At 38.8% G+C, this 72,089-nt stretch overlaps 2 long non-coding RNA genes across 2 annotated transcripts in view; both read left to right on the top strand.

Moving 5' to 3' along the window:
- LOC119877903 overlaps positions 1-1,060 on the top strand; it is an 8,234-nt gene extending 7,174 nt beyond the window's left edge. Inside the window, exon 3 of the long non-coding RNA XR_005384893.1 lies at positions 907-1,060. This is a non-coding gene — a long non-coding RNA (uncharacterized LOC119877903). The remainder of the gene's footprint in view (positions 1-906) is intronic.
- A 19,536-nt stretch (positions 1,061-20,596) lies between these two features.
- On the top strand, positions 20,597-26,879 carry LOC119867802. The gene is made up of 3 exons (XR_005384522.1): positions 20,597-20,637; positions 26,356-26,430; positions 26,788-26,879. It is a non-coding gene; the product is annotated as an uncharacterized LOC119867802 (long non-coding RNA).
- Positions 26,880-72,089: the final 45,210 nt, after the last annotated feature.

The following is a 72,089-nucleotide window of genomic DNA, read 5'->3' on the forward strand; positions in this document are numbered from 1 at the left end:
CTACGAGGTACGTCCCCCCCGGCTCCTCTAGTATAGTTCTCTGCAAATAGTGCAAATTTTGCATTTACTTAATCTTTATGCTGTAAGGGGGTCAAAAGCGCTAGCTGCTTTAGTTTCAGTTACTAGCTGCATCTGGAAGCCTGCAGGCACCACATCTTAGGAGAGGGTCTTGGAACACTAAGAAGGAATACTTCTAAAAGGCACGCGTGTGAAAAGGTATCACTTTGATCTCCACCATCCAAGGGGGCTTGATGCATTAGGCGCACTGGCTCAATTAAGAAGGAACATTTGGGCGAGTTCCGCTGTCCAAGAATGAAAGCCTCTTTGGTGATGTTGGAAGATTCTCATCACAGAAGACGCTTGAAGGCATGCTGAATTGGCATATTCGACGAGCGCTGCAGGTTGGCTTGCAGAAATGAAAGATTATCCTAAATATCCTCTGAGGGACATTTTGCCTTTCTTAGAGTCCATAATTACGCAGACTAATGTTGTTTTAAAGCTTATTTGAACTAGTTGCCTCTCACTATTCACTTGCTGATGGAACCTATGTCTAATATGAGATCTTTTATACAATTTTCAGTAGCGCTCACGAATCTTTCCTATAAATAGGAGAATGGGAATACTACCTTAGTTGTCGTACTAAAAGAAAATCAACATGAAAGTATTTTGAGAGTTCTGTAAACATACACAAAACTTTTGAATATTTGATGTGTAAATATAAATATCTTACTCATTGGAAAATATTTCTTGTGGACCTCGTGGGCTGTAATATCACCAGGCTAAATATTTCACAGGGTCCATGTAAATGAAAAAAATTAATATTTTAAAAGTATGTTGTTTTGTCTTAATTGTTTCATTATTGACTTGGAAAATACATTCAGCCTGTTTCTTCTCTTTACCCTCCAGATGGTAATTTTTCTGATGTCATTTTGGCACCATTCTTTACTGCATAGTAGGAACTGAATTCATCTCATCTATAATATGAATATATTATTGGAAATTACCTTTGTAACAAATGACAACACCTGACATTCTCAGAGTAAAGCCATAAGAATATTAAAAGATAGAAAAATATTACATTTCTAAACAAAATGAATGAAAATGTTGTGTGTGTGCATGTGTTCATAGTCAGCAAAAAAAAAAAACCCCATGGTGCTTCGACCTAAGCCATGTGGAAAATCCCAATGTGGGATGATGCCCTGGAGCGAATAGTCCCGTGGATACTATCCCATCTTTTGGTCTCCAAAGTTGTTTCCTCCACTAGGTCTAGAACTCCACCGTGCAGTTCTGGGTATCTCTAGGCAGTATTAGCAGAAGTAAGGCAAAAAGAAGAAGCGAGGGCTTTACTGCACATCCGTGTCTACCCCGCAGTGACTCTCCTGCCGGCGTGTCCAGTGAATGGAGGGAGCGTAGGTCACCGCACCCTTATTTACAGCTGTTGGGCAGAGCGGACACTGGCCTGGCTCATGAAGGTGGTCCAGGCTTCTTCCCCTTTTTAGAAACTGAGCTTATACTCAGAGGGAAGTTTCTGGAGAGGATAGTAATAAGCAGATCTGCAGGGTGCTGCACGGTCACACCGACGGCAGGGAACGAGGGGAGGGCCCGGGGCAATCCTGCTGCCAAGTCTTCAGAGCTACGGCGAGTCTCCTACTCTCCAGCCCCAGCATCGCAGAGGGCCACCCCCATTAGGGGCCCTTCTTCCAGGTTCTTGTCACTCCCCGCCCACTCAGGTCACAGTAGTTGGACAACAAGGCCAGACACCAACCAGAACCTCAGGCGGAGGCCGTGCCCTCAGCTCGGAGAAAAGGAGGCCTCCGAGGAGCCCATCGGAGCCAACAAGGCTTTGCCCAATAGGGTTGGCCCAGCTATAGCCACTCACAGTCCTTGCTTCTGTGCCCTCGGAGCGCCTGTCCTCCTGGCCCCCGGAGTAAAGGCCCCCAGCTCCCCGGCTTGGTGCTGCCGGGTTCAGGTCACCTGCCTCAGTTTCTCTTTTAAGAGTCACTACACTAAATCTTCTTGCTTGAATTGGCTTCAGTGAGTCTCTTTTGGTGGCCGTTGGGCATTTGTCTCTCTCTCTCTCTCTTTTTTTTTTTTAAGATTTACTTATTTATTCATGAGACACAGAGAAAGAGAGACAGGGAGAGAGAGAGACACAGAGAGAGGTAGAGACCCAGGCAGAGGGAGAAGCAGGCTCCATGCAGGGACCTCGACGTGGGACTCGGTCCTGGAACCCCGGGGTCACGCCCTGGGCCAAAGGCGGAGGCTCCCCCACCAGGCCCCCCCCCCCCCCGCCCCAGGCACCTGTTTCCTAAGACAGGTGCAGGCTGCCAGCAGCTGAGCCGCCCACCCCTCGGGCCCTCTGCTGCCTCTGCTGCGGGCGCTCCTGGTGACCACGACTGGGCAGGTGTCTGCAAGCCGGACGGTCACTAAACCCGGGAAGCGCACCGGCAAACCCTTCCAGCCAGGCCTTAGAGACCCCGGGGGGCCACGACTGCGTGGGGGGGGAGCTGGGGCACCTGCGGCCAAGTGGGACCCGTCCAGGTACTGACGCCCTCGGACCTGCCCCTGGGGTTTCCCACCCTCTGGCCTTTCCCTTACTCCAGCGGCCCCAAGGACCCCATCGCCCTCCACCCCCCCCCCCGGGCCTGGGCGGGATGACCACACCCAGCTGCCCCCCCCTCCCGGGTCCTAGGAGGGATGACCACACCCAGCTGCCCCCCCCCCCCGGGTCCTAGGAGGGATGACGACACCCAGCTGCCCCCCCTCCCGGGTCCTAGGAGGGATGACGACACCCAGCTGCCCCCCCGCCCCGGGGCTGGGAGGGATGACGACACCCAGCTGCCCCCCCCCCACCCGGGGCTGGGAGGGATGACGACACCAAGCTGCCTCCCCCTCCCCCCCCGGGGCCTGGGGGTGATGACCGACACCCAGCTGCCCCCCCCCGGGCCTGGGAGGGATGACGACACCCAGCTTCCCCCCCCCCCAGGTCCTAGGAGGGATGACGACATCCAGCTGTCCCCCCCCCCAGGTCCTAGGAGGGATGACGACATCCAGCTGCCCCCCCCGCCCCCGGGTCCTAGGAGGGATGACGGACGGACACCCAGCTTCCCCCCCCCCCGGGTCCTAGGAGGGATGACGACACCCAGCTGCCCCCCCCCCCCCCCAGGTCCTAGGAGGGATGACGACACCCAGCTGCCCCCCCCCCCGGGTCCTAGGAGGGATGACGACATCCAGCTGCCCCCCCCCCCCGGGTCCTAGGAGGGATGACGACACCCAGCTGCCCCCCCGCACCCCTCCCGGGGCGGCTGCACCAGGCAGGCAGTCGGGGCCGTGGTTTCCTTCGTATGATTTCTATTACAGGAACACACAGTCTCGAGATACGCAAATAAAAGTCTAAAACGTGTTTGGTACGTAAAACAAAAAAAACGAACCAAAAACCTTGGAGCCAAATCAAAACAAACTCCGGGGCTTAGGTCTAAGCAATTTCACTTTCACAGTTCGCGCAAGTGTCCCTAAGGGCCTCGGAGGCTCTCGGGAGACCCCCCTGCTCGGGGCCCCCACCCCGGGCTGCGGCTTCTCGGGGCCTCGGAGCCTGCAGGGTCGCGGAGCCTCCGGGGAGCCCGGCAGCCCGGGTCGCAGGTCCCTCCACTAGGTGTCAGGCCGGCCCCGTGGACTGGGTGGTGTTGGCAGGTTGGGTCCCGCTGGCCCTGCGCCCTCTGACCTCCCCCAGGAGGAGGCCGGGCCCCCCAGGTTCCATCCTGGGAGCTCCGGGGCCTTACGCAGCCGCTGTCCCCCCAAAGGCTCCCTGTAGGACCTGCTCACGGTCAGCAGCTGCCGGAGTCCCCGAGCTCTGGAGGGGACAGAAGGAGAAAACCATCAGGGGGAGCCTCAGCAGTGGGGCTGTTTCCTCCCTGATCTGGGGTCTCGGTCTCTGGCCTTCCTCTCCACCGAGTCATGAGGATGCTGGGCCCACAGGAAGACCCAGAGTATAGGGCCTCCCCCTCCAGGTATCTGGGTCATGAACTGGCCTTGGAGGAAAATAGGAGCAATGACGGCCCAGCTCAGGCCGTGTGGACGGCTCAGCTTTCTTGTTAAGACAACGCGTTGGGTAATTCATAAATTAGATTCTTTTAACTTATTTCTCCCTCTCTGACGGCCCAGCGCAGCATCAGAGGCTTTGGCCTTGTGTGGGCGCGACCTTGGCTCATGAGGACATCAGCTTCACCTTCTACTAAACAGTGAAAACGTGCGGCGGGTGAGGGCTTCACAGGCCAGAAAGGTGAACATTCGTGAATATGACTCCTGTTTTCCTTAGGATGCCCAAATTTTATCTTTTTGCTTAATAAAGTTGTTAACGTTTTTTGGCAAAAATAGTTTTTTTTTTTTTTCCCCCTAGTGTTTACCTAAATTCCAGTTGGTTACCACATAGCGATATGGTGGCTTTAGGGGTAGATTTAGGGACTCCTCACTTACCTACAGCACCCGGTGCTCCCACAGTGCCCGCCTCGGTCCCCGTCACCCATCTAGCCCCCCCCCACCTCCCCTCCAGTAACCATCACTTTGTTCTTCCTCCGTAAGAGTCTGTTCCTCAGTTCGCCTCTCTTTTGTTCCCTCCATATTCATCTGTTTTGTTTCTTAAATTCCACATGTGAGTGAAATCATGTGGTATTTGTCTTTCTCTGACTGACTTATTTCACTTGCATAATACACCCTGGCTCCATCCGCATGGTGGCAAATGGCAAGATTTCATTTTCTTTTTATGGCTGAGAAAAAAAAAAAATATATATATAATTATATTTTATAAAAATAAATTATTTTTTATAAAAATAAAATATATATTTTATTATATATATAATAAAATATAAATATATATATATTTACTATATATATAAAGCATATATATATGTGTGTGTGTATATATTTATGCATCTATATCACGTCTCCTTTATCCATTCGTCTGTTGATGGACATTTGGGCTCTTTCTATAATTTTTTTTTTTTTTTCTTTCTATAATTTGACTATTGCTGATAATGCTGCTACAAACATCGCGGCGACTGAATCCCTTCAAATCAGTAAACACTCAGTAAGGCAATTGCTGGATTGGAGGGTGGCTCTATTTTTAACTTTTTGAGGAAACTCCATACTATTTTCTGGAATGGCTGCGTCAGTTTGCCTTCCCCAACCAGTGTAGGACAGTTCTCTTTTCTCCACATCCTCCACACCATCTGCTATTTCCGGTGTTGGTAATTATAGCCATTCCGACAGGTGCGAGGGGATATCTCACTGTGGTTCTGATTTGCATTTCCCTGGTGATGAGTGACATTGACCATTTTTTCATGTGTCTGTTCACCATCCGGATTCTTCTTTGGAAAAATGTCTATTCACATCTTTGGCCCATTTTTTTTTTAACTGGGTTATGTGTTTTATGGTTATGGAGTTTTATAAGTTCTTTTTATATTTTGGATACTATTCCTTTATCAGATATTTCATTTGCAAATATCTTCCCTCATTCCATAGGTTGCCTTTTAGTTCTGTTGACTGTTTCTTTCCCCCTGCAGAAGTGTTTATCTTGATGAAGTCCCAGTAGTTTATTGTTGCTCTTGCTCCCCTTGCCTCAGGAGACATGTCTAGTGAGAAGTTGCTACACTGACGTTAAAGAGGTTACTGCCTGGGTTGTCCTCTAGGATTTGGATGGTTTCCTGTCTCACACTTAGGTCTTTCATCCATTTTGAATTTATTTTGTGTGTGGTGTAAGAAGGCGGGCTGGTTTCACTCTTTGGCATGTTGCTCTCCAGTTTTCCCAGTATTATTTGTTGAAAACACTCTTTTTCCATCGGATATTCTTTCCTGCTTTGTTGACAATTAATTGCCCATATAATTGCGGGTCCGTTTCTGGGTTCTCTATTCTGTTCCATTGATCTATGTGTCTGTTTTTGGGTCAGTACCACACTGTCTTGATCCTTTTGTAATACAGCTTGAAGTCTGGAATTGCAATGTGTCTAGCTTTGCTTTTTTCTTCCAAGGTTGTTTTGGGTATTCAAGGTCTTTTGTGGTTCTATACAAATTTTAGGATTGTTTGTTCTAGCTCTGCGAAAAATGCTGATGGTATTTTGATAGGGATTGCCCTAAATGTGTAGATTGTTTTGGATGATATAGAGATTTTAACAATATTTGTTCTTCTAATTAATGGGCACGGAATATCTTTCCATTTCCTAGTGTCGTCCTCAATTTCTTTCATGTTTTATAGCTTTCAGAGTACAGAACTTTTACCTCTTTGGTTAGGTTTATTCCTAGGTATTTTATGGTTTTAGTGCAGTCGTAAATGGGATTGATTCCTTGATTTTTCGCCTGCTTCATTTTTGGTGTACAGAAATGCAACAGGTTTCTGTATATCGATTTTGTATCTTGTGACTTTACTGAATTCCTGTATCAGTTCTAGCAACTTTTTAGTGGAGTCTCTAGGGTTTTCCCGGAGTTAGGAGACTCTCATGGTCTGTCTCCCTCTCTCATTTTCCCCACTCAGTTCCCCTCCTTCCCCTTATAATCCCTTTCACTATTTCTTATATTCCATAAGTGAAACCATATGATGATTGACTTTCTCTGATTCTTTCGGATTTTCTTTTTTTTTTTAAAGATTTTATTTATTTTTTATTTATTTATGATAGTAACACACAGAGAGAGAGAGGCAGAGACATAGGCAGAGGGAGAAGCAGGCTCCATGCACCGGGAGCCCGACGTGGGACTTGATCCCGGGTCTCCAGGATCGCGTCCTGGGCCAAAGGCAGGCGCTAAACCGCTGCGCCACCCAGGGATCCCTCGAATTTTCTTTATAGAGAATCACGTCACCTGCAAATAGTGAAAGTTTGACTTCTTCCTCACCAGTTTGGATGCCTTTTATTTCTTTTTTGTTGTCTGATTGCTGAGGCTAAGGACTTCCAGTTCCATGTTAAGTAACAGTGGTGAGAGTGAACATTCCTATCTTATTCCTGACCATAGAAGAAAAGTTCTGTTTTTCCCCATTGAGGATGATATTAACTGTGGGTATTTTTTAATGTATGGTGGTTATTATGTTGAGGTATGTTCCCTCCAACCCTTCTTTGTTGAGGGCTTTTATCCTGAATGGATGTTGTACTTCATCAAATGCTTTTTATGCATCTATTAAAAGGATCATATGGTTCTTGTCCAGTCTTTTATTAGTGTGGTGTATCACTTTGATTGATTGGCAAATATTTAACCACCCTTGCAGCCTAGAAATAAATCTCACTTGATCATGTTGAATGATTCTTTTAATGTACTATTGGGTTTGATTTGCTGGTATTTGAAAATTTTTGTATCCATGTTCATCACGGATATTGGCCTGTGATTCTCTTTTTTAGTGGAATCTTTGGCTTTGGTGTTAGTTACAGTGATGTTGGCCTCACAGAATGAATTTGGAAGTTTCTCCTCCATTTCTATTTTTTGGAATAGTTTGAGAAGAATAGGTATTTACTCTTTAAATGTTTGGTAGAATTCTTCTATGAAATTATGTGGTCCTGGACTTTTGTTTGTTGGGAGACTTATGATAACTGATTCAATTTCTTTGCTGGTTATCAATCTACTTAAATTTTCTATTTCTTCCTATTTTGGTTTGATGGTTTTTACATTTCTAGGAATTTGTCCATTTCTTCTAGATTGTATAATTTGTTGATATATGATTTTTCATAATATTCTCTTATAATTTTTTTATATCTCTGGTGTTGGTTGTGATTTCTCCCCTCTCATTTGTGATTTTATTTATTTGGGTCCTTTCTCTTTTGATAAGTCTGGCTAGGGGTTTATCAATTTCATTAATTTTTTCAAAGAATCAGCTCCTGATTTCATTGATCTGTTTTATGATTTGTTTTTTGGCAAATAATCTTTTAGAAATTTAGTATGAAGAAATTTTATGTTACAAATCTAAAGTGGAGGATATATACACATATATACATATGTATGTGTATATGCACACACACATATCTAAAAATACAAGGAATAGGTCTGGCTCTACATTCTGCTCATTATGATTAGAATAGTACCTGGAACATAATACGTGTATAGTAAATATTTGTTAAAAGGATCAATGAACAGATGTGAATTGAGAAGATATGTGTGTAAGAGATTTGGTCAATAAGACTCGTTCACTCATGGAAGTGAAGTGTGAAGAACCGAGAAGGACTCTGGGTTTCCTATACCCGTAGAAGGCTTAGTGGTGACGTTCATTAAAATTTGAGACTCCAGGAAGAAGTACAAGTTTGGCTGGAAAGACAATGAGTTCAGGTTTTACCATTTCGAGACAGTGTAGCAGATAGCAAAGCGAAGCTGTCTGACAAGCACTGGCTGTAAAACGCATGCATGTGGTGGAAAACATTGAGCTGGGGATACAGAAGTTATGATGTAGGAGGGGTCAGAGGGGTGGCCTAGACCATCCAGGTGGAGTTGTTCAACGAGGAGAGAAAGAACAGAAGCATTGCTGAATAATATTTTAGGACCAACAATATAACAGGGTCTTGGAAAGCAGACTGGAAAAGCAGGAATAAAGCAGCAGGCTCAGAGAGTAGTGAATTTCAAGAAAATGGAGTGGTCACCAAGGTCAAATATTTCAAATAAATCCCGCCATTTGAGCAGTAAAAGAAGCAGATGGATTTATAAATTAGGAAATTGTCTGACTCTTACATGGGCTACTTCAGTGGAGTTATGTGGATGAATTACTATTTATACTTATTGTATGATTGAGAAATAAATAGGAGGTAAGAAAGTAAAGTTAATGGATATAGACTGTGGACTATATTTTGATGCACTATTGATATTAAAAAATAAAGAAGAGAATATGTCACTCAGTATTTGCTAAAGTCATCCGACTTAAGGGTGGGACTTTATGGGGCAGTGGATCAACAATCTTCAAACTAATATATACACTCTTGAAGTCCACAAAGACTTTGCAAAGTTCACAGGCTTAGAATTTTAAGAGATTCAATGTCCACCTACTCAACTCCCATACTTACTGTTTCCTAATATTAACTGGCCTGAGACCTTCAGTTAAAACTCCATGCTTGTTTTTCCTCCCCCACTTTCCTTTTGTAACCATACCTCTCTCATTTTAGAAAACAAAATCATATCTCACATCCAATCTGGTGTTCCTCCCCTCATGGTGTGAAAGTCCCTGGGACACCAAACTAAAGGAAAAGTTGTATCGATGATAAGAAAGTGAACGTCTTTAATGGCTCAAAAACAAATTCATTTGAAAGATAAGGCATTTCTAATTCTTTGCTTTCAAAACAATTGAAGCAGCTAACAGATCATTGAAATATACTTTTTGATAATAGATCCCCATGTAATTTTTGGGCACGAACTTGAAAAGAGGACAAATAGTCGATTTATATTGCTAATACCGAAACTTCCCATTCCCTTCTGTCCCATTTTACAGTTGTGCAACAATTTTGCTCGGTGAAACAACAACAAAGAATTAGATCCATGCTCATTAATGCCTTCTACCACAAATAATATTTGTTGTTACGTAAACTGATTAAAAACAAAACAAAACAAAACAAAACAAAACAAAACAAGAAAGGCGAATTCCGGAGTGCATAAAGGAAAGCATTCAGAAAGACAAGAGCATTGGAGCATTGGGTAGTATCAGAGGAAAGAAGAGGTCAGCAAAGGGTGTGAATGTTATGCTGGACTGGATAAATAGTGACATAATGGGGTTAACGTCCCTACGCTTGAAGGTTTTAAGTGGACCCTAGCAGAGACCTCAGGTGATCCGAGTAGTCCAATGAGGCCAACTGTCTGTAACTCTGGTTCTTCCTCAGCGTTGTTCCCATTATTTTGATATATGTGCTGCCCGCTTGAGCGCTAGTTCTTCCTCAGGATTCATGATTTAGAAAGACATTCCAACCCACGTTGACTGTGACTGGATGAATCCTGGAGAGAACCCTCCCGTCAGGAGGGCTAAGGAGATTCACTCAGGTAGGAGAACTCAGTTCACCACTTCAGAGATAAGAACTTGACTTTTCTTCCACGCAGTGTTCTGAGGCCTGGAGAACTGCCTGGCATAGGGAGCTCACATACTTTCTGTTGAATGAGCTGTCAGTGATTGGAGGAAACCAAGACCTGAGCCTCGACTTAGTGGAGCTAATTGGTGCTGCCAGTTTGCAGTAAAGCCGATTTGAACTTATATATTATTTGTTCACTCCATATAGATGAGAGCAAAAATAGGTTCCGGTTACATATTTATGTTTTATATAATTCCGTTTGAAAATTCTCTTCCAAATAAATCTCCTATCTCTTTCATTACCTAAAATGAGGGATAGAGGGGCTGCACGTTACCAAAAAAAATATGATTCAAATGATAGCATTATTAAGTTATATTTTATATATATCATCGTTATTGGTTTATGGCAATATGTGTTAAAGAGTATTTATATGTCTGGATGACAGCACAGAGAACAGGCTAGAACCGCAAATTAGACCTGGTGTCACCGGTTTGAAAATGTCAGAGATTTAGCTTTTAATAAGCCAGAATGATCATGTAAAATAAGAAGACTAGCAACAACCTCCAACTGATGTTCTTGGGAACGTGGGGATGAGTTTGAAGTTAAGAACTACTTTTAGATTAAAAGTCTTGATATTTTCTGTCAATTAAAATGACTACAATTAACAGCTATGACTAGAGTTATTTAACTGCAAATTATAAAAATCCAACTTTAATTAGTTTTAATGATCAGTGGGAATTTATTGGCCCAGAAAAGTGGGAGGCCCAGAAGGCATGTGGCTTTAGCACAGCCGGATGCAGGAACTTAAATAATATCATCAAGATTCCCCCTCTTTCTTCTGCTCTTGGCTTTGTTTTCTTACTGTTGCATTTATTTCTAAGCAGATTTTCCCACTTGGGTGGCCAAGAGCACATCAATAATCCAAACTTGCTTAGTACTTAGTGGTTTTAAACTCTGAAGGAGAAGATGGATCTTTCTGCTGATAGTTTTAACAAAAAAAGCTGGGGAGGATTTTATGGGCCTGACACAGGCCACGTATCCAGTCATGAAGCCTTCTCGATGGTTAGCACAGTGCCGTACTCTGCGTGATCAGATCTTGAGTTTTTGTGTCTCTGTAGAAAAGATCGGTGAAGAGGTGTTCCTTTCCTGAACCATGCGGATGGAAAATCCCCCCCAGAATGTCACCAGACACGATGATGTGACATCTGAAATCTTTTTGCATTTTATATTGTGCTGATTAACCAACCACACCATAAAAACTGATGCACCAAATAGGCTAAACAGCTATAATAAATAATTAAATATATGGTGGCTTTTAAGGTCAGTCAGAATTTGAGGTTCCTTCTATTTTGTTGATTCTTATTCCCAACTGCCAATGCTAGCTCATTGGTAGCAGTCCCCAGGAAGGGGGCAAGGGGATATTGAAGAAGAAAAGAAAAGAGAGAGCAACTTCTATTTATTTATTTATTTATTTATTTATTTATTTGCAACTTCTATTTAAAGAAATGATCCAGAAGCACCACTCATCACTTCTGATCATGTCCCCTTGGCCAGAACACAGGCATAGGACCATTTGTGGTGTTAGGGGAAGCTGGTAATTATGGGATCTACCTGGGTAACAAGGTGTTCCGGGCACTCTATTACCATAAGGAAGAAGGTGAAAATGTATAATGGGAAAAGTACTTGTCTCTGCAATGGTTCTTAAATTTTTAAATTACTTTTACTATGCAAACATTGCTAAAACATGTACTTAAATGGGAAAAGAAAAAAGGGAATTTTCATTTTTTATAGTAAAAGAAAGAATTCTGGTATAAGTGTTTAGTACATTTTAAAGTCCCTTTCAGATGGTGGTGCTATTGAAGGATGCTTTGATATTTAACATTACTATGGATATTTCCTTTTTTTTTATTTTTTATTTTTATTTATTTTTTTTACTATGGATATTTCAGTAATAATATTAACACATATTTTTCTTTTGTAAAAGAATGGATATTGTTGATACTCTTAACATTACAAGTATTTTGGTCTTGGATGTTTTTATGTCATTGACCAGTATATCTACATTTTTAGAAAACATGGAATTGACTATCTTGCTTTTGTAAGGAATCAAATTGCTATAATATGTACTATAAAATAGATTAAAAATTCAAGTCAAATGGAATTGCAAGATTGTAGCTCTTCCTAATGCTAAAAGCTTATTGAGCTAGAAAAAGTATAATTTAGCATATCACCAACTTGCCAAAAAAAAAAAAAAAAAGAAAGAAAGAAAGAAGGAAAAGATGCCTGGCTTGGATTTCATCCAGGAAGACATCTGTTTGCCTGGAACTAATAATAGTACAACCCTAATGATGTGCCAAACAAGTTATTTTAATAGAAATGCTTTGTTTTGAGAGGTTAAGTTTGGTTACTCAGCAGAACTGCTGTGTTTATAAGGGTATTATGTTCGATTCTGCAACTAGGAAACATGCATCCCACCGAAGCAAGCTTGGGAAATTTGGTGGGAGTTGCTGTACATTTTACAGCTACACAAACAGAGGACTCTTGATCTCCGAATGACCTCTCAAGATTAACCACATTGGAAGATTGGAGGCAAGGTAGTAGGAAATCACTATTCAAATTTTAGAATGGATATTGGAGATTGTCCACTGTTTTGAAAAGTACAAATATTCATTCAAATGCCTATCAGCTGTTTCTCAAAATCTACCCAAAGGAAAAATTTCTGCTTGGTTCATTTTAGTCCCATTATTTCTTCCTCCTAATTTTCCTGCTCTAAAAAGTCAAAACATTTAGGTAACGTGAAGAAGGGATATTCAAATGTTTGAATGCTTAGTCTATGTGGTTTTAAATATCTGGATTTTTTAAATCATAGAAAAAGATCAAATTTCTCAGATTTTATTCATATTTGTTATGTATGTTTATTTAGTATATTTAGTTAGTGACTGTAAAGAACCATGTGAACAAGGCCAAAGGGGATAATGATGTAGGAAAGTCATTTATAAGCTTTTTAGTCCCTGTTACCTAGTTTTAGTGACTGTTCTGTTCAATTCTCATTGTGCCAACACCGTTTCATTTAAGCATTAGACTAATGGCTAATATGCATTTAGAAATATGTTTAGAAAAAAAAATAGAAATATGTTTAGAATTTTATCCAATATAATTTCTTTTTTTTTTAATCCAATATAATTTCAGTTGTTAATTCAGAAGTATCATCTAAGCCAAAAATGGGAAGCTAAAGTGTCTCTTTTAACAGCATTAGGGAACAGGCTTAACCACTGTGAGAAAACATTAGGGGGGCACCGGGGTGCTGCAGTCAGTGAAGCAGCCAACTCTTGGTTTCCGCACAGATCATGATCTCAGGGTGGTGAGATGGAGCCCTGCATCGGGCTCTGCGGCCAGCATGGAGTCTGCTTCAGACTCTCTCTTCCTCTCTCCCTCTCTCTCTGCCCCTCTCCCCAAATAAATAAATAAATCTTAAAAAAAGAAAATATTTAATGTTTTATATTTTACTTTCTTAAGTAAATTATTGATATCATTGAAGAGGTATAAAGAGGATAAAATAATGTTTTTCTTTTTAAGATTTTATTTCTTTATTCATGAGAGACACAGGCAGAGGGAGAAGCAGGCTCCCCGCAGGGAGCCCGATGGGGGACTCGATCCCAGGACCCTGGGATCATGACCTGAGCCAGAGGCAGGCACCCAAGCCCTGAGCCACCCAGACGTCCCAATTTTTTCTATGTAAGATATTCCCATGTAAAAAAATTGGGGGGGGGACACCTGGGTGGCTCAGTGGGTTAAGCATCTACCGTCTGCTCAGGTCTCGATCCCGGGTCCTGGGAGGGAGCCCAACATTGGGCTTCCTGCTCAGCAGGGAGGCTGCTTCTCCTCTGCCTCTGCCCCTCTCTTGCTCATTCTCTCTCTCTCTCTCTCAAATAAAATCTTTAAAAAATAAAGGGATTTTGTAAGATGAACATTTTCTAAAAGTTTTTATGCTGAAATATAACTGCTGTTATGTGTAATTGATCGCATTTTTATGTTAACTAGCCCTTCTCTAAAGGCACACAACGTTCTGAATGCTGTGCAAAGAGAAAGCAGCCAGAGGAATATTTTCTGGCAAAGTCCAGCTCCACATGTTGTTGCTGACCATGGGAAACAGATTTTGGCCAAAACAAATGCTAAGATTATTCCAGGAACTTTCTGGCACACCTGGAGTTTTTTTTTTTTTTTTTTTTTTTTTTTTTTTTTTTTTTAATTAACTAGTCTCTACTGAAATGGCTTTCCAGGTCTAGGCTACTTTGGGGTACAATTTTAAAGTGAATTGATGTAATTCTAGACCTTTATAAGGAGTTTCAGAATATGCTCAAGGTCTCAGGGAGAAATAGTGGTGGAGTTGTCATATATACTGGCTTTGGCCTTTGTAAGCAAAATCTTTTTTTTTTTTTTTTGCTTATTCAAATATGATTTATACTTAATAAAAAGTGACTTTTTTATGTGTACAGTTCAATAAATTTTGACAAATTTATATAGTAGTTTAACACCACAATCAAGATAGAAAAGATTTCCATTATCTGAAAAATCTCTTTCATGTTTCTTTGTGGGCAATCCCTTTTCCCACTTTTGGAGACCACTGATCTGATTTCTGTCCCTATAGTTTTGTCTTTTTTGGGATGTCATAAAATCAAGCCTATAGTATGTGGTCTTTTGAATCTGGCATAATGCTTTCACTTAGCATAAGGCTTTTAAGATCTATCCATGTCATTGCATGTATCAGTTTATTCCTTTTTTTATTTTTTCCCTCTGAGATTAGCCTCCTTTTAATGCTAATGGGATCACTAATTTGTGCAGACTCAAAGTGCTCTGGACCAACCATTTGTGGTCTGGCATTCACATTTTCCTTAGCCAAGTGGTACCTTTCCCGTAACCCTGCACGCCCAGTGATGGTCAGATGACACTCTGTAAAAAAAAAAAAAAAAAAAAAGATGACACTCTGTAGACAATTGAGAAGAAAGGGGAAATCTGTTGGAGAACGTTTAGGAAAGATTTAATCCACACTGTGATAACAAAAAAGAGGGAGGATCACAAATTCATTATATTCTAGGTTCCACTGTGTGCTTCCTACCCCTTCCAGATTCCATGATATCTGGAACTACAGAACCCATATTGCAAGCCTGAAGGAAAGGCCGAAAGGCCTGTAGAGACAGGATTCCAGGACCCTGTCATTTTTAGCTTGTCAACAAACCTTTAAACTGCCCATCTTCAGATTTCTTAGTCGGCATGACGGCTGAATGTGCTTGTTATTTATACCATTTTATCATGTCATTTGTAGTCAATGACATTCCCTGTTAAGAAAGTGTCATCCAGTCTAGAAACCAGTTTGGGTTGGAATTGGAACTCAGTTTTAGAATTCTGTGATTCTGATTATTATGGTCAGAAAAATTTCCACTACTCCTTTCTATAGTAATTCCCTGTTGTACATCAAATGGGTTGGCACCTAAACATTTTCCTGGAAAACCCCAACCCATCAGTTCACTTAAACAATGATGATGCTACACCATTATGATTTGCCTTGGAATCCACTTAGTAGGCTTGCTCCAGTATTTTCTGGACTGGTTGCAAAACTGGGAAAACTATATTGTTCACTGATTATGATACTGCAATTTTTTTCTGGAGTAAATTTTTTTTTCATGAGAGACACAGAGAGGCAGAGACACAAGCAGAGGGAGAAGCAGGCTCCCTGTGAAGGAGCTCGATGTGGGACTCGATCCTAGGACCCCGGGGTCACGACCTGGGCTGAAGGCAGATGCTCAACCACTGAGCCACCCAGGCATCCCTAGAGTAAAATTTAAGCATGATTTGTTCAGATCAATCTCTAGAAAAGAAGAGAGAATTAACCAGAAAATCTAATGATCCTTGATAGGAATGTATTGGCCATGCTATCCATTACTGTAGACTCATAATGGTTGCTCAACTGGTCCACTTTATTATATTACATTAATCTTAAAAAATAGAACATATTTATTTTGAAGAACTAAAGGAACACAAATTAATGTCTTTAAAACAAAATAGAAAACAAATGAAAATTATTTCTGTAGGTAGGCCCCACATTTTAATCTGGGGTCTGTCAAATACATGCTATTATTACTTACTATTAAGTATTTAGATCAAAGTTATTCCAAACTAACATCTTTATAATTTTACAGTCACTTACCAGGAAATCCTGTCCTGAAAGAATTGTTCTCTCTGCCATTAATGAAGGGATGTGCCCGCTGGGAATAGCCCCAGAGGGCAATCAGCCCTGCGAAATATTGGAATAAGATAATATAAAACTCATAAATATTTTTGTTAATAAACTATTTTTGTCCCAATAAGGTTAGAAGATAATGTTAGATTTAAGACTATTTTATGTCAAACACTTTAGCAAAGATGGCCAAAGTTTCTGACTGATAGAAGTACTATATTTAACTATGCCCCCCCAATACACTCGAAAGATGTTAAAATGAATTATTCTTTTTATATAAGATATTTCATTGAATTATTTATTGAATTAGTGCTAAGAATAAGAAAGTAGGCTATGTTTGGAACTGAATAATAAACTCCATATGCCTTCATCAATATTTCATAAAATAATTCTGCAAAGTTAGTAGATAAGAAATGATTTTGTGGCTTTATTAGCTCTTCAACCAGTCTCAGGTATAAACATTTTCCTTTTTTTCCCAACGCATATGGAATACTCTTTCTTGAGAATACTTACCCAAATCTTTGTCTACAGAATTCTGGAGAAATATAGCAAATTTACATTACTTTATATTATCTAAAGGATCTACTTTGAATTGTCTCGAGATTTCTTAGAGTTGTAAATTTTGGAACTGAAGAGGTTTTAGAGATCATCTGTTTATGCTGTTCCAAGTGTCCTGATTTACTCACTGATATATATGTTTTTTGAGTTGGAGCAAAAAGGGTAAACTAACAGAAGGAGTTCTAGGATTTCCTCATTCTCTATTGTCCATCCAATTTATGGCACAGTCCCTAGAAGGGTGAGCGGCTGTCTGCCACAGATGCATGGGGATAGAGTCTGAGAAACGTTGTTCTATGTAGATGATATCCTACAGTTGAGAAAACCAGTGATCAGAGAGGTACAATAAACTACTTAGCACAAAACAGCTATTTTGACACATAAGATACAAGAAAAAGTCCTCAAGTAGAAGTCAGTCCCCTTTGGTCTAGGCCTGTATGTGCCACCACTGTGTTGGGAACAGCAGCAGACAAATGACTGTACCTGTGAACAGTAACTTACCGAGAGTATGTAATTTATAGGTTGGGGCCACGGGGTCCAGGACAGGTCCTCTGTGTGAAGCTGGCGTGTTCACAACTTCTGGACGGTGCTACCCTCCGAGTCGCAAAATCCTGGCTACGGGCAACAGTTCTTTAAACCACGGAGGGCAGTCGACCCAGTATCAGCTATATTGTTGTTTGTGTTGCGTTCTCAAATAAGATGAGGAACCACCTGGGGAGAAGGACCAGGGGGTGGTGCTTATAGAGGCTGGGCTGCAGCCACGATGAGCCTGAGTGACTTGGCGGAGACAAAGAAGCAAAGATAATAATTTGACAGCTTACACGGATGCAGTACTTACTACATACTACAAATATTAGCCTAAGAATTTTATATCTCTAATGTCATCATATCCTTATCAGAAAGGTATTTTTTTTAAAAAAATATTTATTTATTTGACAGAGAGAGAGAGCATGAGCACAAGCAGGGGGAGTGACAGAGGGAGCAGGGAGCCCAGCACCCTGGGACTGTGACCTGGGCAGAAGGCAGACGCTTAACCTGCTGAGCCACCTGGGTGCCCCAGAGAGGCATTTTTTTGTCTCCCCTACTTTTTTTTTGATGGGGAAGATAAGGCTTAAATATAGGAAGTGGTTTATTCGGAGTAATACAGCTAGCAAATGGCAGAACAAGATTCTAGGCTTAGGTAGTCTGACTCAGGGCCTACACTCCTAAGCAGTGACAGAAGCAGAAATATGGAGAGCAGCCTGGTATTAATAATTTTCTGGTTTCTGAATCTGGTTTTCTTCATGCTTTGTGATTCTGTGAGATTCTTTGTATACCTCCTTCTCCACCTTTTTACGTGAGCTATTTGCTCCTTAACAACAAAGAAGCTTTTCCTAGTTGTTGGGAAATTGGGAATTGAGGGTAGGGACTGTACAGAGGTTTACCAACAGGCTCCCGGAGCTATTGACGACATAGCATGCACAACAGCAGACGAGGTAGTAACACGGCCACCTCTACCGGACGTCAGAAATACAGATTTCAGAAACAAGGCGGAGATGGATAGAATGACCCAAAGAGAAATCACCTGATGTTGAAAACCTAGAAATTCTGAGAATGGATGTGTGCTGGAGTCAGGCTCAGGATTTTAAACTGTTCTGGAATCAAAGAGCTGGGGAGTGGAGTGCTGTGTCAGCTGTATGGGGTTTTTAATTGAAAAAAAAAAAAAAAAAAAGAGGGCCGTGCTATTATCTGACATTTGTTAAGATGATCAAAATTTGTTGTAGATATTACATGACACAGAGAGAATCACAACTTACCCGAGTAACTCTTAAGAAAAAATGGACATGTTGACACAAATAGTCCTTGAATTACATCCTTAGATTACAACCCTATCAAGTAGAGTGACTTTGCGTGCTATGCAAGTAGAATACTTTTTTTTTTTTTTTTTACTCCTTAAAAATTTTAAGTGTTCAGGACAGTATTACTAACTATAAGCACAAAGACCTTGTGCAGAAGATCTCTAGAATCCTTTTATCTTGTGTAATGGTGACTTCGGGTGCACCGAATGTCAACTCCACATTTCTCCTTTCCCTCAGCTCCTGACAACCATCATTCTACTTTCTGCTCTGATGAGTTTGACTGCTTTAGATACGTCATATAGGTGAACTGATGTAGTGTTTGTTCTACTATGACTGATTTATTTTACTGGGCATAATGTCCTTAAGGTTAATCCATTTTGTAGCATGTGACATAATTTTTTATGGGTGCATAATACTCCATATCATGTATAAACCACATTTTATTTACCTATTCATCTGTTGATGAGCATTTAGGTTGCTTCTACCTCTTAGCTTTTGTGAGCAAAGGTGTAATGAACATGAAAGTACAGATGCTTCCTTCTGATCATGATTTCGATTCTTTTGGGTAAATACTGAGAAGTAGGATTTCTGGATCATACGGTAATTCCATTTTTAACTTTTTGAGGAACTTCCATATTGTCTGAGTAGTGGCTGCACCATTTTTCATTCCCACCAAGGTTGCACAAGTGTTTCAGTCTCTCTACATCTTTATCAACAAGTGTTTTTTCTATTTTCTGGGTTTTATAGTTTCATGTCTCATGTTTAAGGCTTTAAACCATTTGGAGTTGATTTCTGTGTAGTAAGATAAGAATCTAATTTCATTCTTTTGCCTGTGGATATCCAGTTTTCCCAACACCATTTGTTGAAGACTCTATCTTTTCCCCATTGTGTATTCTAGGTACTTATGCAGAAGATCAGTTGAGGTATGGATTTATTTCTAGGCTCTTTTTTATGTTTTGTTTCATTGGTCATATATTTGCCTCCATGAGCCAGGTTGTCTCTGTTGGAATGTCTCAACTCTGTTGCGGGAGGGCAAAAACCACCATAGGTATCTAGAAACAAATGATTATGGCTCTTTTTCAATAAAACGCTGTTATGGACACTGAAATTCAAATTCATACAATTTTCATGTGTCACCAATCATTATTCTTTTGATTTATTGTCAGCCACTCAAACATGTAAAAACTCTGCTTAGTCCACAGGCCATACAAAAGGATGCAGTAGGCAGGATTTGGCCTGCGAAGCATGATTTGCTAGCTTTTACTTTAGAGCAGTACCATCCAATAGAAATATAACATAAGCCATGGATGTGATTTTAATTTTCTAAAAGAATGTTTTAAAAAATGAAGAAGGATGAAATGAGTCTACGGCCATACCACCCTGAATGCACCCGATCTCGTCTGAAGAAGGATGAAATGAGTAAAAATTTTCCTTAACTCAGTATCTTAGAATATTCAGTTCAACATATAATCACTATTAAAAACTTACTATGATACTTTCTTATTTATTTTATTTTATTTATTTATTTATTTTACTTTCTTTAAAAAAATACCGGACTAGGCTGTTTGATCACTGTAGCTCCATAGTAGGTTTTGAAATAATGAAGTATGAGGCATCCAGTTTTATTCTTTCTCAAGATTATGTTTTTTTAGAGTCTTTTGTGGTTCCATATGATTTTAGGATTACTTTTTCTATTTCTGGAAAAATGCCATTGATGTTTTGAAAGGGATTGCACTGCTTCTATAGATTGCCTTGGGTAATATAGTCATTTTAACATCGTTATGTCGTCTAATCCATGAACATGGGATCTCTATTTACTTATGTCTCCTTTGACTTCTTTCAGCAATGCTTTGTAGTTTTCAGGATACAAGTCTTTCACTTCCTTGGTAAGTTTATTCCTAAATATTTTATTTTTTTTCATACTGTTGTGAACAGTATTGTTTTCTTAATTTTCTTTCAGACGGCTTATTGTCAGGGTGCAGAAACACAACTAATTTTGGTATGTTGATTTTGTACCTTGCAGCTTTATTGCATTTGCTTATTGGGTCTAACAGTTTTCTTGTGTATGTGAAAGTGGAGGTGGGGAGGGGGCCAGAAGATGTGAATGTGTGACCGTCAGTATGCCACCTGGTTGAACCTCCTGAGAGCCTGAAGAAACTTAGTTGGGAATAAACCTGTTGCAATTTAAATGTAAGTAATATTATATATTTGTATTTTGTGAACAAGTCTAATACCATCTTGCATTAGTTCTTACCTTTTAAGCACTTAATGGATTTCAGGCTCCATTTCCAATGATAGTGAGTTAATTCTTTTGGTGAAGAGCATTTGCCATAGGGGTTGCAAGAAGATAATTTATTGCCTGTTATGCTTTTCTTGGTACTTTCTTCAGTTTATCTGGGTAGGGTTTCATTGTCTAGAAGGACTGAAATTCATAGAAGTGATTTTCTGGTGCCATAACAAAAAAGATTAGCAGTGACAGTTTTCTAAAATATATGTTTCCTACCAGAGGCAGCCTTCTCAGCCCATTTCCTTTAATGATATCTGGGGAGGATCTGATAAGCTTTATTCTACTTCACAGGTTAAAGGGCATTGTCTTCCCTTTCACTCCAGCAGCCAACAACAAAGTCAGGCATATGTTATCACCATCACACAGGAAGCTGCGGGCTAGCTTGTGTTAAACAGAGCACAAATACAGGAAAAGTGTCAAGCAGGTTAAAAGCTGGTAGGGCCCTGGTAAGAGAATATTATGCTAATAATATTTCTGACAGAACTGGAGATGTGTTATTAGATTTCAGCCTTATAAAGTACTTAGAAATCCTTAAACCTCTAAAACTAGAGAGTAGCCATTTTACTTTCCTCACTCTGGAATTATGACCCATTTTTTTATTGATAGGAAAATGACAGTTAAATTAAAAATAGTTAAGTCAGGAAATGACACAATTTCTCAAAACATACAATTAGACAATTTCTTAATAACTTAAAAATTGTTTCCCTCTGCTTTGTATGATAAAAATTCTAATTCTCGTACATCAAAAGAAAGGGGATTTCCATTTTGTGGCTAAAGTTTTGTCATAAATAAAGAATGCATGCCTTTTGGAAACTAAAGAACTCATTTCATTCATGGATTTTATGTTGTAAGTTTTAATTGGGGGATGAATCTGGCTTTAAAGAGTCGTCGTGGACATATTCTAGTCATATCTACCAATGTAGTTTTGTGTATCACATTGGATTTGTTAATGGTGGATGTATTTGAGTGATACCTACCAATACCATATTAACTTCATTAAGAAAATGACCTGAAGAGTTTTGCAAAATGATTTCCAAATCCCTTCTTTTAAAAAAGATCACAAAGTGAATTATAAAAACTTTTGAAGATGAAACAATAATAATAATCTATAGTATTAAACTTTGACATAGCCTCTATCAGCGTTTTGATTCATTTTCTCTCCATGTATATTTTTCAGTACATTTTTAAGATTGCAGTCAAATGTGTATACACACATACATACATACAAATGCATTTACATATTTGTAATTCTGTTTGACTTTTTCTTATAAATCAATATTACATCATACATTTTCACATTTTTTTGTATTCTTTATAATCTTCCGTTTAAATGGCTGCATAAGGTTTCATGATTAAACAAGCCATAATTTATTTATTCAGTGAACATTTGCATGGGATACACAAATATCTTAGTTGGACTCTTTCAAATCTCTGGTTGCTCTAGGGACAGTGTCTCCCTATATCTTATATCTTCTTATCTACATGACCAGGAAGACCCATATCATGTGGATCAACTGTTGGGTTTAATGGACCAGTTATAATGCACATGTCCTTAGAATAAAGTGTTAAATATTAAAACATTAAGTTAATTGTCTCCAGGGGTGTTGCATAGGAAGGGTCATGGTTCCGTACAAATGTAGGAGCCATTTCTACTTTGGATTCAAGCAGAAAAAGGTTGTAGACTGCTAAAGAGGCTTAAAATATCTATCATCCTTTAAGCTGGTCCCCTGCCAAAGTACAGACAGAGAAAACTCATGTTTGAGACAAAATTGGGGTTAATAAGTAAAAATAATCCCCCCCAAGTGTCTTAAAGTATGTTTTTTGTTTGGATGTCTTACAAGCCACACTAAGGCATATGTGATCTCTATATACCTATTTGTGTTGGAAAACTATGCTGGTTGTGCACTTTGCTTTTCAGACCCCAGGAAAATACCAATAGTCATACATTGATTGTCTTCTCTGGCTATTGCTTGTGAAGAACCAAGTACCAAAGTCCTAAAGCACATTGCACTTTAGGTACTTGCCATCATGCCCTGAAACATTACTATAGGGCCTCTGATACTAAAGGAAATTTTATTATTGCTTCATACTTTATTTTTCCCTAAATTTTGCTTCTTTTTGTTCTCCCCTCGCCATTCTTTTTATTTAAGGGGATGGACTTGACGACCAGATTTTTAAGAAATCAAATATACTGAAGCAGTTGACTATTTTTTGCCTTAGAGGATATATCATGGAATACAGGGTTATTTTTACCTTCATGGAATAACGAAGGTAATAATGCTTTTTTAATAATTATATTTATCTTTAATGTTGTGTTGACTTTGTCAGGTTTTTACCATTGGAAAATTCCATTTTTCTTATTTATGGCCATGATTCCACATAGTTTACCATTGGATGAGTATCTTTCATTTTTTTCACAAGGTATTGTTTTTGATAAACTGCCATATATATATATATATATATATAATATATAAAATATATAAAAATATCTAATTATATATAAATATAAAGAAGCCTACTAACACAGCTTGATCAAAAACCAAACTCTGAATTATTTTTATTTGGGAAAATTACACATGGAAATATCAAAAGATAGACAGCATTATTTAGCTAGTTTAATTTTGTGCTGGGCTGATGCTGGACACAGCAACAAAGAGAAGAAGAGTCTTTCTCTGCTGCAGCCCAGATGTTACGAGGCTGTTCAACTTGGGTTTAACTGACCCAGGAGAATCAATTGGCTGCTAGAGAGGCCCTGCTTCTGGCTTGGTGGAGATCAAGGAAAGCCCTTTCAGCATGTCTAAGAGCCAGGTCCAGGGTGTCTCAGGGAAACTAGGGAGCACTTTGGCAAAAATCTCCTGACTTGTGCAATCTCTGACTCTGTTTTTTTCCAACTTTTCCCTGTGAAGATCACATGCTTAAATTGGGCCATGCAGCTGTGTGTGGGTGGAGTGCTTATACTCAGAGCTCTAGGTCTGATGGTGACAGTCAATAGTATACTATTTCTTCCCCTGCCCCCGTCCTGAGAAACTTCAAAAATAATTCCTTGAGGTTAGTAGTTGGTAACTTGATCTGTTCACCCTAAATGTTAAAGCCTTTTCTTGGTCTTACACACGTGTAGTTTGTGGCTATCAGGCAGTTTGCCAAGGTTTCATTTGTTTTTAGAAATCTAATGACAAAAAAAAAAAAATCTAATGACAAATGTTGTATCAATAGTTTTCTTTCAAGCCTCCAACTTAGTTGTCAGTTCAAAAAAAGTCTCCATTTCTGCAATATTAATTTTTAAATTTAGTTTTACAGATAACCTATTAGACTGCTGATTATTGTACTTGTAAAAAAAAAAACCCTCACTTATTCCTTGTTTAAAAAATATACTTTGAAGCCCTCCTAATAATCCTTGCCACTAACTTTCTTTGAGTCATGGAGTAGTTGTTTCAGTACTTAAGGGACCTGGTTCTGAGGACAAGGTTAATCTTGCAAGTTCAAAGAACAATTTGTAAGAGAGTAGCTATCATTGTCCCCAGGAACATTATTCTGTGCCCTCTTGGATCTAAAGACATTATGTTTTATTATCACTGTCTACTAGCTGCCTTCTTCTCCTCCCCTTCCTCCTCTTCCTCCCCCTCCCAGTAAAGGAAGACACTTGACAATCAGATTAAAATTTTCACATGCAATGATGTTATTGGGTTTCTAAGGTTTTTTTTTTTTTTTTTTTTTTGCCAGGAAGAGTAGAATATAGCAATTCTTATTGCTATAAGTATTCTTTTGAGTATTCTTATACTCAAAAACGTAACAGGAACATCGATGACATTTATGAAGCTATTGTGGTAGATATGATTTAATCTAATAGAATTCTGATTTTATAACTATGAGTCAAGCATTGGGAGAGTGACATCACCAAGATGGTGCTATAGGTCATTCCTGACTTTGCTGCCCACCCCCGACACGAAAAGAACAATTAATAAGTATTCATGCACAGGACACCATTGGAGGATCTCAGGACATGGGGGAGAGGCAGAAGCGTCCCCTGCACCACAGACACCAAGACAGATTGCATTAAGAGGGTGAGAGAAGTGCGCATGGACCACATTGCCCTCTCCAGACAGCAGAGCACCACTCAGAGTTCTCCCCTTGCTCCCCATCCCTCCAGTGGAAAAGAAAACCCAGTGGGGACAACCAGCATCCCTTAGTCATTTTATGGGAGTCCCTACTCGGATACACCAGAGGGATTGCAGGGAAATCTATGGGTCTCAACCAGTGAGAACCTGACTATGATGGAGAAGAGGGAGGGACCAGTACACGCGTACTTGTGACCAGTACATGGATCTTGGCAGGACCAAGCCCAGGCAGGGCCCAAGTACTGATCCCAACCTGTGGTTTTGCTCATCTGCAGAACCAAGCTGGGGGTGCTGATCAGGAAGTTTAGATCGACCTCATTGGATTCTTAAATGAGCATTTTTTCTGGCTCTACAGCTTGATTTGCCGATACCTAGGCAAGCAGCTGAGACACAGCCCTGCCCACCGTGGCTCCTGGGGCCCCATCTGACCAGAAGGGCTTGTGAAAACATCTGGAAGCTGTGGCCAAGCAGTGCTCACCTAGAGGGAGAGGCAGGAGGGCTGAGATGATCAGCCCCAGAGTAAAGCCAGCCCTGTGTTGAGAGTCCCGGTGCTTTGTACTCACAGCCAAGCATTAGGTAGTCTTCTAGCAATTCATATTCTGTTTAAATATTCTTGTACTGATAAATGGAAAAACACAATTATGTTCTCAGAATGGGGCTTAAAGATTTATTTTATTAGTGATAGGTCTTCTCCTTTGAAACTGTGTGTGTAATTTAAGATAACGTTTCATTTTCCATAAACTTATTCAAGTCAAACCAAAAGGGAACAGATAGGAAGACTCATCCAAATTGATTTACTTTTTGACTTTTAGAGAATTGATGAACATTTGTGTGCATTTGGGAAATAAAATTTACCAAACACATTTATTTTCATTTGTTCATTAAGCCTTTAATAGCATTTTTAAACAAATATTTATTGATTACTAATTAATGCCAGACACCAGGATGCTTCAAAGAGCTAATAGTATTTTGAAGGTGCTCACCTTATTCTCACAACCATTTGAGATATATAAATATTCTCTGTAGCAAGACTGATATTAGAGTTATAAGTGAATGAAAATTGTTGGATATTAGCAAAAATGCTTTTAATTTAGGTTTTCTGTCAATTAACCATGTTGTTCATATTCTAAAAGTAGCTATAAAGTAGGTGAGAAGTTATTATATTTACTGAAAGGAGAGAAAAGACAGTAGGAAAGAAAGAAGGAAAAATACATGCGAGCATTTGTTGGGTATCTATTATAGACAAGGTGCTTTACAGATGTTTTATTCAATTCTCCCCACAGCTCTTAAAAGTATACATTATTTACATTTACAGATGAGAAACCGAAGCTGAGTATTATTTAAGGAACTTGCCTAAAGTCACAAAATTGGAATTTGTTGGAATCAGAGAGTGAGTCTCACATATTCTTATTATAAATCTTGTGACCCTCCCCCCCCATAGACTTTTCTTTTAGGATCTCTCTGTATTAAATGCAAATGCAACAGAAAATGATAAAGGATAGAAGGGGAGTAATATTAGCATCATAGTGGCAAGATGTTCCTCCTTTTTGTCTTCCCCTTTTAACAACAAACAAAAGATCTGTCCACATACAGAGGTATCTTGGGAGTTGTGGGATCCAGTATCATATGCCAGGGGATTTGGATTAAGTGTTGCCCACATGTGCATCTGGTAATAGGCAGACAGACCTCAGTGTTGGCTATGGAACCAGCAGTGCCTGAGAAGTTGCCTCAACTTTTCTCATTCCAGGGAACAAACCTGGAGATTCTGACCTGGGGCAGATATCCACAGGCCAGATAGCATTTGCAAGAGTCTCCCCAAGGGAAGATGGTAAGGAGAATTTTTCCTGCACTGTCCCTCCCTACCCCCAAGCCAACTCTGCCTTGGGCTGAGGTGTCCAGCCAATGGTGACCTTTCCCTTGGGGAGAAAGGATAGTGGTAAGTGAGGGGCTGGTTACCCTCATTAAGTGGGATATGGCTGAAAAAGATCCTGAAAAAGATCCTTCCAGAATCACTCAGTACTAGGTGGGACCTCCATGACTGGGGCAAGGGAGGAGATCAGGAAAGAGGCAAATAGGAATAACAAAAAGAAGGGGTCATGGTTCCTGTTGACTGCATCAAGTTTCCACATGAGTCTTTGAGAGTTCCTCACCTGAGGATCTCTCCACCAGGTCCAAAGCACCTCCAACTCCCTGGTGCTAAATTCACACCTTCCTCCGCTCTATGGCTGGCTTCCTGTGTGTGCTCCTGAGTGTAATGGCAAAACCAAGTCCAGTAAATGGAGTGCAATTAGAAAAAAAAAAAAAAAAGAACAACATCTGTGGGTAATGGAGAAACCACAAACATAAGCTATAGCACAACCTTTTGGAAAAACCAAAATGCAGAGAAACACCCAAATATTACAGCACCAATTGATAGTGTATCTAATCTGAAGGCAATTAGTAAAGATATGAGGAAGTGTCTGATGTTTGTCAATGCAAAAGCAATAACACAAAACTACAGGAAACACACAAAAAATCAAAGAAACATTATTCTTTGTTATTCTTTTGTTATTACAAAAAGATAACACTAATTCTCCTATAACTGAACCCAAAGGCACAGAAGTTTGAGAACTCACTGATAAAGAAATCAAAATAGCTGTTTTAAAGAAATTCAGTGAGCTATAAAAAAACTCAGAAGATCAATTCAATGAAATCAGAAAAAAATATGAATGAAATTAGATGTTTACCAAAGAGATAGAAATCATAAAGAAAAAATATTTGGAGCTGAAGAATTCAATGGATGAAAAATAATTCAGAATAGAACAAAAGGAAGACAGAATAAGTAAGCTAGAGGATAGGAAATTTGAAAAAAGTTGGGCAGAACAAAGAAAAATAAATAATGAAAAAGACCAAGGAAAGTGTATGGGTTGTATAGGACTCTATTAAAAAATTAGAATATTAGGGTTCCAGAAGTGGAAGTGAGGAAGTAAGGGTCAGAAAGTTTATTTAAGGAAATAATAGTTGAGAATGTCCCAAACCTGAAAAAGAGACTTGGACATCCAAGTTCACAAAGTTAACAGATCATCCTATTAACCTCAATTCAAAAAACCTCCAGGACACAAAAAAATGAAACTGTCAAAAATCAGAGTTAAGGAGAATATCTTAATAGCAGCTGGAGGAAAGAAATATTGAAACTTAGAATCCCCCATTAGGCTCCCTGCAGATTACACAGTAGAAATCCTGCACGCTGGAGGAGAGTGGAATGACCTGTTCAGCACATTGAAAGAAAACAAAAATGCTAGGTAAGAACATTCTATCCAACAAAGTTATCCCTCGAATACAAATAGGAAAATAAATACTTTCCCAGACAAACGAAAGCTGAGAGAGTTTGTCGTCACTAGGGGAAGAGTATTAAAAATAATTAGAGCTACTATAATTTGTTAAATGCATAATATAAAAAGAGGTAAATAATACATCAAAAATATATAATGGGGGAGTAAAAGTATGACGCTTTTGTAGGAAATTAAAGTTTAAGCTCTCTGTTTAAAATGGACTGTTTTATCTATGAAATATTTTATGTAAACTTTATGGTAACTACAAAGCAAAGACCCAGAGTAGATTCACAAAAGATAAAAAAAGCAAACAGAGCATACCGCTAGAAAATTACCAATTTAGAAAGGCAGGCAGAAACAGACAGAAAAAGAAACAATGGTAAGACAAAACCATCAGAAAGCGATTAAGATGGTACGAGTAAGTTCCTACATACCAATAATAGCTCCAAATGAAAATAGATTGAACTCATCAGTGAAAAGGTAGAGAGTGGCTGAATGAATAAAAACAAAATCCAACTATACGCTGCCTACAAGAGAGTCACTTCACCTGTAAGTACCCACACAAACCAACAACGAAGAGATGGAAAAAGATCTTCCATGCAAATGAAACCCAAAAAAGAGCTGGAGTAGTTATATTTATATCATACAAAACAGAATTTAAGACAAAAAATAGAATAAGAGACATAAAAGGACATTATATAATGATAATGAGTTGATCCAACAAGAGGACATAACATTTGTAAATGTTGATACATCCAACATAGGAACAACTAAATATATAAAACAAACAAAAGGGAGAAGCGGGTGTTAATACTTTAACACCCCACTTTTTTTCAATGAATAGATCATCCAGACAGAAAATTAATAAGGAAACACTGGACTTAAATGACATGTTAGATCAGATGGACTTAGGCATTTATAGAACATTCCGTCCAAAAGCAGCAGAACATATTTTCTTCTCAAACACACAGGGAACCTTTTCAAGGATGGATCATATGTGAGTCCTGAAAAGAAGTCTTAATAAATTTAGGAGGATTGAAATTATTCTAAGTATCTTTCCTGACCACTGTGGTATAAACCAGAAACCGAAATTCACAAATATGTGTAGATTAAACCCGTGTTACTGAACAACCAATGGGCCAAGAAGAAATCAAACAGAAGTTAAAAAACATCTTGGGATAAGTGAAAATAGAAATATAATATGCCCAAAGTTATGGAATACAGCAAAGGTAGTTTTTTTTTTAAAAATATTTTTTATTTATTTATGATAGTCACACAGAGAGAGAGATAGAGAAGCAGAGACATAGACAGAGGGAGAAGCAGGCTCCATGCACCGGGAGCCCGACGTGGGATTCGATCCCGGGTCTCCAGGATCACGCCCCGGGCCAAAGGCAGGCGCTAAACCGCTGCGCCATCCAGGGATCCCAGCAAAGGTAGTTTTAAGAAGGAAGTTCCTAGTGATAAATGCCTACTTTAAGAGACAAATTTTTAAAATGAGCAATCTAATTTTATACCTCAAGGAACTAGGGAAAGAAAACAAAGTCCAACAGTAATACAGAGAAGGAAATAACAAAGATCAGAGCAGAAATAAATGAAATAGAGATTTAAAAGGTAACAGAAAATATCAATGAACCTAAGAGTTAGCTTTTGAAAAGATAAAGTAGACAAACCTTTAGCCAGACTCATCAAGGAAAGGAGAAAGAGGACTAAATGAAATCATAAGTGAAAGAGGAGGCATTATAAATGATGCCACAGAGAGGGCGCCCAATGGCTCAGTCAGTGACGCATATGACTCTTGATTTCAGTTCAGGTCATGATCTCAGGGTCATGGGATCAAGTCCTGGGTCAGGCTCCATGCTGAGTGTGGGGTCTGCTGGAGGATTTTCCCTCTCCCTCCACTCTCTCTCTCTCTCTTCCCTCAAACAATAACAAAAAGACCACAAACCACAAAATAACAAATAATATCACAGAAACACAAAACACCATGAGATTACTATGGACAATTATACATGAACAAATTAGACAACAGAGAGGAAAATACATAAATTCCTAGACACACACAACCTACCAAGACTGAACCATGAAGAAACAGAGAATCTTAACAGATAATTATTAGTATGTGGGTTGAATCAGTAATCAAAAACCTTCCAACAAACACAAGTCCAGGACAAGATGGATTTACTGGTGAATTCTATGAGACACATCAACAATTAATATCAATCCTGGGATCCCTGGGTGGCGCAGTGGTTTAGCACCTGCCTTCGGCCCAGGGTGCGATCCTGGAGACCCGGGATCAAATCCCACGTCGGGCTCCCGGTGCATGGAGCCTGCTTCTCCCTCTGCCTATGTCTCTGCCTCTCTCTCTCTGTGACTATCATAAATAAATAAAAATTAAAAAAAAAAAGAATTAATATCAATCCTTCTCAACCTCTTCCAAATAGTAGAAGAGAAAGGAGCATGTCCAAACTCATTTTAGGGGGTCAGTATTACTCTGAGACCAAAACCAGACAAGGACTCTAAAAAAGAAGATTATAGGCTAATATTCTTGATGATTATAGATTTAAAAATCCTGGACAAAATATCAGCAAACAGAATTTAACAATACATCAAAAGAAACTGTGTTGGGGGCCCCATAGCTGGTGTGTTAATATGCAGACACTGACCTACTGAATGAAGGCGAACAGAAGAGGCAGGTAGCTCTCTCAGCATGTGAGCTCCCACTGTGGGGAAGTGAAAACTTCAGGGAGTCGATTCAAGGCGCAGTTTCAATAAACTCACGAAAAGGAAGAAAAGTTACAAACTATTACTGATAGATTACAGGAAAGTGTGGGAGGTGCAGTAAGGGGTGGAGGAAGGGCAGTTCTCTATGCCAGTTACACAGTAACTTAAAATGACTCTTTTCTCATCATAGAATCATATACCTTGATTAACCAGGATATATTCCAAGGATGTGAATATACCAGACTAACAAAATGAAGGATAAAAATTATGTAATCATCTCATTAGATGCAGACAAAGCATTTGATAAAACTCAAACTCCACTACGATAAAACTCTCAACAAAGTGGGAACAGAAGGAACATACCTCAACATGATAAAGGCCACATGTGACAAGTCCACAGCTAACATCATATATCCTAAGTGGTGAAAAGCTAAAAGCATTTCCCCTAAGATCACACACAAGAAAGGATGCTCCCTCTTTCCCCAATGTTGTATTGGAACTCTTAGCCATAGCAATTAGGTTTCAAAAAAAAAAAAAAAAGTATCCAAATTGGAAGAAATAAAACTATCACTTTTGCAAATGATGTATTACATATAGAAAATCCTAACATTTCCACAAAAAAAATTTGAATAAACAAATTCAGTGAAGTTGCAGGATACAAAATCAAATACATAAAGATCTGTTGCATTTTTATACACAAAAATGAACTAATCAGAGAGATAAATTAAGAAAACAACCTTATTTACATTAAAAAGAATAGAATACTTAGTAATAAATATAACCAAGAAAGTAAAAGACTTGTACATTGAAAACTATAAAAGATCGATGAAAAAAAGTGAAGACACAAATAAATAGAAAGATATCCTGTGCTCATGGATTGAAAGAGTTAATATTATTAAATATCCATACTACCCAAAGCAATCTATAGATTCAATCCCATCCCTATCAAAACTCCAATGGCATTTCTCACAGAAATAGAAAAAAAATCCTGAAATTTGTATGGAACAACAAACCTTGAATAGCTAAAACAATCTTTAGACAGGAAAAAAAATAGCTGGGGGTATCACACATCTTGATTTCATGCTATATTTCAAAGCTGCAGTATTAAAAATAGTATTGTATTAGATTATTGAATTATCAGATTATTAGAATAGGAAGCCCAGAAATAAACTCATACATATATGGTTAATCAATAGACAAAAGAGCCAAGAATATACAATGGGAAAAGGACAGTCTCTTTAATAAACGATATTGGGAAACCCAGCCTACTGCATGTAAACTAATGAAACTGGACCACTCTCTTCCGTGTACAGAAATAAACTCAGATAGATTTAAAGATTTATACAAGACACCTGAAACCATAAAACTCCTAGAATTAAAAATAGAGGGGAACTCCTTTACAGTTCAACAATGATTTTTTTGGATTTAACAACAAAAGCAAAATCAACAAGTGGGATTATGTCATACTAAAAAGCTTCTGTACGTCAAAGGAAACCATCAACAGAAGGAATAGGCAACCTACTGAATGGGAGAAAATATCTGCAAATCTGATAAGGAGTTAATACCTAAAAAAGATGAAGTCTTTATATAACGCAATAGCAAAAAAACCCTAAAAAATCCAATTAAAAAAATGGGTAGAGGATCTGAAGCAACATTTTCCCAAAGACATGGGGGACTTGTGTAACTGGGTGATGGGCATTAAGGAGGGCATGTGATGTGATGAGCCCTGGGTGTTATATGCAACTGATAAATTAACTGATGGATCACTTAATTCTATCCCTGAAACTAAAAAAATAAGTGCTTAACATCACTAATCATCAGAGAAATGCAAATCAAAACCACAAAGAGGTATCATGTTATACTTGTCAGAATGGCTAAAATCAAAGGCAAGAAATAACAAGTATTGGTGAGGACGTGGAGCAAAAGGAACCCTCCTACACTGTTGGTGCAAATCCAATTTGGTGCAACTATTGTGGAAAAATATCTTCCATGCAAGATCTTTTTCAAAAAAATTTTAAAGAGGAATACCATATGATCCAGTAATTCCACCTCTGGATATTCACCCAAAGAGGATGAAAACCCTAATTTGAAAAGATTTATCTTTGTTCACTGCAGCTAATTTACAAGAGCCAAGATATGGAAGCAAGATGAATGGATAAAAATAACATGAAATGGAATATTACTCGGCTATAAAAAGAATGAGATCTTGCCATTTGCAACAACGTGGGTGACCCTAGAGGGGATTATGCTAAGTGAAATGTCAGAGAAAGAAAAAAAAAACATATGATTTCCATTATATATGGAATCTTAAAAAATGAAATAAATGAACAAACAAAAAAGCAGAAACAGACCCATAAATACAGAGATCAAACTGAGACTTGCCAAAGGGAGGGGGTGAGGGAGATAGGGAAATGGGTGAGGGGGAGTGGGAGACAAAGGCTTCCAGGCATGGAATGAATAAATTATGAGGATACAAGCAACAGCGTTGAGAAATATAGTCAGTGGTGTTGGAATAGTTTGTACGGTGACAGAGAGTAGCTGCACTTGGCCATGATCGTAGCATAAAATATAGACTGCTTGAAGTACTATATTGTTCACTTCAAACTAATTGGATCACCTATATTTCAATTAAAATTTTTTTTAAAGGAAAAGAAATTAAAAATAGAGTTACAGATACAGAGAACAGACTGGTGGTTGCGAAAAGCAGGGCATGGGGGATAGGCGGTATGGGTGAAGGTGACCAAAAGCTGCAACCTGCCAATAATACGAGTAGTAAGTCCTGGGACATAAGGTATGGCACAGTGACTATAGTTAACAATATTGTATTGTATATTTGAAAGTCGCTAACAAAGTAAATCTTCAAGTTCTCATCACAAGAAGAAAAAATATGTAACCTGTGGTGATGGATGTTATGGGGTCCTCATTCTTCAATATATACATACATTGAATCATTAAGCTGTACATCTAAAATAATGCAATTTCATCTGTCAATTATATCTCATGCAAAAAAATAATAAGGGATATTTATAACCAAAGAAATAAAAAACTGTACAATGAAAACGGTGAGATCTCGATGAAAGAAATTGAAGAAGATACAAATAAATTGAAAGATATTTCATGTATATGTACTGGAAGAATTAATATTGTGAACAGGTTCATGATACTCAAAGCCATTTTTTTTAATAGAAATAGAGCAAATAGGGATCCCTGGGTGGCGCAGCGGTTTAGCGCCTGCCTTTGGCCCAGGGCGCGATCCTGGTAGACCCAGGATCGAATCCCACATCGGGCTCCTGGTGCGTGGAGCCTGCTTCTCCCTCTGCCTGTGTCTCTGCCTCTCTCTCTGTGTGACTATCATAAAAAAAAAAAAAAAAAAAAAAAAAAAAAAAAAAAAAGAAATAGAGCAAATAATCCCCAAATGCCCTGATTAGCCAAGGAAATTGTAAGTAAGAATAACAAAGTTGGAAGCATCGCGCTTCTTGATTTCAAATGACACTACCAAACAAAAATAACTAAAACAGTATAGTTACTGGCATAAGAAAATTTTTTTTAACATTTTATTTATTCATTCATAGAGACACACAGAGAGAGAAAGACGCAGAGACACAGGAGGAGGGAGAAGCAGGCTCCATGCAGGGAGCCCGATGCGGGACTCGATCCCGGGTCTCCAGGATCACGCCCTGGGCTGAGGGTGGCGCTAAACCACTGAACCACCCGGGCTGCCCATAAAAATATTTTTATATCTCATAAACCATTGGAAAAGAATAGAGAATACAGAAATAAACCACCACTAACCTTTGACAAGGGAGCCAAGAAAATTCAGTGGGGGAAAGGATGGTCTCTTCAACAAACTGTGTTGGGAAAACTGGACAACCAATGCGGAAAAATGAAGTTGATCCAGTTTTGAACCACTGACTAAAAAGTCTCTATGTTAATAATAACTCTTAGAGGAAAACATGGAAGAAGCTCCTTGATGTCGGTCTGGGCAATGAGTTTATAAATACGACACCAAACGCCTAAGCAACAGAAGCAAAAAACAGCAAAAGAGACTACATCAAACTACAAAAAACACAGCAAAAGATTCATTCATCAAAATAAAAATACAACCTGTGGAATGGGAGAAAATATTTGTAAACTATATCTTGGAGAAGGGGTTAATAGCTAATATATATAAAGAACACATATAAGTCACCCAAATGGCCAAGAGGTATATGAAAAGATGCTCAGTCTTCCAGCCATTAGAAAAATGAAAAACAACATCGCAATGAGCTGTTACGTCACACCCTTTGGAAGGGCTACTACGGAGAAGACAAGAGTGAACAAGTGCTGGTGAGGAGATGGAAAAAAGGGCACTTGTAAACCACCGGTGTGAATGTGAATTGGTGTGGCTGCTATGGAAAACGGCATGGAGGTTCCTCAAAACATCAAAAATAAAACCCCTATATGCCTAGGAATGCCAGTTTTGGGTATATAGCCAAAGGAAATAAAAAAATAGGATATTTGAGAGATAAGCATACTTCCACATTTATTGCAGCATTTTTTCTTTCTTTTTCTTTCTTTTTTTTTTTTTTTTTTTTTTACAAAAGTCAAAATATGGAAGCAACTTAAGTGTCTGGCAATGGATGAATGGATAAAGATGTGGGGTGTGTAGCCCATGCAGTACTATCCAACCACAAGAAAGAAGGATTTGTGAAACATGGATGGAGCTTCAGGACATTATGCTAAGAGACACAGAAGCACAAATACTCCATGATATTACTTAAACATGGAATTTTGAAAAGCCAAACTCATAAAAACAGGAGAAGGTTGATTATCAGGGATCGGGAGTGGGGAAATTGGAATATGTGGTTTAAGGGTATAAACTTTCAACTAGTCGGTAGATAAGTTCTAGAGATCTGATGAAAAATATGGTGATTACAGATAACAATAGTACATTATAGACTTAAAATTGTTGCGAGCCTGGATCGTAACTATTCGCACCACAAGAAGGACATGAGGCTCACGGGCCGTGATGGAGGTTCTAGCCCCTGCTGTGGCGATAATCACACTGCAGTACGGAAATGTGTCACGGTAATAGGGCCTCTACCCTTAACTGCTGCAATGCTATCTGTCAATTACGTCGCAATAAAATGAATCAAAAAAAAAAAAAAAAAGAAGAAGAAGAAGAATGAAAGTCAGGTGAAATTTAATGTGAATCACTGTTGACTCCGGGGTCATCATGCAGGAACCTTCTGCGGTGCCGTGTTGAAAACAAGCTGCTAAGGACATAAGCTGGTAAGAGAGTTTTGGATTTCACCATTTACTGTCTACCAAGAACCTCTGGCAGAACAATTTTTCATTTCACAATTCCATGATGAAATAATCTGATGCGATGCAACCTTTGGCATGACTCTAAATCCCAGGGGATGAAGATGTTGAATAAAATTAATTTTTAGAAAATGAAAAAAAAAAAGGCCACATACATAATTCCCTGACAAGGAAATAAATGATCTAGGGACCAAGAATATTTATCTAGACAAATGCACGTCGAACATGCATTTAGTATGTGTCTAGGTGGATGTGAGACAAACGTTCTTAGAAACTCTTATTTTTGATGGAAATGGATGCATGTGAGGGAACAATTCGGTTCTTAGAAGACTAGAAATGAGGTTCTTACTGGGTCATCTGGATGGCAAGTCGTGGAGATAAAATGATTCTTTTTTTTTTTTTTTTTTGATAAAATGATTCTTAAGTGAAATATTTTCAAGTTCTTTTCAGTAGAGATGAAAATGGCAAATCAATGGTTACCCGGCGTAACAGACGACAGGGATCCGCCTCTATCTTTCAGATAAACTCGCTTTTAAACAAAGCGTGTATGGTTTACACATGTTTCCCCTAATATTTAATAATGACAACCCGCATTCATGGAGGGCCTACTGTGCGCCCTAACTACTTTTAGTCACTTAAGCTTCCCAATGTCCCCGGTAAAAATTTCTATCCACGTCTCACAAGCTAGAACATGGGGATGACACAGAAACCACGCAGCTAGTTGGGGACAAGCTGATAATTAAACTCAGATTTATCTGCTTCCGATGTGGGTGGCTTTGCCCTTCCCGCCATAGACCCCAGGGAACTCTCTGTGTCACCCCTGCCTCTACATCCTCTCTTGACCACACAGCCCAGGGCACCCATCTTCCCCTTCACCCGTTGGCCATGGTCGTGTGGGGATGGGCCTTGGACCTTCAAGGACACGGGCCTACACTGTTCTCTCCTCCATGAAATCATACAGTTAGTGCATCCAGGGAAAATTCCCCACTTCCTTATCTCCACTTCATCCCTCTGGCCGTGGGGAGAGTGGTTAGGGCCCAGGTTAGGGCCCAGGTTCTCTTCAGGCTGGGTGGGGGGGTAGAGGGAGGCAGGCTGGGGTCTCGTTGGCAGGGAGGCTGTCCGTGTGACCTCATGGGCTCCTTCCCGAGCTCCAGGGCCCCGGGCTGTAGGGCCTGGGCTGCTGCTTCCCGGGCCCCATGTGCATCCCCCATCCCTGCACCTGCACCTGCACCTGCAGGGAGCGCGCTCTGCAGGGTGGCAAGCACCTGTCCCTGCGTGGGTCATGACACCAGCAAACTGTCCAGGGAGCGCTGGCCCAAATCATGGCAGGAGGGTCTCGGTGGCTAGGGTCAGCTGCCATCCTCGTGGCACCTGCTGACACCGACACACCTGGATGCCTTCCTGTTCGCGCGTCCTGGCTGCTGTCTTCCTACCAACCGGGAGCTCGTGGCGGGGATTTGCAGAGGTGCAGGCCGGGGGGGGGGGGGGGGGGAGGGCAGCTGCTCCAACTGCAAGAGGCCCCAAGTCCTACAAGGTGGGAGCACACTGGGGATTCCACCGCGGCCCGGCTCAGCACCCGCAAGGGCTCCGGCCCGACCAGCCGTCAGGTGCGCTGGGGGACTCACAGCGGCTCAACTCACAAGAGACTGAGGACCTAGGTCAGAGGGCCCCGTGTTCCTGCACAAGGAGGAGCGCGACAGTCGGCTCGGCGGGGCCCCACAGGGAAGGTGGTTTTCCAGGAAGTCCCCGGGAATATGCTTGAGTAAGTGGCCGATTCGCCCTGAGGGTGGGGAAGCATCTCCGCAGGGAAGTACCCTGTCCCCTTCCTCGGGGTGTGGCTCTGGACGTGAGCCGAGGGCGGGCGGGCGGAGGGCGGAGGGTCCAGGGGGGCCGACCGGGCACCCGACCCCGTGGACGCCCCCCCGGCCCGGGCTCCCTGCCGGGGGGGGGGGCCTTGGTCCGCGCCGCCCTCCTGCGGCCTCACCTGCGCGGGGCTCCCGGGGCCGCCCTGGGCCTGTGGGGATCGGCCCGGGGGAGGCTGCGGAGCGGGGAGCAGGAGCCCGGGCCGCCTGGGGGGACGGGGGGATGCGGGCAAAGGGGTGCACGGGGGGATGGGGGGCGGGGGGATGGGGGACGGGGGGATGGGGAGGACGCGGACGGGCACGGGGGCTGCTCCACTCCCTGGTACCAGACTCAGCCACGTGGTCACAGGCGGACGGGAAGGCCGGGCGGGGCCCACGTGCCCCCACTGACCAGGTCCTGCCGACCCCCGCCCCATCGCCCCGCCCCATCACCCTCCTCCCCATCACCCTCGGCCCGATCACCCCCGTCTGGATCACCGTCCCTCTGACCCTCCTCCCGCTGACCCTCCTCCCTCTGACCCTCCTCCCGCTGACCCCCTCCCTCTGACTCTCCTCCCTCTGACCCTCCTCCTCCCTCTGACTCTCCTCCCTCTGACCCTCGTCCCACTGACCCTCCTCCCTCTGACCCTCCTCCCGCTGACCCTCCTCCCTCTGACCCTCCTCCCGCTGACCCCCTCCCTCTGACTCTCCTCCCTCTGACCCTCCTCCTCCCTCTGACTCTCCTCCCTCTGACCCTCGTCCCACTGACCCTCCTCCCTCTGACCCTCCTCCCGCTGACCCCCCTCTCTCTGACTCTCCTCCCTCTGACTCTCCTCCCTCTGACCCTCCTCCCACTGACCCTCCTCCCTATGACCCTCCTCCCGCTGACCCCCCTCTCTCTGACTCTCCTCCCTGACTCTCCTCCCTCTGACCCTCCTCCCTCTGACCCTCCTCCCTCTGACCCTCGTCCCACTGACCCTCCTCCCTCTGACCCTCCTCCCTCTGACCCTCGTCCCACTGACCCTCCTCCCTCTGACCCTCCTCCCGCTGACCCCCCTCTCTCTGACTCTCCTCCCTGACTCTCCTCCCTCTGACCCTCCTCCCTCTGACCCTCCTCCCTCTGACTCTCCTCCCTCTGACCCTCGTCCCACTGACCCTCCTCCCTCTGACCCCCCTCCCGCTGACCCCCCTCCCGCTGACCCCCCTCCCGCTGGCCGCCGTGGTTCTGTGAAGCCCTACAGTCCATTCTGACCTAACCAGGACCAGTCGCCTTCCTAACCCTGTCAGATCATATCTAGGGTTACATACGATTTTTTTCTCCTTTGGGCCAACTCGTGGGAACCAGGTAAAATTGTTAGGATCATCTGCCTTCCTGCTGCTGACCTTGAACAGCAGGATCACCTGCCCCGCTCCCAGGCACACCCATCCGGGTCAACGTTCAGACTCAGACAAGGACATTGGCCTCTGCTGAAAGCTGCTTTTTTCCTGAAGATGATGTTTCATCCGTCACTGACACGTGATGTAAATACAGTTATCCTTTCCCCTCCCGGAGAGGTCAATGAGTCATCTGAATTTATTTTATTAATACCACACGTTTAATGTTCTGGATTAAGTTATTTTATACATAAAAATGTAGACTATATCAATGGCTTATAAACACATGGAAAATGATTTTAGGTTCATTTCAGGAGTTACATTATATTATGTATAATGTGAATCATGCACACCTGGTTTATACTTGTCTTGAAAAATCTAAAAATAATTTAAATGAAGCCTGTGACTCACCGTGGCCACTGCTCCCGGTGTCCCGCCGGCCCGGGCGCTGTCAGTGTCCACGTGGATGACCCTCGGCTCCCTGCCCGCATCCCTGATCCCGCATCCGGAGGCACCTGTCCTCCCGCAGCACGTGAGGCCACCATTCCCCGGCCCTATCCTCCACCTTTTCATCACTCACTACTTCTTCCCCGTTCACAGGTTAAAATAAGACAAAGACAAAAACCAAGACAAACCGGTTCTCAGTCTTACATCCTTCAAGCTCAGTGGTTCTCAGCTTCTAATGCCCGCAGCACATTAGCGCTACCTGGAGAGAATTTTAAAATCCCGGAGCCCAGGGATCCCTGGGTGGCGCAGCGGTTTGGCGCCTGCCTTTGGCCCAGGGCACGATCCTGGAGACCCGGGATCGAATCCCACGTCGGGCTCCCGGTGCATGGAGCCTGCTTCTCCCTCTGCCTGTGTCTCTGCCTCTCTCCCTCTCTCTCTGTGACTATCATAAATTAAAAAAAAAAAAAAAAAAAAAAAAAATTCCCAGAGCCCAGGCTAGGCCCCATCTTGGATGATTTAAATCAGAATTTCTGCAATCTCTACCAGTGTGTGAGTCCAGAATCGGTAGATCATAAAGCCTCCCAGGTGACACCAATATGCCACCTTCCTGCCCTGCCCTCGCTGTGTTTTATTCCTTGGTGGCCTCGGTCCTGCACCTGCCCCAGGGACCCACCGGCCTCACGTCCCGGCCCAGATGGTTCCAGCACCGCCTTCCTGTCAGCGGCACCTGAGTTCTGGGGGCCCCGGGCCAGCCTGCCTCCTTCTGCTCCTCATTCCCTGTCCCCATCCTCTACGATACTTATTCACGCTGTGCTTCATTTTCCTCAAACTACGGATTATCTGAGAATTTAAGAATTCAAACTTCCTTTGTCCCGAAATATCAAACGTTCTCGTTCTCCCTTCATGGGCACCTCCTCCTTTAGGGTTCTGTAGCTCGCAGACGGTATTTTCATTCGATTGGCAGAAACAGGAATATCCCCTCTTCGGCTTTTTTTTTTTTTTTTTCCCCTCCCTGTTTACATCCAATATATCAAAAATTCTGTGACTTTGTATGTTTTACAAATTGGTCTGCTTTTCCGTATTGCTGCAGCTGTGACCTCGGGTCAAGCAACCACTCACTCCTCGTGATTGTTGGAACCGGGGTCTCCCTCCCCTCTGGCCTCTCTCCCAGCAGTTGCTTAGAGTGATTATGTCTCAATGCATAGAACATTCTCTCTCTCCTCGGTTTATCAGTGTTGCCCTTTGGAGGATGTCCCGATGCCTGAATTAAAAGTCTTCCACAGTCTGTCCTCCATCCAGCTTTCTCTTTGCCTCCTATCAAACATCTCACAAAGTCCTGTTGTTTGCGTATCTTAAATATTTGCCTGCTTTTCCGTGCTGCTCCCTCTGAAACACTGTTTCCTCCCTTCTTTCATTTGCTCAGTCTGGCATCGTTTTCTCTGGAAGCCATCCTCTAATTTTGTCTGGGACGATTGGCTCCCCTTTGTTTCATTCTTCTTTGTTCTTCTGTTTCCATCCTAGCGCTTATTCCATTGCTTTGAAAGTCTTTTTTTCCTCTATGGATCCCCCACTAAAACCATGACAATCATCTTTACCATTTGCACAGGTTTTAACATAACATAACATAATGGGTTTCGATCTTAGTAGATTTCGATAAGTCATTGCTGGATAAATTTAACTGAATGCTCAAATGCTTTTAATGATGTATAATAAAATTCGACTAGGACTCCACAGAATTTCATAATGCAATAAAATACCCAACAGAGGACTATAAATAATAATAATGAAAATCCCGGGACTTGAGCGAAAATCAGTTTAGTGATCTCATATTCATATGTTTGGTTTTGAGAACTTTTTCCATATTTGAGACACTGAGCGTAATTCACAACTCGGCAGAAGGTCACAAGACAATGGGGAAGACGACGACCTTTACTTAAGGTCTGAAAGTATCTGAAAAATCTTTAGGGCCAAAATCTTTAGGGTCATTATTTGCTAACAGTGAGCGACAAAGACTTTGGAGCTAGACCAGCCTGGCGTGAAACTTGGATCCGCGATTAACAAGGTCACCTTCGGTGAGTTACTTCCTGAGTCTTAGTCTCTCCATCTATGAATTGAATGCAATTGAACTGGCATCGTAGGGATATGATGAGGGTTAAAGGAGATAATTTATATAAAATGCCAACTATAGGACCTGCTAACCTAGGTACTCAGTACTTTTACTTCATGCCTAAAATGCTGTATTGTTTTGGGGTAAAGGTTCACGTCTCCAGGGATCCCCTGTTACAAGCAAATGGAGGATATGAGGCAAACATGTGCCTTTTAGTTTCAGTTAACGTGTGTGTTCATCTCGAAGGTGATCGAATAGGGAAGACCAGTCACAAAAGGAGTGGGTGAGGTGTCACCTGAACTTCTGCCACGTGTGAGGGATGGTGTGGAATAGGGGACCTGGACTAAGGGCAGGTCTACGCGCAGATGTTCATCCCAGGCCCCTGCAGAACTTCGGGCTCCTGCCAAAGAGAGGGGCGAGGGCTGCCGAGGGGGCAGGAGCAGAGCCGTGGAGCCGGAAGAGCGCATCTAAGCTGAGCTTCAACTTCTTTTGATTTTAGAGCAGGGCGGTTTTAAGTGGCTTGGCAGTTACCTCGAGGCTCTGGTCTCTGCACCCAGGAGCATGGCTGTGCATCTGGGACCTTTGAGGTCTTGGGGACAACAGTCCTTTACTCCCGCCACCTCTCTTGGGCCACGTCACAGTACAGACACCTGTGGAAATTATTCAATAAAAATGTGAGCCTTGGCTACAAGTCACGTCTAGCTAAATCAATCTAGAGAACTTGGCTGCCTTTTTTATATTCTGATTTAGTTTTATTTATCAAGGAATTTAGGCATTTAAAAATAGGCATCTTGAAATAAGATATAAAAGACAAAACACGCAAAAAAGTGCATTTTTGGTATTGCCCCGTCATGACGAATTCATGAATTCCCATGAATTACTTTTATTTTATTAATTTTTTAAAAAGATTTTTTAAATAATATTTAAGTGATAAAAAAAATATTTATTTATGAGAGACCCACAGGCAGAGGGAGAAGCAGGCTCCCTGCAGGAACCCGGTGTGGGACTCGATCCCAGGACCCCGGGGTCGCGCCCTGGGCCCAGGGCAGACGCTCAACCACTGAGCCTCCCAGGCGTCTGCCATGAATTCTTTTTAAATGTGCAACGTATTTGATATTAATTGAATTCCATGAGCATTTATAATCTAGCTCTATAATCTAGCTCTTTATAATCTAGTTTGGGGAATTTTATTAAAAGCTCTATGGAACCTTTTATGCAGCATTTACATTTCATTTACTGGTCACAAGAGGGAGTAAGAACACTGCTAAAAATTAGATATTTTCAAACTTTTTTCCAAGATAAGCTGTAGGAAAAGAATCCCCTTGAGTTTTAATGACAAAATGATTTCTCTTACCCCTAATTGGTCTAGGAATTTTGTCAGCTTTTAATTTTTGAACTGATATAACACTGTATTCAACTAATAAGAGCTAAATTCATACAACTATGAGAATCTTTATGTCTAGTAAAGGATCATTTTCAAGCAGTCTGAAAAGGGCTGAATGTAATTTTTTAAAAACACTATTTGACTAACATGTCTGAGTCAGCCACCGTGTTTTCAACACTGAAGTGATTGCAAACAAAGCTGTGTTTTATTGATCGTGATGCAACACGATGATGAAATATGTTGCAAAAGTACAAGAGCTTTTAGAGGAAAATCTGAAGTTCCTTTCCTAGAATGTCTCTAACCTATGACAATTTGCTGTTTTCTCTTCTGATTTTCTAGTTTCCTTTAAAAGGCTATGTGCTAAAGCACACTCCGTCTTTAACCCAGCTTGATATTCCACAGATTATTCAGCAGTTTTTAGAGTAAAAAAATGTAAGATATCTGCTGTGGAAAGTGCAACATCGCTGACCTTTGAAAATGTTCTTAAGAAAGAAAAATCTGTGCAATTTTGTCTTGAGAGGTTAGGCCTCCAAAAGGTCACATGGCTTCTTGCCTCACATTCTTTGACAGGATGAATATAGCTTCCGCTGAGGACCGCTTCGTGCCACCTCGATAGGAAAGTACCCAAGTATCTTGGGCTCTTTAAGCAAAGAACTCCCCAAACTTAATACTGAATCAGGGTCGCGTGCTTTGCTTCATGAGTATAGGCCAGGCGCCACGATAACCTGATGCTGTCCCATATTTCTTCAGGCTTCCGGAAGCCACAGGCTTTTCCCTCAGTTTGAAAGGCTCACAACGATAACACGTGGGGAGCAAGATATGTACTTACATGAAATAAATTATGCAGCTTAATGCATTAATCCTTTTTAGATGTTTCATTAAATATATAGATATTAAATGGCCCAGGAATTTTGTCCTTTGAAACACCCATAGAAACTATTGAATAAAAATATGGGACTTGGGGTACCTGGGGGCTCAGCCTATTAAGCACCTGCTTTGGGCTCAGGTCGTGGGTCCTGGATCCAGCCCCACGTCGGGCTCCCAGCTCGGTGGGAGTCTGCTTCTGCCTCCACCCTCCCCTGCCTGTGGTTGCCCCCCCCTCAGATGAATAAATAAAATCTCTTTAAAACTGTCAGGTTTGGCTACAAGTCACTTCTGCTTCAATCCATCTGAAGACTTTTGCTGCCTACTTTTCATCTTTAAACTCTGTGAACTGCAAAAGAAGCACTTGTTATTGTTTGTAATGCCTTAGCTATTACAAGTGCTAGCTAAATCCACGCAAACTTCTGGGAATCCTGAAGAAACACAGTGCTTCCCCACTCCACCCATTACTCCTTAAAGTTTCCCACAGTTCTTTTTTTTTTTTCTCCCTCACATGGCTTAAAATTATGAAAGTATGAATACTAAGGGTCATTTGTAAGTAAAATTAAAAAGAAATGACTTTAAAAACATGACCACGAAGCAGTTAGATCATGCTTATTTTACATGAGAAAATACAAGATATACTTTTACTTTAATAACGTGAATCCAAAGTCTCATATGATTTAGTGAATTGCTAAATTAAAATTATCTTCTCGAAACAGTTTCATCACATGTACCGTATTACAAATGTAGAGCATAAGACCTATAGAGTAGTCCTAGCACTTCGTCTTTGTTATATCTGTAGCTCTTGTTACTGAGTTTGTATTGATAGAAAGCTAAAGAACAAAAGACAAAAAACAAAAAAATAAAAAAAGAAAGCTAAAGAACACCTAAGGATTTACCTAATGTAAAGCAAGAGAATTTTAAAGGGTATACGTGAAAAGTCAATTTAATTTTAAATCCAACAATGTATTCCATTCTTCAATCACTGAAAAGATATTTATTGAACATCTGCCATTTGCTTAATCATTTTAATCCAGTTTGTTCTAAAGTGGCTTTAAAGTGATTTATATAAATGTGAATAATCGAGGAAGAGAAATGGTTTGAAATTAGAAGAAGAGATGAAAAAGTAGTAGAAATAATGAGCAAATATAAGATAGAAGAGGAATTTAATACAAAATAAGTGTCCTGACATTCTACGCAGTTGTTATTGGAGAGTATAAAATTGATTTTTTATTTTCTAACAGCTAATGAGAAAGAAGGAAACACACAAATTTTATTCCCTGTAACAAAAAATAATCAATTTCTCAATAGAGTGCAACTATGATAGTGGGAGCAAACTGAATTTCTTCTTTGGGTTCTCATAGGGACAACACTGTGTAATTTAATAAATAATAGCCTCGGCACTCCTGGGGTGTCTCAGTCAACCCGTGATTCTTGATTTTGGCTCAGGTCATAAATAAATTTTAAAAACTAGCCTCAACCATATTTTCACAGTGAGTTACTACTTTCTTGCAGTCACATGTTAAGCATTGGGATTCAAAAATGATTTTGATAAAAATAGAACTACCCTATGATGCAGTAATCATATTACTAGGTATTTAATAAAAAAATACAAAAGGATACATGCACCCCTATGTCTGTTGCAGCATTATGGAAGTACCCCAAGTGTCCATTAATAGATGAATGGATAAGAAGAGGCTGTATATATATATAATATACATAACCATAAAAAATAATGGAATCTTTTCATTTGCAATGACATGGATGGAGCATGGAGCCAGAGAGTATTGTGCTAAGCAAAGCAAGTCAGTCAGAAGAAGACTAATACCATATAATTTCACTCATGTATTGAATAACATAGAAATAAAACAAATTTTATTAAGGAAAAGGAAAACAAAAGAGAGAAAAGACAACCCAAAAAACAGACCCTTAACTATAGAGAACAAACTGATAGTTACCAGAGGGAAGGTGGGTGGGAGGATGGGTGAAATAGGTGATGGGGATGACGGAGGGCACTTACCATGATGAGCGCGGAGTGATGTACGGATTGTTGAGTCACTATATTGTACACCTGAAGCTGGTATAACACTGTATGTTAACTATAGTGGAATTAAAATTAAAAACTTAATAAAAATTATTTTGACACAGTTCATGCTCTCCAAGGAGTTGTGATTTAGCTAAGGGGATAAACACATAAATGCATAATTAATATACAACACAGTAAATTTATGATACGGGTGAAGTCAAAGTATTGTGGGTACAGAAAATTCCTACCAGGGAAAATGCCTACATTGAGAAATTAAAAGATTTTTGTTCGTATTCAATAACATACAATGATAAAAAAGGCTTTATAGGTCATAGTCTTCCCATGATTAACATGTCATTCCACAGCCACAGGACCTCGCTGCTTTATTTTTAAACTAGTGCAGTACTTCCTGGCTGGTTTTGTCCCTTTCAAACTATTCTCTATCTCGCTTCTAGATGTTCATTGGATTAAAACTCACAATTTGTGATTTAAAATTTGTTACAAAATAAATTTGAAACCTCCTTACTCTTTATTTGATCAGACCACAAACAATATCCTTATGAATTCTAAACATTTAATTAATTAATTAATTATTTATTTATTTAATTAAATTATTTATTTGAGAGAGAGCACGAGGGAATGAGAGGGAGGAACAGAGGGAGAGGGACAGGCAGACAGGGGCAGAGTCCCACATGGGGCTCGATTTCATGACCCTGAGATCATGATGTGAGCCAAAAGCAAGAGTTGGACTTTTAATGACTGAGCCACCCAGGCACCCCTCTAAACATTTTTGATAACAGAAATCATTAAAAAAATAATCTTCGAACTTGTCCTATTTCCAATATCTATTCCAGTGCCTTGTATTTAATATGTGCTCAAAGATACTCATAAAAAGCACTGGATAAATGAATTCATCTGGTTAAACAATGCAGTGTTCCCTTAGCCTTCCTCTTAGGAGGCATGTTGAAAAAAAATATCAAAAATGTACTTAGGCTCATTAATTTTCTATTGCAAAATATATATTTCTATTAAATATATAGTAAAATTCCCTTACTAATACTATGCTTGGTGATTACTTATGAAAGAAATTCATATTAAATTAAGATTTTACTAAAAAAAATCATGTATTCCTTTGCATACATATGAAAACACCCAATGAGGTCTGTGATTTCTAAGCCTATGACTATTGGGTATTTTTAAGTATGTAATATACAGAGAGAGATTTTCAAACATCATCAGTGAGAGAATCCTCAAGCAGACGCCCCACTCAATGGACCTGATGTGGAGCTGGATCCCAGGACCCTGAAATCATGACCTGAGCCAAAGTCAGATGTTTACCCAACTGAGCCACCCAACCACTTGGGGATGTAGACTTTTAAGTGACTTAGCTGGGATCAGAATCTAAGTGGCTTTTGGTTCACTGCCTTCCAATAAAAATGTCCTGCTTTGCTATTTTAGAAACTGCATGTCTCCACTTGCTTTATGTAATTTTTATTTAAACTGCATAACCAACCTGGCATTTGTAAATGCTCAATAAATAAATGTTGGCTGTTATGTTTTGATAAGTCCCATGGAATTGTTTAAAAGTTAAATCCTGTTTTTAATTACCTTAGTCTATAAAAACTCAAAACCTTTATACAGCTCCTCTAGTAGCTTACTTTTCTTATCTACAATTAATTTGTTTTCATATGAGAATGTATTTATACATTGCTCACACAATAACAAACTGTTCTGCGTATCTTCTACTACATAAAATATTTTGAAATGCTTTGCTTTTAATCTCTGAAATAGTACTGATAATCTGGTTGCAGTCACTTAATACAGTCAGTAATTTAAATTTGAGGTTGTAGTCATGCTTCTATCTTTCATATCTTCCTTCCTACCATACAAGTGCTTGCGAAAGGGATTCCTGGTTCTATTTCTACCCTTTGCTTTCATATATTCTGTTCCAAGAGGGCACACCCTGTGAGTGTGGGAATAAAACTCTTTTGGGCAGAGACTCCAGTGCTGCAATTATATTAGATGAGGCTATTGGATTGCTTGATTTCTCCAGGGACTCTGGTAATGTAGCTCAAGAGTGCTCCCTCTCCTGCTGCACTTCCAGCCACACTTGTTTTTCAATGCGCCTTCCTAGATAATTATCTCACCTCTAACCTTGAATAACATGAACCTTCTAATTCTGAGCCATCATTGAAATCAACTCTGGAAAAACTTTATGATAATGGTTTTAGAGAGGAAGTTAGGGTTTCAGCACTGCCAGTTGAAATACTTCTAGAATTCGAATTTAAATTGTTACAGACACTGTGAGGAACTACTTTTTGATCTTCTTACCTTTATAGAAAAGAAAAAAGTCTGACACAGAACCAGTCATGCTTTGACTTAAGCCTTTTTATTTAAATTATTAATATTTGATTGAACTGCACGAATTGGACATAGTTCTAATGCTGTGCATGTGTGAATATTAAGCCTTTTAAGGCCAACCTTATATTAAGCAATTTCTAACACATCGTTTTTAGCAATAAATAAAAATGCAGAATTATCAATGCCTGGTATGGTAGTTAAGAAACAAAAGGTGAATTGTTATGATGGCAATAAGCATAACTGCATCTGCAAAATCTCCTCTAGTCCTGACAGACAGCAATACTATGGAAGGGGCAGTTCAAGGTCATAAGTAAGTAATGGGCTTGGGAGCCAGGCTGCTTGAGTTTGAATTCTGACTCTACCACGTATGGGCTCTGTGACTTTGATCAAGTCACCTAACCTCTCTGTGCTTTAGTTTCCTTTCTTGAGAGTAAGGGTGAATAACACCCCACAGACTTTTGGGGAGGATTAAATGAATTATTGTATGAACAATGCCTAAAACGTAGTAAATAATAATAGGCAATTAATATTATCCCTATTCCACTGACTAAATAGTTTGGATTCCTACTTCAGGTTATATATCTTATAAAGGTTGGCATTAGAATACAAAATCTGAGCTCTTGAGCTTCACAGACAGTGTAGTTGACCACTGTGCATTGTTCTGCAAGTACTAAGGAAGGAATACTGGTCAAGTTTTCAGGGCATCTTGAAGTACAAAATTAAGAGATGCCCCAAGATGGAAGAACAGACAAGATTGACTTTTTCCCCATTAAGAGCTGCCTGGCTTTTTTGTACCTACGTTGCAGTAGACATTTTTATGTGCCCACGGTGGGCAAAGCACTCAGTTGGGGCTTGGGAATACAAAGAAACAAAAGCAAATCTCCTGTCTTCTAGGATCTTAGGGTCTAGGCAGAGAGACAATAATTGAGAAATTACTGTAATTCAGTACAGCGATTTATACAATGGGAGACTGCCTACAGTAGCAGGGGGAGCCAAGGAGGAACAGCAGCCCATGTTGCTCAGTGCACTATGGGAAGCCATAGCTTTTAGTGGGATTTGAAGGATGAGTAGGGAATTATCAGGTGGAGCAAACGATGAAAGGATTCTAGCAGACGGAAGAACACGTGTGAAAGTGAGGAATGTGAAGAGGTAGGTGTGTTGAGGGACATCCTTAGAATAGTTTAGAATTGTTGGAGAGTAAAGCATATTCTGGGGAAGGATGTGGAATACGAGTCAGACGGGCCGGCCAGGGCTGGGTCAACAGGTTCTGTATACTGTGTAGTGATGTTGGGTTTTTACTGTGATGAGAGTTATCAAGTAATAGGAATAGATTCTGCAAAGGGCAGCTGCAGGTACAAACCAAACCTGTGACATAATGCGGAGGAAATTCCGAGGTCAGTGGTTTGCTCAGTCAATCAATGGATTTTATTTTGTGTCAGTGTTAGGGATTAGGGGACACAAAATATAACATGGTTTCTGTCTGTTATTTTCTACTATTCAGAAATCTAACACAATTTGATGATTTTCCCGGTTTATAAATGAACTTGAGACTGCAGCCACCACATTTAAACATTTTCTAGGTTGAGTCACATTCAAAATATAGAAAACATTTTATTGCTTTAAACAAAATAGTAAGCATTTCCAGACATATTAAATGACTTTTTTCAGTCTTCACTTCTTTTTTCTTAAAGACAAATGTTTAGAAATGTTTCAAGTTTACAGCAAAATGGAAAGGAAGGCACAGAGATCTCAAATATATCTCCTGCACCCACACGGACATAGTCTTCTCATTATCAACATCAGTCATCAGAATGTTTTGTTTTGTTTGTTTTTGTTTTTTCACCAGGGACGGACCTATTCACACTTCATATTTACCTTAGGGTTTGCTCTTGGTTGTACATTCTATGGATTTGGAAAAAAAAGTAATGACATATATTCATCATTATAGTATTATAATATTATAAAAAGTATTTTTACTGGCCTAAAAATCTTTTGTGTAGTTACTGTCTTTAATATACCAACAGTTTAGTATAGAAACCAAGGAGATTGCATATCTTAATAAAATAAATTCCCTTTCTATTTCACTTCAAATTCTCTTCTTCAATTCTCCCTTATTTTTATTTCATGATTTGGTTATAAGTCAGCACAATTGCTTATTAAGGATAAGTTTAGGGTAAACAGGAAGATGGCATATTTAATTTATTAGAATATATTTCTTCATATATAATGCTATTCAGTTTTCATATGAAGAATTGGATGTAAATAGACTGGCTACATTTGCTTTGTCTTGGACTAAATAATAGCAAATTTAAGTAAAGCAGCTCAAATAGAAGCAGTGGCTTAAGTAGCAGCAAAGTTAGATAACATGGCAAATGGCACGACTTTGTAGTTATCTTATAACCTACTGATGTTCTCTTCGACTCCAATCTAGAGTTTATTCTGTCTTTGGAACTTTTATAGTGACTTCATTTCTAATATCCATTTTTTTCCATTTGGATATTTTTTCATGTTCACTTGGACTTATTTTATTTCTGCTTATGTTACTTTTAAAGTTTCTTGCTTGTTTTGCAATCCTGGGGAAGCTGGCAGAGTAGGATCCTGAGCTCACCTTGTCCCACAGACACACAGAAGTAGCAACCACATCAGTACAACTAACTCTGAAAATGACCTGCAGGACAGACTTTCCCTGGTTAACTATAGAGAGGAGGCAACATCTGAAAGGGTAGAAAGGGCAGAGACAAGGTCAGGAGCCAACCCCCCAGCAAGACTAACCATAGTTGGAATTCATACCATGAACATAGAGAATTGAGAGAATCATACCCCACATCAAGCACCCCAGGCACAGGGGACCTGCACTGTGAAGATGAATACCCATAGCATTTGGCTTTGAAAATCAGCAGGTCTTAATTTTGAGTTTTTACAATCAGTGGGGCTTAATTCCAGGTACTTTATAGCTGGCTCAGCTCTGGGAGCACCAGGAAAGATAGGAAACTGAATACTCACCCTTAAAGAGCCACATAACCAATAACCCAGCTAAGATACAGCATAGAAACAGAAATTTGAAAAGCACCTGGGGTATATGTGAAGGAGATTTATTTACTAACCTCAGAACATGCACTGAAGGGGAAGAGATCTTTAGGGGACCTCACCAGAACAAAAATACTGGTGGTTGCCATTTCTCTTCACCCCTCCAGCCTAGATAGCAGGACAATTGAAGAAACCAGCACAATCTCCATCTAACTTGCAGGCACCATGTTTTTCTATGGATCTGTCCTATCCAATTTACCCTACTTGGCAGATGTCCTTCCGAAGAGGTTTCTACCTTGACACATCCTACAAATAACCTCTTGCCTTGGAAAAAGGGGAAGTTAACCATAGACATTAGTGTGCCCACTATCCCAGCACCTGAACCTTATAGCTAGTAGTATAAAGAGAGTACCCTGCTGATCAGTGTGACTGCAGTCCCCCAAAATAGGTGGGGCACAGGCATCTGCTCTGATTGGCAGCCCCACCCAACTACAAGCCCGTGGTTGCCCCAGACTGGCTCCTTAACAGCACAGAAACCAAATTTTGCTTGGTGTGCCCACATCAGGCAAAGTAGATGATTTCAGTTGACTGGACTGAAGGCAAATGTAGCTTAGTCAAAAAATAGGTACATGTAACCCATATAGGAGACACTTCTGAAGCACCTGGTTCTGATAAATTAGGGACATTGTGCTGCAAGACACCACAGGACCTCTTCATGAGGCTACTACTTTCAAGATCAGGAGATCTAGTTGACTTTTCTAATATTTAAAAATAAGAGTTAGACAAAATAAGGAAATAGAAGAATATGTTCCAAATGAAAGAACAGGATAAAACCACAGGAAAATAGCTAAATAAAGTGAAGATAAGCAACATGCTTGATAAAGAATTCAAAGTAGTGGTCATAAAGATACTCACTGGTCTTGAGAAAAGAGTGAAAAATCTCAGTGGGACCTTTTTTTTTAAAAAAAAAGATTTTATTTATTTATTCATGAGAGACACAGAGAGAGGCAGAGACACAGACAGAGGGAGAAGCAGGCTCCCTGTGGAGAGCCCGATGTGGGACTCGGTCCCAGGACTCCAGGATCATGACATGAGCCAAAGGCAGTTGATCAACCACTGAGCTACCCAGGTGCCCCCTCAGTGGGACCTTTAAAAAAGATAGAAAATATTAAAAACAACCAGTCAGATATGAGGAACTCAATAACAAAAACAAAACAAAACAAAACAAAAAACACCCAAAACACTAGAGGAAATCAGTACCAGATTAGAAGAGGTGGAAAAGTGGATCAGTAACCTGGAAGACAGGAGAGTGGAAAGCAACCAAGCTGAATGGTAAAAAGAAAAAAAGAATAATAAAAAAATGAGAACACCTTAAGGGAACTCAGTGACATTACAAGTGTAATAACATTTGCATTATAGGGATCCCAGAAAGAAGAACAAACAAAGCCCAAAGCCAATAGAAGGAAGAAAATAATAAAGATTAAAGGAAAATTAATGAAATATAGACTAAAAAATCCCCACTAGAACAGATCAATGAAACTAGGAGCTGATTCTTTGAAAAAGGTCAACAAAGTTGATAAGCCTTTAGCCTTTAGCCAGACTCATCAAGAGTAAGGGAGAAAAATCAATTAAATAAAATCAGAAACAAAGGAGGATAAATAACAAGCAATACCACAGAAATACAAAGGCTTATAAGAGTCTTATAAAAAAATGTATGTCCAAAAATTGAGCAACATAGAAGAAATTGATAAATTCCTGGAAACATATCACCTTCCAAAACTGAATCTATGTCCAGTGAGAAATAGAAAATTTGAACAGACCAATTATTAGCAATGAAACTGAATAAGTAATAAAAAATCAACAAACAAAAGCCCAGGGCCAGATGTCTTGACAGGTGAATTCTACCAAACATTTAAAGGAGTTAATAGCTATTCTTCTCAAACTATTCAAAAAACTAGAAGAGGAAAGGAACTTCCCAATTCATTCTGCAAGGCCAGCATTACCCTGATACCAAAACCAGACTGAAACACTATAATAAAAGAGAAGTACAGACCAATTTCTCTGATAAACATAGACGCAAAAATTCTCAACAAAGTATTAGAAAACCAAATCCAACAATATATTAAAAATATTTGCCATAATCAAGTGGAATTTTTTTCCAAGGATGACAGAATGGTTTAATATTCACAAATTAATCAACATGACACATCACGTTAAAAGAAAGGATAAAAACCATTTGATCATTTCAGTGGATGCAGAAAAAGTATTTGGCAAAGTACAGCATCGATTCATGATAAAAACTCTCAACAAAGTGGGCTTAGAGGGAATATTTCTCAACAAAATAAAAGCCATATATGAAAAACTCATAACTAACAGCATATTCAATGGTGAAAAACAAGAGGTTTTTCTACTAAGATCAGCAAGGTTGTACATCCCTACTACTTTTACTCAACAAAGTACTGAAAGTTCTAGCCACAGCACTTAGGCGAGAAAAAGAAATAAATAGCATCTGAATTAGTAGATAAGAAGTAACTTTCACTATTTGTGGATGACATGATACTATATACAGAAAACCTCAAAACTCCACCAAAAAACTACTAGAATTGATAAATGAATTCAGTAAAGTTTCAAGATACAAAAATCTGTTGCATTTCTATACACTGATAATAAAGTAGCAGAAAGAGAGATTAAGAATACAATCTCATGTACAATTGCACCAAAAAGAATACTAATTCCTAGGAATACACTTAACCAAGAAGAAAAACTTGTACTCTAAAAACTATAAAACACCGATGAAAGAAATTGAAGATGACATAAGCGAAGGGAAAGATATTCTATACTTATGGATTGGAAGGACTCATATTATTTAAATGTCCACACTACCTAAAACAATTGATAGATTTAATGTGATCCCTATAAAAATATCAACATTTTCACAGAACTAGAAGAAGGCGGCTAAAATGTGTATGGAATCAAAAAGACCCACAATAGCCAAAGCAATCATGAGAAAGATCAAAGCTGGAGGTTTCACAGTCTTAGATTTCATGATATGCTACAAAGCTGTAGTCATCAAAAAAAAGTATGGCACTGGCACAAAAACAGACAAATAAATCAATGGAATAGAATAGAGAGCCCAGAAATAAAACCACACATTCATGATCAAAGAAGACAAGCATATACTTCGGGGAAAAGGCAATCTCTTTCACAAATAGTGCTAGGAAAACTGCACATTTTTAGGCAAAATAATAAAACTGGACTACTTTCTTACACCATACACACAAACAACTCAAAATCGATTAGAGACCTATACATGAGACCTGAATTCTTAAAACACCAGAACAAAACAGGCAGTAACTTTTTTTTGACATCAGCCATAGAAACATTTTTTTTCTACATAGTTCTCCTAATGCAAGGGAAACAAAAGCAAAATTAAGAATTGGGACCACACCAAAATAAAGGACTTTTGCACAGCAAAGGAAACCATAAATAAAACTAAAAGGCAACCTATGGGATGGGAGAAGATATTTGCAAATGATATATCCAATGAGGGGTTAATTTCCAAAATATGTAAATAACTTGTAAAACTGTATACTAAAAAAATCTGATTTAAAAATTGGCAGAGGAACTAAATATACATTTTTCTAAAGCATGCAGAAGGCTGACAGATACATGAAAAGGTGCTCAAAATCACTAATTGTCAGGGAAATGTAAATAAAAACCACAGTGAGCTATCACCTCACTCCTGGTGAGGATTTAGTCAGAATGGCTAAAATCAAAAAGACAAGAAATAACAGGTGTTGGCAAAGATGTGGAGAAAAAGGAGCCTTTGTGCACTGTTGGTGGGAATGTGCACTGGTGCAGCCACTGTGGACAGCAGCATGGAGTTTCTTCAAAAAAGTAAAAATAGAACTACCATATGATCCAGTAATTCCCCTAGTAGATGTTTACCCAGAGGAAACGGGAACCCTAATTTGAAAAGCATTTTAAATGGCTGTATTCTTTTCAAAAAGTTATTTTATTGGGGTAAGAACATGTAATATGAGATCCACCCCCTTAACAAATGTTTGTGTGCATTATCGTCTATAGGCACAATATTGTGCAGCAGCTCTCTAGAACACACTCACCTTTTTAAATGGAAACTTGATGCCCATTGATCAGTAGCTTTCCATCTTCTCCTCCCCCTTGCTCCTGGCAACTATCATTCCAGTCTTGGATTCTGTGAATTGGATTTTTTTTTTTTTTAGGTGATCAGTATTTGTCTTTCTGTGCTCATTTCTCTTAGCACATGGTACTGACGGTTCATCCATACTGTTCCGTATTGCAGAAATTCTTTTTTAAAAATATTTTAAGGATGAATAGGGTTCTATTGTATGTATATACAACACTTTTTTTTGTGTAGATTGTTTCCACACCTTGGCTGCTGTGATTAGTGCTGCATTGAACACAGGAGGGCCAAAAGGAGAATGAACTAGGAGAAAACATTTGCAAACCATGTATCTGATAAGGGGTTAATCTTCAAATTATATGAGGAACTCCTATAACTCAATAGCAAAAAAATAGTAAATAAACGGATTAATAAATGTGCTAATAATTGAGCAGACGTTTCTCCAAAAAAGATGGATAAATTACCAACAGGTATATGGCAAGATGCTCATAGTCACTAGTGAAATGCAAATCAAAATCACACAGATCAGGATGTTTATTAACAAATAATAATAATAAAAAGACAGTAAGTATTGTTGGAGGATGGAGAGAAATTGTAACCCTTGCACACTGTTGGTCGAAATACAAAGTGATACAGTCACTGTAGAATATAGTAGGGAGCTACTTCCAGAATTATCATGTAATCCAGGAATCTAACTCCTGAATATTTACACAAAATAACTGAAATCAGGGCCTTGGAAAAGTGGTAGCACTCAAATGGCTATATTCTTTAATTTGCCTCTTTGAACACCAAAAACAGTTGTTTTAAAGTCTTTATGAGCCTGTTCCCCAAGATTAATGTCATCTAGAGTGAATTTGTTATAATTAAAAAATTTTTTTTTTTTGCTTTTTGAATATCGTTTTTAGCATTAATTTTTAGGGTTTTTGTTTTGTTTTGTTTTGGAATTTAAGATTGTAAGCTCATTTTGTGTGGCAGTTTTCCTTTTCCCATTTTATCACCCTCTCCCTTCTCCTCTCTCTTCTTTCCTTTCCTCTCCCCCATCCTTTCTCCCCTCTCCTGTTCCCACTGGTTGTGTGATTGTTTTCACTCATCCTTCAGGCTCTTAGGAGATAATTCAGGTAATTTCCTTTTACCTTTAATCTCACATTATTAATCTTATTCTTCCTTCTGAATCTTCTCCGCTAAATACACATATGATCTAGGAATTCCCATATAAAAGAGAACCTCACTTGATATCATAGTTCCAGCTCCCTTCCCCACTATGCCATTGCAACCATCCGTGTCAAGATTACCAGCAAGTACCCTGCTTCTCTGTCCTCAAGCAGAGGGCAGGGCTCAGATGGCATTCAACGCAACTGACCACTCTCTCTGTCCGGAAGCAGTCTCCTTTCCCAGGTTCCATCATGTCACACTTTCCTGGATTTTCTCTGCATCACTGGCTGTTCCCTTTCAGTTTCTTTGTAGATTCTCCTTCTACTCTCCAACCTTTAGATACTGATGAGGCCCACGGCTCAGGCTTGGGCTCCCTTGTGCCTCTTCTCTCTTTTTCTGGAGGATGTTATCTTCTCTCACCACTTGAACTACTCTCTATATGCTAATGGCTATCCCACGTTTATCTCTATTCCAGAGCCTTTCCTGAACACTAAACATATATCTAACTGTCCACTTGACGTCTTTACTTAGCTCTTAGTCATCTCCAATTAACTTGTCCAAAACTGAATTACTTTTGAAGTTTACTACATTTTCCCTGCTTCATCTTCCTTCATAGGAATTTGAAACTCTTTTAAGATATCTCTTAGTTCCCTTATTCTCATTTCCCAATTTATATTTATGAATATAATATACTGATGACATTCTTGTCATTCTAAATTGTATTTATTTGTTATTTAATTGAATATGTTTGCCAGATGGTGTACTGGACATCAGGTAATTTTCTGTCAACAAGGGAAAATAAAATTGCTATCCTTCCGATAAATTGATGGATTTTTCTTAGTAAAAAGAAACAAATAAACATCTGCTCCAGTATTTTATATTACTGTGTGAAAATCTGGTCAGGGCTTATAACTTTATTTTTGAACTGTTGAGATCAGTGATTGCTATAGTATTAAATTTGGGAGCAAAATGTAAGAGTTATGTGTAGAAATAAGCTTCATCAGGTACATTCTGTAAAGGCAACTATTTCAGCACCAGAATCAAGACTGCAAATGTCACTCATTTTGGGTTCACTTAGTGCATACATCTTTCTGTTATTATATGACTTTTCCAATAAATACTAAGCTGAGAACCTGCAGCAAACAAGAAAGACATGGTCCCTTTACACAGGATTAAATGATTATAGAACCTGTTAATAAGAAAAAAAATAAAAACACAACTGAGATAAGACCATGATGGGAAAAAAGAGGGAATAAGGAGGAAGAAATTGGTGTAGATTACACAGGCAAGAAAATAATGTCTGAGGATGCTTTAGGATGAATGGATATTTACACTGAGAATAAAGCAAATTATAAAACCACATGTGTAGAGAGGTTTTAAGGAAATTATATTAATTCTCTATAAGTTGATACCATATAAAAGTGCTAAAATTTGTTCATTATGTAAAGTGAAGAACAATCTTATTTTTCTTGTTTTTCACATCTGTTGGTTTATAAGTAGATCCATAAATTGGTAAAAATCAGACTGCATATTTAACTCACTTGAAAAACAGTTCACTTTTTTTGAGGCATTATTGTTCTTTATTTTTATATATAGCAACAGTATTATGGATACATATACACATATCTTTACATTTTTATTTAAATTCCAGTTAACATTCACTTTTAGGCTAAATGCTAAACATTTATAGCTGTGAGCTATACATTCTTTATGGATATTGGACATCAATATTTTTGCGAGTGGTTAATTTTTTCATGATCATTTCCAAATTTATTGAATTTTAAAATTTACATTCTAAAGTGAATATTACTGTTTGTTTTCAGGATGACAGAATTATTTGAATTTTGATTTATAGGTGTTTTGACTGGGTAATTATTTTTGTTCATAAAATCTTTCCATAACCACTGTACCTTAGGTATCACATGAGGAAAATTGAAGCTGTGTTTTGATTTAATTAAACATCTCAGAAATAAGTTGAGAGAAAAATTACTCTGTTGCTTTATAACCTTCAGAAGCTTGTTCCTTCCTCTGGAAAATCTTTTCCTCTAGTAGAGTGTTACATCTTGGCAAGGATTAAATAAATTGAATCATCTGAGATTAGATTCTGTTTAAAGGTCAAGATGATTTAGATTTCAAAAGTTATGAAGTTTGAGTTCTATTAGGGATTTATTAAAATTCTTTTAGAAATTTATTAAACTAAATCATATGTTTATTCTGCATCTTGTGAGAGAAGAGGCTGTTAAATATTGTTTGTATCCAAAAATGATAAGTTGTAACACACACACACTCCATTTTTTAGCTTTAGGGATTTATTGTTTGGATGAGTGTTATGAATTTCTAGGAATTGGAACTTAAGTAAACAACAGATTTCTACTTTTCTGTTCAGAAACTCTTCCTGCATATATAGTGTTATTTTTTGGCTCTTTATAAACTTTTTTTGGTCAAAGCACAATATGAATAGATCTTTCATGTTCCAGATCCCTATTCTTAGATTTGATGTTAATAATGACAAAATCTGAAAGAGGTTTTTATAGGTCATTACTACTGCTACTGTTTTTAACAAAATAATTTTGAATTTATTAAAATACTTTTCATTCAGCTTATAGAGTACTTAAATTATATCATAGTGAAATAGATAAGATACTTTTAAAGTATCTAGTATTGGGATCCCTGGGTGGCGCAGCGGTTTGGCGCCTGCCTTTGGCCCAGGGCGCGATCCTGGAGACCCAGGATCGAATCCCACATCAGGCTCCCGGTGCATGGAGCCTGCTTCTCCCTCTGCCTATGTCTCTGCCTCTCTCTCTCTCTCTGTGACTATCATAAATAAATAAAAAAAAAATAAAGTATCTAGTATTGTTAAATTTGACAAGGCAGGTTCTTATTTGAGTAGAAAATATAGTTGAGATTCAGAAAATTTACTGCTATGCCACAGCCTTCCTTCCAGGGGCAACATGTGCACGAGTCACCCATGTATGTGGCATCCTTTAACATTCCTTGATAGGTCCCAGCTGTCTCCAAATCTTTCTCCAAGTTTGGAATTGGGAATATTGGGAATTCCTACCGTTTTCACACCTGAGATGCTTATCTAAAGAAAATTCAAAAGCTTCTGGAAGTTATTAAGAGCTTAATAATAAATATTGTCAAATATGCAAGTGTTGCTATTGCAATGATTAGAGCAATCCTGTATGTTAGGGCCACAGGCTGGCAAATAAAGATGGGACAAAAGTTAAAGTCTGGGTTAAGAAAAGGTCTAAAATGGAGCCAGAAATGAACCGAAATGTTATTTTCCTCCTTTAGCTTGTCTTGTGCAGCATTTGGCTGTTTACTGGGTCTTTCACGTGAGATTTTTGTGGTCCTCACAAGAATTTTCTGTGTAGTTATCAGCTGTTTTTAGAATTAGACATATTATAACCAGTCATCAGAGTGATTGACTGATCATTCTTATGACTTCATGTGTTTGCCCGACACTTGCTAGCGGATGGTCTTCACATTTGTTGAATAACATTGTGTTTTCCTGATTTACAGCTTTACTTTGTGTAATCAGATTTGAAGGTTTTGTTCAGGATACTCACTAAGACATATCATCACTTTGATCCTAGAGCCCTACACTTGAAAAGGTCGATGTAACTGGAAATGTTTTAGCCAGAACAGACTTAGCTGGAGAGGCAATTAACTCCGTGTTTCTCCACTGTGAGTAGGAGAAACAGCTTCTCCCCTAAATCATGAAGAGCTGCCCTTAGTCATTTCTTTTTAACAGAGAAGAGGGAGGTGTGATCCAAATGTAATGTGTCATTTACAAAATCCTTGGCCTATGACCCGGAGTTACTGATTCTGTTGTTGGGGCCAGAGCAGACATAACCAGGCATGCGGTTTTGGTCCAGTGATGCAGGGATGCACACTCGACCTGCACTGCGACCTCCTTCCACGTAGACGATGACCACATGGTGGTATAATAAGCACAGAATCTCTCATTTCTGTAGAGCAGCAAACTGCATACTCATTTCAGATATTCCCTCATACAACTTGTTTGGTGAAGAGCAACTACGCAGATGCTTTACACTAAACCCAACACAACTGTGGCTTTGTGGGCCAGAACCGCACACAAGATGGTGTCCAGGCCAGAGAAAGGAAACTTACAATTTGATCTATTGCTTATTTTAAACACTTTTATCAACTCAAATAACCATGATAGTAGGAATGCGCTTCTGAAAAACATGGTCTCGTTTTTCATTTTTTAAGGAATTTTTTGGGGTAGTATTTGCTTTGAATGGTGGATTCAGATGTATGTATAGTCTTAGAAAATTCTTAGCTATTGTCTTTTTCTGCTATTTCTAAGATGTGTAGTTTATATCTTTAGAATTTTTTCTGTTACTTTTATTTGAAACTCCAATTAGACAAATTAAGCTTTTGAGTCTATCCTTCAAGGAATTTAACTTCTTGTTCATATTTTTTTTACCTCCTTATCCTCTGTATTTTAAGTAATTTCTTCAAATACATCTCTAGGTTCTTCAATTTTTTCATTTTGCTGTTTAACTTATTTTTTACTGAGTTTTAAATTTTTTTTTTTTTTTAGGTAGGCTTCATGCCCAATGTAGGGCTTGAACTCACAACCCTGAGATTAAGAATTGCATGCTTTATTGAATGAGCTAGCCAGAAACCCCTCCATTGTGTTTTTAAATTAAAAAAAATCATGCTTTTCAGATTGATGTTATATTTCATTCCTGTCAAATCTTTTTTGATTATTTTTGAGAATCCTTTGTTCCACGCTTTTATTTATTCCTACTTTTCTTTCAATATTTCATATTTCAATATGTTATAATCTATATTTGATCATTCCTGTAGTTGGAGGCTTTTGGGCTGTGATCGATGATGAATGCTAACCGGTTCTTATTCACTCTTGCTGATGGTGGCTTATTTCACTGTGTTATTTGACAATGATTTTTTCTTTTTTTCAGACATGAACTCATACTTTCCTACAATTAACCTGGGAAACACATGCTTGATTAAAAAGCATTTTCTCAGGGTAGGATTTTAACTTTTAAAATCTAGGGGTTGTTACCAGCTTGTGAGTAGGATTACCTAATCCTGTCTAGGGTTTCCCTGATAGATATGGTAATATACATTCAAACACAAACTCATGTGAAAGCAATTTCATTATTACAAATTCTCACAAAGGACTGTTTTTCGTCTTTTTAGTTTTTAATCACTTAGCACAATATTGATTACTAGAAATCACCACTTTGGGTTTAGCTTAATATTTTATGACTTAAATATTTGTTTCTATTTTTGCCTCAGGAATATTTCTCTTACATTTTTTGAACTCATAAGAATTTATTTAAAAGTATATTTATAGTAATTGATCCAGCCTATACATCTGGATGTTTTGTAGTAGAAGGCTTCTTAGAATTTGTAATCTTATCATATTTCTGAAATCAGAATGTTAAAGCATTCTTTCCCTTGTCCTTTTGCTTAACAACTGTGCTACTCGATTTGAGGAAGTGCTTAAGAACAAAATTCTAATTTTGGAATAATTTTAAGTTAACAGAAAAGTTTAGAATTATTTTCTACGGAAAAGTAGAGAATTCTTGTCTACTCTTCACGCAATTCCCCCTATTGCCAACATCGTATATAACCATGGTACATTTGTTAAACTAAGAAACCATCATTAAGAGCATTATTATTAACTAAGCTCCACACTCTATTGAGATTTCACCATTTTTCCCACTGGTCCTCTTTTTCTATCCCAGCCACCTCCAGGATACCACATTCTGTTTAGGTGTTGTGCTTCCTTAGCCTCCTCAGATCTGTGACAGTTTCTTAAAATTGTTTTTCTTGATGATCTTGAAGAGTACTGGTTAGAGATTTTATAGAATGTCTTCCATCTGTCATTATTAGAATTATAATTTTTTGTAAAGAATGTGACAGAGATGATGTGCCTTTCTCATCATCATATCAGGAGGTACTATCAGCGTGATTTAACATTATGATTACCTGGCCAAGGTAGTGTTTACCAGGTTTTTCTTCTGTGAAGTTCAATAATTACTTTTTAATAAGTAAGTTCTCCAGGTGATACTTCTTTATGAAAGCAGTATTGTTTCACATTTTTCTGAGGACATAAAATACGCACCTTAAAGTACTATTCTGCATGTTTATTCTTACTTTTGCCATAATCTCTTCCTTTGAGAGAGTATCTTTTGGTTTTGACTTTTCTCAATTGGTTACTGATTTTAGGGGTACCTGGGTTGCTCAGTTGGTTGAGTGACTCTTCGTTTCTGCTCACGTCATGATTTCATGGGTCATAAGATCGAGCCCCATGTTGGGGGGTCGGCTTGAAGATTCTCTCCCTCTCCCCCACCCACAACTCACACCTGCATGTGCACACACACTCTCTCTCAAAAATAAATAAATCTTTTAAAAATTTGTTTTTAAAATTTTTTAGATTTTTAAAATTGTCATTTTATTTTGTTATTTATAATGATAAGTGTATTCTTCAATCCCCAATACCTAGTTCACCCATCTCCTCCATGTACCTCTCCTTCAGTGAGCATCAGTTTGTTCTCTGTAGTTAGGAGTTTGCGTCTTGGTTTGTCTCTCTCCATTTTTTCCCTTGCTTGTTTGTTTTGTTTTTTAAATTTCATATATGGGTGAAATAATATGGCATTTGTCTTTCTCTGACTGACTTATTTCACTAAGCATTATACTCTCTATCTCCATTCATGTCATTGAAAATGGCAAGATTTCACTTTTTTTTGGCTGAACAATATCCCATTGTATATATACACACTACTTCTTTTTTCTCCATTCATCTATCCATGGACATTGGGCCTCTTCTTTGGTCTGGCTATTGTAGATAATTCTGCAATAAACATAGGGGTGCATGTATCCCTTTGGATTAATGTTTTTTAATTTATTAGGTAAATATCCAGTAGTATGGATACTGGATCACAGGGTGGTTCTTTTTAAAATTTTTTGAGGAACCTCTATACTGTTTTCTATAATGACTGCACCAGTTTGCATTCCCACCAACATTGTAAGAGGGTTCCCCTTTCTCCACATCCTTGCCAACACTTGTTTCCAGTGCTTTTTATTTTAGCCATTCTAACAGGGAGAAGTGATATCTCGTTGTGGTTTTGGTTTGTATTCCCTGATGACTAGTGATGCTGAGCATCTTTTCATGTGTCTGTTGGCCATCTATAAGTCTTCTTTGGGGAAATGTCTGTTCATGTCTTATGTCCATTATTGAATGGGATTATTTGGATTTTCCAAATAATTGGATTATTTGGGTTTTCCTTGTGTTGAATTGTATATGTCCTTTACATATTTTGGATACTGACATATGTAAAGGACATGTCACTTGCAAATATCTTCTCCCATTCCATAGGTTGTCTTTTAGTTTCATTGACTTTGTTTTTCTGTGCAGAAACATTTAATTTTGATGTGGTAACAATAGTTTATTTTTGTTTTTGTTTCTCTTGCCTCAGGAGACATATCTAGAAAAATGTTGGTATGACTGATAGAGAAATTACTGTGCTCTCTTCTAGAATTTTTATGGCTACAAGTTTCACATTTAGGTCTTTAATCCATTTTGAGTTTATTTTTGTGTGTGGTGTGAGAGAGTGGTCCAGTTTCATTCTTTGCATGTAGTTGTCCGGTTTTCCGAGTGCCATTTGTTGAAGAGACGGTCTTCTCTGGTGCATATTCTTGCCTCTTTTGTTGAAGATTAATTGACCATATAATCATGGGTTTGTTTCCAGGCTCTCTAGTCTATTCCATTGATTTATGTGTTTAATTTTGTGCTCGTACCTTATTGATTTAATTACTATAGCTTTTCAGTATATCTTAAAATCTGGGGTTGTGATACCTCCAGTTTTGTTCTTTTTTTTCGAGACTGCTTTGGCTATTCAGGGTCTTTTGTGGTTCCATACAAATTTTAGGATTATTTGTTCTAGTTCTATGAAAAATGCTGTTGATATTTATAGGGATTGCTTTGGGTAATGTGGACATTTTAACAATATTGGTTCTACCAACCCATGAGCATGGAATATCTTTCCATTTGTTTGTGTCATCTTCAATTTCTTTTATCAATGTTTTACAGTTTTTAGGCTAAAAGTCTAAAACTCTGAGTAAGTTTATTCCAAGGTATTATACTGTTTTTGGTGTAAATGGGATTGTTTTCTTAGTTTCTCTTTCTGCTACTTCATTATTAGTGTATAGAAATGCAACAGATTTTTGCACATTGATTTTGTATCCTGCAACTGTACTGAATTCATTTGTCAGTTCTAGTAGTTTCTCAGTAGAGTCTTTCAGGTTTTCTGTATGTAGTAGCATATCATCTGCAATAGTGAAAGTTTTACTTCTTCCTTACCAGTTTGGATGCTCTTTCTTTCTTTCTTTCTTTCTTTCTTTCTTTCTTTCTTTCTTTCTTTCTTTGTCTATCTGGTGGCTATGGCTAGGACTTCAGTAGTTTGTTGAATACAAGTGGTGAGAGTGGAGATTCTTGTCTTGTTCCTAATCTTAGGGGACAAGCTCTCCGTTTTTCACCACTGAGTATGACATTAGCTGTGGGTCTTACACGTATGGCCTTTGTTATGCAGAGGTACGTTTCTTCCAAGCCTACTTTGTTGAGAGTTTGTATCATGAATGGAGGTTGTACTCTGTCAAATGCTTTTTCTGCATCTATCGAAAGGATCACATCTTGTTGATGTGATGTTTTATGTTGATTTATGAACCATCCCAAAAATAAATCCCACTAGATAGTGATGAATGATTTTTTAAATATATTATTGAATCTGGTTTGCTAATATTTTGATAAGGACTTTTGCATCTATATTCAGGATCTGTAGTTTCTTTATCTGGTTTTGGCATCAGGGTAATACTGGACTTAGAGAATGAATTTAGAAGCTTTCCTTCCTCTTCTATTTTTTTGAAATGGTTTTAGAAGAATAGATATTAGCTCTTCTTTAAATGTTTGGTAAAATTCACCTGTGAAGACATCTGGTCCTGGACTTTTGATGTTGGGAGTTTTTTTTTATTATTACTAGTGGATTATTTTATGCCCTTCTTTTAGAAGGCATTTGCCAAGGCTTCACAAATACCTTGAATAGACTGAGTTTTGAGGAGGTAATATAATATAATTAAGTACATAACACTGCTACTTACTAATTGTGTAATATTTGAGGAATTTACTGTTAATTTCCCATTGGTAATATTAATATAATTAAAATACAGAATTCATGAGTGTTAAAAGAATAAAGGAATGTATCATAGCCTGATACACAGTAGAGACTCATTACATGCTAGTTAATAACATTATCTTATACTTCTCCCTCAGACTAAAAGTAAATCGGAATTAAGTCCATGAAAGTTTGCTGACAAAGAATTGGCTAGATTTTTAAAAATTTAATATGCAAAAACTTTGAATAATCCTGGTTTTGTCTTTAGTCTACATGGGCTATAAAGCCAAGGGTGAAATTAACATATATAATTGTCATTTGAGTACTTGGGATATAAGTAGCTAAAACTGACTGATGGCTTTAACCTTAAGAAGGGATTTTGAAAGGATAAAGCATTACAGAACCAAAGGAAGAGATCAATGTTTTTCAACTTGTAGTACAAGTGTTAAATCAACCATTGAAATATATTCTCCATATTATATAATAAAAGAGAAGAAAGAAAAGAGGATGAAAATGAGTATACCCTTACACACATGCTCACATGCACGCACATGCACATTTGAAAGTATGTACTCATTCCTGTAGGTTCTGTGCTAACTCCTGCTAGTCCCATTGTAAAGCAGAAATGCTATTTACTCTTGATAGTCAATGTCAAACAATGGTATAGCTGCAAATTTTAAGTTTTTATCTAATGACAGGATAAAACTGAAATTACCAGGGTATAGCCTCTGTTTCTAATTCAGAGAAACCATTATCACGTTCATCGGTACACACATAACTTCCTTGGGTACTAAAACTTATAGAAAAATGAATTCCTGGGCTCAAAAGAAAGCAATTTATCAAGATTATTAAACATAATTTTAGAAGACTCCTCTGCATTGCTTTCCCCATAATACTAAGATTTGCACATTTTTGGCGAAACAAAACCACATATGTATGTCAGTCATTGGTTCAGAACAAATGTCACATACTGCAAGTCAGCATCTCAATGTTACAAAGTCTTGTTTGCAAATTGGTGGTATAGTGAAATTTTCAATGAGGCAATTGGCTATTCCATAAGGATTATTGCTTTTGAACATTAGCTTGCTGACTTAAAACTTGAAGCTGGTACCTCGAGGGAAGACAATATTTTATGGATTGCTTCCTTGGCAACGAAAAAGCCACAATCTGATTGAGCAAGTACCAGACAGCTGCTAGTTCCTAAGGCATCATGTTTGGCCACCATTGCTGGCGAATTAGACATTCAATGGTAACATCAGCTGGCTGAGCTCATGGTAACCTCCATCCTTGTTCCCATAACAGCTTTGTTTATAAGTCTGAAGTCCTGGGTCAACCATGGAAGGGGAATAACTCACATCCATATTCAGCTTATACATCTGGGTTATCAAGAGTCCTTTATGAGGAGTGGGATGTTAGAATCCATACGGGGTACAAACATTTTCATGATCTGAAATCAGATCCAAATACTCCATTTGCATATTCCTTTCCAAGCCTCCTTTTTTCCAAATACTCCATTTTTCCAAATACTCCATTTGCATATTCCTTTCCAAGCCTCCTTTACCCCAACTTTCAAGCTCACTAATTTTTTACCATCTGGCCAGATATTGACTACTGTCCTACTGTCCAGGAATCAGAGTAAATTCTTAGCTCTGTAGTGGTGGACTGAAAAATGTTCCACTTATTGATTTGTTCATTGGGAGTACCTCAGGAGTTCCGTTTTTAAATAAGAACACAAAGCTTTCAGTAATTTGTCCTCTCATTTTATATTGACAATATGTAAATATCCGGGTATGTTTCTGTGTACATCTCTGTTATTAATATGCACCATTAGGATGTAAACATAATGTTATATAATCTGAATAAGAGAATCATTGAAAAGAATAAAGTATGGGCTGTGGAATCAGAGAAATCCGCTAATCATGTCTTCAGTAATAAGTCAAATGGTTTACCTATACAAGGAGATGATAGAAAGGCCACAGTTAAGATAGGAAAAAGTGAAAGATGACTTTCCTCACCTCCTACAAATGGGCAAAATGGGCACATTTGGTATTTGGCAGTCTGTTACTCAATTAATTTTGATAGTTTAGATTTAATTCATCTTGAAGGTGGTTTAAGAACTACTGACAAAATCTTTGAATTAAATTTTATCTTTTATTCTGGTTCTTATTGTCCAGCTCATAGTTTCTGTTAATCATACTGTTATTTTTTCCCCTTTTCTCTAGACCCATTGGTCACTTAAGAGTGACATAAATGCTTCCAAGGCTTTTAACATAGCACCTCTTCTAGGAGAATTTTTTTCTCTTTATGCCAATATGCTCTACCATCTTAAGATACTTAAGATATTTTGTTTCTAGTGGGTATACTTCAACTGCAGATACCCAGAAAACCTTCTGTGTGTATCAAAGAAAGAATTCCAGGGCGGAAGGATCATAGCTATGGTCTCTCTGACAACTAATCCTTCTTTCCTTCCCGTTGAGCCGCACCATAGAAACCCTGTTCTGCATGGGTGGAGAGCCTGTACTCACAGACACTCTGTCCATGTTATAGAAGAACAGAGAGTAAGGTCCTCTTGTAGACCGATTTTTTCTTTGGAGCAACTTTATTGAGATATATATTTCATATATATCAACATATTGAGATATATATTTCATATATATTTCATATAATTCATCCATTTAAGTGTATAATTAGTATATTCACAAAGTTGTGCAACCATCACCACAATCAATTTTAGAATGTTTTCATTATCTTGAAAAGAAGGCCGATATCCTTTGAGCTATCATCCTTCATACTCCCTCCTCCAGCTCTGAGCAATCACTAATCTATACTTCTGTCTTCCTGGATTTGCCTATTCTGGACATTTCATATAATTGGAATCATAAAATATGTGGTCTCTCGTGACCAGCTTCTTTCGGGGAACAGTTTTGATTACTCCACAAAGCACCAGGTTAACCTAGCCATTTAATAAATATTGATTTAGCATATTCTATGTGCATTTTCTATTTTAGTCGCTGTCATTATATTGCTGCCTTTAAAAGTTACTCCTCCAGGAGATTTTTCATTTGCCAACCCCATTTGTAGTTGGCACATGACAGTTAATAGTCATAATTATTAATATTAGCTAGTATTCAGTGCACCACAGGCTAGGTATTGTGCTAGGTGCTTAATATGCACCCTGTGAGGTAGATACTATTTCCATTTAACAGTTGAAAAAATATTTTAAATAAATCTATGCAGTTTTTCTAAGGTTGTATAATAAATTATGGAGAAGCTTTTGAACCCAGGTCTATCTGATGCCACAAATTGAAGAGTGTTTGCTATCTTTAGGTCCCTACAAATTATTTTTTTTAATTGGAGAAACATAACCAAGTAACTAGTTAATTAACAAACACAAAATTTCATAAAATAATTGTCTCACAATGATATGCTTTCAATTACTTTGCATGTGAAATAGCATTTATTCAAATTGCTATTTATAAATGTAGCCATGTATTTGTACACTTCAAGATATGTCTATGAAATATACAGTTCAGGAGCAGCCCGGGTGGCTCAGCAGTTTAGTGCCACCTTCTGCCCAGGGCGTGATCCTGGAGACCGGGGATTGAGTCCTGCATCGGGCTCCCTGCATGGAGCCTGCTTCTCCCGCTGCCTGTGTCTCTGCCTCTCTCTTTGTGTCTCTCATGATTGAATAAACAAAAATCTTTAAAAAAGTAATAAAATAAAATATACAGTTCAGTTATAGGTGTTTTGGGACTTTATTTTTTATAGCAGATGTTTAATTTTTCTCTGTGTAACAAAATAGTTTTTCTGCATAAGAAAATCTGTGTTTTAAGTTGTATTTAAGCTTTTGAAACACATTAAGTTTGCCTGTCTGGATGAGAGCACCTTTAGGTGTTCATCCTTTGGAAAAATTCCTAATAGATTTTCAATATGTAATTTAGAATCAGGGCAATTTTTAAATTTCATATTTAAAAAACCGAGACAGGGTTAATTCTTTACTGAGATAAGCTATTCAAATGACTCTTTAGCATGCCATTGGCAATAATCTTTATGATTATTTAGATTAGACATTTTATATTGATCTGATGGAACATAAGCACACCTGAGACATATCTGTATGAAAATAATTACCGATAGGTATCCCTGAGAGTCATGATGCTGTTAATGTTATGAAAGTTGGGAATATATTCTTGCAACAATTTCTAAAAGAGTACTTGTTTTTTCATGATTTAACATTATTATTATTTTTTTAAATTTTTGCAGTATGTTGACCAGGTACATTTTTCTATATTTATTTAGGGACTATTGCAGCGATTCCTCAAAGAGAAACTTTGAGCTTTGATAACTTGAACAACAAAACACATTAACAAAATTCTTGTGAAAAATTTTGTAAAAAATTTTTCTTTATTGGTATGTGCCTTCCTCATGTATTACAGCTTCAAGCGGAGGATGGTACTAAAATTTGGAGCTCTTGCCACAAAATTAATGCAAAGCTACCTTTCTATTCCCTATTCTTTCACTGTTCCAAACTAAATTCTCTCAGAAAGTACATCCCTGAGCTGTACAGGCTGAGACTCAAGTGTTTTCTACTAACAGGAGTTAAAGTGTCCACTAATTAAATCAACTACACAGAAAGAGTTGAGGTTCATGACAGTTGGCGTGCTTGTCAAACAGTCTGCTTTATATCTGTCAGGTTCTTTAGGCCTCAGGCTCTGTCTCCATTCTAGGTAGTCAGGGGGAAGAGAAAGAGCCAGTTGATACTCTGAGATTAAGTTTATGTGAATGATCATAGACAGTCTCTTCAAGATCCGTTCTTTTTTTTTTTTTTTTTCATGCAAGGAAAATCAAAGATCATGACACATCCCTGATTCAGATTCCATAACTGAAGTATCCTCTGAGAGTAAGTGAGAGGCCTAAATTCCTTGGAAGAACTAGAACTGCTGGAAGGTAGGTTAAAAACCAGAGGTTCTGTTCTGGCACAAGTCTGGGTGAGTAGATTCTGACTCCCTAGAAAAAATGGGCTCTACCTACAGAGTTTCTCCTCCATATAATTGCTATCTGAGAATTCTTCCTTAAATATAAGCTTTCATTACAAGAAGTCCTTCTTGCCTTTCTAAAACCAGATTTATGGCCATGGCCTGGTCTTTCCCTTCCAGAGCCAGGTATTGATGACTCTAGGTCTCTGCTTTTGCTATTCCAAACCAACTGTCCTATATCTCTCTTTTGAGAGTTTTTTTTTTTTTTTTTTAATGAACCTATGTCACAGAAATGTGAGTAAAAATGGTGAAACTTAAATACTTAGTGTCACTAATCCAAAAGGGTCTTTCTATGAGAAAGTCTATTATTTCTATACTTCCATTAAACACTTTTCAAAACTAAAGTTAAGATAAATTGTACCACTGAGATCTACTCCCATTTTCTTGTGAATCTATGAACCTAAAACTTTTAACCTAAATACATGTGATCAGAATAATCAATACTAAAATAATTCCCATGTTAATGAATTACTAACCTGATTGCTAGGTCAATGTTTTAAAATGTTTGATTTGGAATGTGATTTTTATATTATTTTTAGTGGAAACAATGATTTAATATTTCAGTCGAAGCAAAATATCAGCTTAAATTCAGGAAAGTCAAGTAACTTAAGCTATGTAGGTAACTTGCTCTTAAAAGTTCAATATAATTATACTATGAACATATGATTAAAGTGAGCACTGGGTGTTATACTGTATGTTGACAAATCAAACTCCAATAAAAAAATACAAAAAAAAGTGAAGTCATATTTAAATTTA

Source organism: Canis lupus, chromosome 36 (assembly GCF_011100685.1).
Source record: "Canis lupus familiaris isolate Mischka breed German Shepherd chromosome 36, alternate assembly UU_Cfam_GSD_1.0, whole genome shotgun sequence".
Lineage (NCBI taxonomy): Eukaryota > Metazoa > Chordata > Mammalia > Carnivora > Canidae > Canis > Canis lupus.